Source organism: Pinus tabuliformis, chromosome 1_2 (assembly GCF_031772625.1).
Source record: "Pinus tabuliformis cultivar Carrire ecotype Pingquan chromosome 1_2, CPIR1, whole genome shotgun sequence".
Classification (NCBI taxonomy): domain Eukaryota; kingdom Viridiplantae; phylum Streptophyta; class Pinopsida; order Pinales; family Pinaceae; genus Pinus; species Pinus tabuliformis.
Window position 1 is genome coordinate 976229926 of NC_142298.1, and position 72089 is coordinate 976302014.

The window sequence follows — 72089 nt, forward strand, 5'->3', positions numbered from 1 at the left end:
TACAGATTCTTCTCTGTGGGCCATATACCAGTAAACTTGCATATAATAGCATAAGTCGCCATGTGATCTCTATGCTCCTAGAATGCAGGATCATTCAGAACCACCCGAGGTTTGATGGTTGACTTGGGCTTACAAGGCCCTGTTGCAGATATGTACACATTTTTCTGACTATTTTCCTCTGGTCTCTCCTCCCTTTTAACTGCCTCGTGAGTTTCTTCCTGTTCAACAGCTTTGCTACTTTCCGATTCTTTTGAGTCTGCCTTCTTTTTTCGGGCCTCCATGGGTTTCCTAAATCCGTTCAAACTCGTTTCCCTGCTTCTATTTGATACGATGTTGTTGTAGGAGGGAGTGGAACTCCCTCCTCCTGGCCCCTCCATTATTACCAGCTTCCTCCTCCTGTTGCTCCCTATTCTAAACCCTAGCTTCCGAACTTCCCGCACCTTCAATTTTTAGTACTTTGCTATTAATGAATTGAAGTCTTTTTTTCATTGTATCTCTATGTTTTTGCTTATATTTGTATTTCATTTAGTTCCTACATAAATCTGGATCAGAAATAACTAGTGGGAAACAACAACAACAACGAGTTACAACATGGATGTGCAACCCGAATAGATATATTTCAAGACAATGAAAGGGTGCAAGAAATGGTCAGAAAAATTTTAGCCACTACTGTACTAACAAGGGAAGCATATTGTTATTATGATAAATATGAAATTGGAAAGTTCTTAATTGTTTAAATGATGATGGACAACAAGATATGAAATTTAATTATTGCAATGAGAATTTGCACAATGAGTCTTCCATGGAGGAAGAAGAAGGATGAAGAAGAGAATTGAGGAGTGACACCATATGTCAGCGAAAGACATAGTTAGATCATGAAATTGATGAATTTTTTGGGATTTGATGATGAATACAATCACTTGGGAAGATTTTGAGGAAGAAATTAGTACATTTTTGTAGTTTACTGAAAGGTAGAAGTTGGGAAAATAGACAATAGAAGAACAATATCAAGATAGCAAAGCATGTGGAGAACTACATACTAAGGTTTGGGACCCAGAAAAATTTCATATTTCTATGAAATCACATGGTGAGGAAACCATTAATGTTTTCCACCTTAGGAGTATGACACGTGAGAATATTATATCTAATTCAAACACATTTTACTAGACCTAGGGTTTTTCATTTACTAAGGGAGTTGGTTCCCTATTTAAGTTTAATTAAATGTATTTTGCTTATAATTCTAGAAGAATTGTACATGAGTGAGAATATTGTAATCATATCTACTTCTTAGAATGGGTATTGAGAGTATTTCAGTGAGTTAGAGAGATATTAGGATCATTTATATCTCTTGATCAATATGTGGATCTAAAGGATCCTAGAAATAGGGATTTGTTGAAGATTTTGTGGATCTGAATCAAATTGTGTTTCAAAATCCTTTGTATGATTATGTAAGCCTAAGAGGCATAAAAAGGAGGAAGAGGAGAGAGGATAGGGGGGTGGTATGGTAAGGGTGAGTATGGCCACAAGGCCAAACGAGGAAAACTATATGTAAATCAAGCCAAGAGAGGGATTTTTACAACTTTGTACAACATTTGAGTATATTAATTAAAAGAGAAACATTTTGTTTTGAGTGTTCTAAAATATATGTGAATTTGAGCCTTTGTTCATTGTTTGTAAGTGACCTTTCTTTATGTTATTAAATTGGTCTTCATGATTCTATTGGATTAAGCATGGTGTAGACCTATAACAGAAAAGCTTAGGAGGGAGTGTGCTTAAAGAAGCAACGTTTGAATGAAATCAATGCAGAGGTGAAATTCGTTGAACAAGATTGGTCAACATCATTGATCACTAATTAGTTGAGGGGATCACGATCCATGAATCATGGAGGAGCATGTGCATAAAAATCTTGTTAGTTTATGTGTTAAAGCCGAATTGAAGTTATTTCTTTTAGAATAACATAAGAACCCTTTAATTTAGACAAGAATATGTCTATTGTTGATCTTTGATCAGAGCGATAGATCATATAATAATCAACAACAACAACCACCACAACAGCAACAGGCACCCCAAACACCTGAAAGTGGTGTTAGAAGATCTACTAGGATAAGTAGACCCCCTGAACGATACTCTCCTTCATTATATTATTTATTGTTGATTGATTCTGGTGAACCCGAATGTTATGAAGAAGCAATGCAGGTTGAAAGCAGGAAGAAGATGGAGGAAAACAGAGGTATAAAGCTAGACTTGTGGTGAAGGGGTTTGCATAGAAGAAAGGTATTGATTTTGATGAAATATTTTCTCATGTTGTTAAAATGACTTCAATCAGAACTATTTTAAGTCTTGTAGCAGCTGAAGATTTGCATCTTGAGCAGTTAGATGTAAAGACAACCTTTCTCCATGGGGATTTGGAGGAAGAGATATATATGCAGCAGCCACAAGGATATGAGGTGAAAGGGAAGGAGAAACTAGTGTGCAGGTTGAAGAAGAGCTTGTATGGATTAAAACAGGCTCCAAGGTAGTGGTATCTAAAATTTGACAATTTTATGTCTGAACAAGGTTATACTAGATGTCACTTTGATCATTGTGTTTATTTGAAAAAGCAAAATGATGGCAGCTATATTATATTGTTATTGTATGTAGATGACATGCTTGTTGCAGGATCTAACATGCAGGAAATAAATGTGCTCAAAAGAAAATTGGCAAATTCATTTGCAATGAAGGATTTGGGAGCTGCAAAACAAATCCTTGGTATGAGAATAACTAGAGACATGATAAATCGTAAATTAACATTGTCTCAGAATGAGTACATGCAAAAGGTGTTGAAAAGATTTAACATGCACAATGAAAAACCAGTTAGTACACCTTTTGCTAGCCATTTCAAACTTAGCAAGGAAATGTGCCCAAAGACCCAAGAAGACATGGATTATATGTCTAAAGTTCCATATGCATCAGTAGTTGGAAGCTTAATGTATGCAATGGTCTGCGCAAGGCCTGATATTGCACATGCAATGGGAGTTTTAAGCAGGTACATGAACAATCCAGGAAAGGAACATTGGATGGCAGTGAAATGGATTCTCAGATATTTGAAAGGTACCACAAATCAAGAATTATGCTTTGGTGGTTCAAACATCTCCCTACAAGGATATGTTGATGCAGATATGGCAGGTGACAAAGATAACAGGAGGAGCACTACAGGATATGTATTTACTGTTGGAGGAACAACTGTCAGTTGGGTTTCAAAAATCCAAAGTGTTGTTGCACTTTCAACAATAGAAGCAGAGAATGTTGCTGCTACAGAGGCTAGTAAAGAAATGATTTGGTTACAAAGGTTTATGGGTGAATTGGGTAAGGAGCATGATATGGGCACGTTATACAGTGATAGCCAAAGTGCCATTCATCTTGCAAAGAACTCAACATTTCATTCTAGGACTAAACACATACAGCTCAAGTACCATTTCATACGATCAGTGTTGGAAGATGGAGAGTTGAAGCTGGAAAAGATACACACTAGCCAGAATCCTGCAGATATGCTAACAAAAGTTGTAACCAGGGAGAAACTGAGAATATGCTCAGTTTCAATTGGTCTTCAAGGATGACGATGAAGATGAGAAACAACCAGGTCCAAAGAGGAGTCATTTTCCAGCAAATGAAGCAGCGGTGGAGTTTCTACAATCATTCTCCAAGTGGGAGATTGTTGTGTGTGGAGCATGATTGTTCAGAGGTCTTTGTTTCAGCCGGATGTATACCCCAGGAAGTTTGTACACCCCTCCACACGGGGGGGTGCGGGGGGGGACTTGTCCCGTATAGGAGATAAACCTTATTCATGTAGAGCTTCCCTTGCCAACACCTAGGCTATGTTATGAAAAACTTCCTCGCTTGAAGTATCTGAGGAAGAAGCATTTTTCAGCGAAGGTGGGCATAGCGAGATTATTATCGGAAGCAAACCCCCAATTGAAGTAGCAGTGTCTTTGAGGTCCACCCCGACCCTTAGTCGATCATGATCATTGTTGAGTTTATGCCATACACAAGTCGATCCGTCTCCCAACTAGTCCATAGAGGAGTCAGCACAACCTCAGGTTGGTTGTTGGTATAGTTTCCCATGATCTTAGTCGAGATTATAGGAAGTCAACCCTGAATCAGTAAAAAACATTGTAAGTTGGAATTGTGGGACCTATGAACTTTATCATTTCCATGAATTATGAGGAATTGTTTGAGGATTATTTCGTTGGTGTATTGTGAAGAAGACTTGAAAAATGTTGGGATTTGGTTTAAAGAGGGAATTATTTCCCGAGGCATGATATATGTAATAGAACCCTTGAACCATGATTAATTGGGTTAATTAAGTTCCTATTTGATACAACCTATAAGAACTAAGTTGTTTCCATCAAAGTGGTATAAGTGTTGGTAAACTTTGTGGAACTAGGTGTGACGTTTGATAGGAATTTTAGTGGTGAAGATTCAAGTATGTCAAATTGTGAAATTGATTTTTCATGAGCTTTGCATCAAAGATTGATATTGTATACTAAACTAATATTTGACATTGTGTTCACAAAAGGGGATGAAACACAGTGAAAGTGAAGCCAAGCAAGGGATACTCTACATTGATTGTAGCAGTTGAGATTGTGTTTTGGAGGGTGGAATTGAGGTAATAAATCAAGGCTTTTTTAGCTTGAATTAATATGTGATACGATGAGGTTCCTCCGTGTTGAACGATGGTTTGAATTTAGTTGAATGAGTCGAATTATGGAATTTTTTATTGATTAATTATTGACAAGACGAAATTGAGGATGCATTGTGTTGGATGTGGAGCCTGATTATCTTCCTGATTGCTCAGAGGATTTTTGTTTCAGTTGTGTTGGATCCCTTTTCCTAATGGGGCGGCAATGTCACCCATTTAATCACTGTCAGGAGGGGTCCAGGGGGGCGATGATGACTTTTATAAGCCCCCCCTGGGGGGGGGGGGGTTCAAGGGCAGAGCCCCCAAAGCTAAAAATAGATGAAAATTTTCCTTGTAACATATTGTAATTTTGTAATCAATCCAGGCCGTTCATTAGGCGGATGATCCGACGGTAGAAGTTATGTTAATTTAGGCTTTTTTTCCTTAGAAGGAAACCCTCAGTTTATATGAGGGAATTGTATTGCGATTGTGTATGATCATTCTTAGCACAAGAGAGAGAGGATATTGTGTGAGAGAAAATATGAAATTACAGTGTATCTTCTATAGGTTGTTTCTCTTCATTTTGCTAGATAATTTAAAAGGAAGGACTGGCTATTTCTCCGTGGACATAGCCCAAATTGGGTGAACCACGTATGTCTGTGTCTCTCTTGTTTTATGTGTTTATATATTTATGTTTCCCCAATATTTTGTGTATTTCATTGCTCCATTAATTAATTTCTAACAACTGGTATCAGAGTCAAAGTTCTATTTGGCAAGTAAATTCGTAGGAGAGAAGGTTTCCTAGTTCAAGTGGGAGTAATGGAAGAAGATCGCAGGTTTAGGGTCGAGAAATTTAATGACTAAAACTATTAGCTATGGAAGATGCAGATGTAAGATTATCTATATCATAAATATTTGTACCTACCATTGAGCATAAAAACAAAGAAGCCGACGAGTATGATGGACACAAAATGGGATATTCTCAATAGAAAGGCAGTAGGAACAACACAATTGTGTCTAGCAGCGTTGGTGGCATTTAACATTTCAAGGGAAACGACAAGAGAAGTATTAATGACGGTATTGGCCGAACTATATAAAAAAACCCTTGGCCTCAAATAAGGTATTTCTTATGAAGTGTGTATTCAATATAAAGATGTCAAAAGGTGGATCTGTTGTTGATCATTTGAGTGAATTTAACATGGTTAATATGAGTTAAGTTTTGTGGGGGTAAATTTTGATGATGAATTTAAGGATCTATTATTTTTTTGCTCATTGCCAAAAAGTTGGAATGCTTTATTTATGGATATTAGTAAATATGTCTCTGGATCTAGTACTTTAAAGTTTGATGATGTTGTTGGTGTTAAGGAAATGCGACGGAAATGCTTTGGTGAGACATCATGTAATGCTTTGACTACAGAGACAAGGGGAAGAAAAATGGAAAGATGAAGGAGCCAAGGAAATCACAGTAAGTCTAGAAAAGGTAGATATAAATACAGATCAAGGATAGTGTGATGGAAATGTGGAAAGAAATGACACTCGAAGAAAGACTACAAACCTCGAAAAGGAAAAGAAGGAGATGGACAACAAGAGAACAATCATGAAGCGAATGTGACAGGTGATGTGTTGTAATATGCTTTGATTATTTCATTAGGGAACATTATTGATGCATGGGTGGTAGATTCAAGGGCCTCATTCCATGCCACAACTGATAGAAAACATTTTCATGGCTATGTTCAAGGAGATTTTGGACACATTCGTGTGGGTGATGATAAACCCTGTAAAATATTTGGAATGGGTAAGGTTTTTATAAAGAAACAGAATGGAAACCAATGGCTATTAAAGGAGGTAAGGAATGTTCCAGATCTGAAGAAAAATATAATTTCAATATGGAAGTTAGGTGGTGAAGGTTTTCTAACTACATTCACAGACAAAACCTAGAAGGTCACTAAAGGAGCCCTGGTAATAACAAAAGGAGAAAAGGTCGGTACAATGTATTTATAAAATTTATTTATTATTATGTTAGTTCTTTGACCTCAATAGGAGAAGATATGACATTGTGGCATCATAGGCTCAGGTACATGAGTGAGAAAGGGATGCATGTTCTTCACTCAAGAAATTTGTTGTCGGGATTGAAGCATGTTGATTTGGATTTCTGTGAAAATTGTGTTTACAAAAAACAGAAGAGACTCATATTTATCAAAGTTGGGAAGGAAAAGATGAGACAAAAATTAGATCTTGTGCATAGAGATGTATGGGGACCAGCTTAGGTATCATCTATTGGTGTCTCTCACTATTATGTTAGTTTTATTGATGATGCAACTAAAAAAACTTGGATTTATTGTATTCAGAATAAATCTGATGTATTTGATACTTTCAAGAAATGGAAATATTTGGTTGAGAATGAGACATGAAAGAAGTTGAAGTGTCTCAGATCAGACAATGGACGTGAATACTACAGCAAAGAGTTTGATAACTACTGTTCAGAACTTGGAATTTGCAAAGAGAAGATTGTTCTAGGAACGTCACGAGAAAATGGTGTGTGAGAAAGGATGAATAGGACAATCATGGAGCGTGTAAGGTGCATGAGATTGCATGCATGATTTCCCTTAAAATTTTGGGCAAATGTTGTAGATATTGTTGTTTATAGAGGGACTTCAAGTACCTTGGATGGTGGTATTCCGGAGGAGGTATGGACAGGTAAAAAGGTAAACTACACATTTTTAAAGACTTTCGATTGTGAAGCCTTTGTCCACATCAATATAGAAAATAGAACAAAGCTTGAAAAAAATCAAAGAAATGTACCTTTATTGGATATGGTGTAAATGATATTGGTTATCGTTTATATGATTATGAAAATCACAAAATCATTAGGAGCGGAGATGTCATATTTAATGAAAATGTCTTGTATAAGGATCAGATGTAGGGAAACAAATAGGAAAAATAAAACAAAGAATACACAGTGCTTGATGAGATCACAGAAAAATTAAAGGTGCATGAAAATCATAATGATTAGCAGCCACAACAACCACAACAACAACAGGAACCTCAAACACCTAAAAGTGGTGTTAGAAGATCTACCAGGATAAGTATACCCCCTGAATGATACTCTCCTTCATTATATTATGTATTGTTGATTGATCCTGGTGAACCGAAAAGATATGAAGAATCAATGTAAATAGAAACCAGGAATAAATGGGAGTAAGCCATGTAAGAAGAGATGGACCCCTTGATGCATAAATAGACTTGGGACTTAGTCAAGTTTCCTGCAAGTAAAATAACATTGCATAATAAATTGGTTTACAAGTTGAAGGAAGAAGATGGAGGAAAACAAAGGTATAAGTCTAGACTTGTGGTGAAGGGGTTTGCACAAAACAAAGGTATAGACTTTGATGAAATTTTTTCTCCTGTTGTTAAAATGACTTCAATCAGAACTATTTTAAGTCTAGTGGCACCAAAAGTTTTGCAGCTTGAACGGTTAGAGGTACCTTTCCCCATGGGGATTTGGAGGAAGAAATATATATGCAGCATCCACAAGGGTATGAGGTCAAAGGGGAAGAGAACTTAACGTGTAGTTTGAAGAATAGATTGTATGGCCTAAAATAGGCTCCAAGGCAATGGCATCTAAAATTTGACTGGTTTATGTTTGAACAAGGTCATACTTGATGTCACATATACTAACTGTGTTTATCTTAAGAAACAAAATGATGGAAGCTATATTATATTGTTATGCTATGTAGATGACATGCTTGTTGCAGGGTCTAACATGTAGGAAATAAATGCACTCAAAGGAAAATTGGCATATTCATTTGCAATGAAGGATTGGGGTGTTGTCAAACAAATCCTTGGTATGAGAATAACTAGAAACAGGAAAAATCATAAACTAAAATTGTCTCAGAAGAAAAGGTGTTGGAAAGATTTAATATGCAGAATGAAAAATCAGTTAGTACACCTTTGGTTGGTCATTTCAAACTAAGGATATGTTTCCCAAGTCTCAAGAAGAGATGGATTATATGTATAAAGTTCCACATGCTTCAGTAGTTGGAAGCTTAATGTATGCAATGGTCTGGATAAGACCTGATATTGCACATGTAGTGGGAGTTGTAAGCAGGTATATGAAAAATCCAGGAAAAGATCATTGGATGGTAGTGAAGTGGATTCTGAGGTATTTGAGAGGTACCAAAAATCAATCATTATGTTTTGGTGGTTCAAACATTTCTCTACAAGGATATGTTGATGCATATAATGAAGGTGATAAAGATAACAGGAGGAGCACCACAAGGTATGTGTTTGATGTAAGTGGCACAACTGTCAATTGGGTTTCAAAGTTGCAAAACGTTGTTTAAAATTCAACAACATAAGAAGAGTATGTTGTTGCTATAGAGGCTAATAAAGAAATGATTTAGTTACAAAGCTATATGGATGAGTTGGGCAAGAAGCAGGAGATGGGCAGGTTATACAGTGACAACTAGAGTGACATTCATCTTGCAAAGAACTCATCATTTCATTTCAATACTAAACATATACAAATCAAGTACCATTTCATACGGTCAGTGTTGGAAGATGGATAGTTGAAGCTGGAAAAGATATAGACTATCCAAAATCTTGCAAATATGTTAACAAAAGTTGTAACCAGGGAGAAACTGAGATTCTGCTTAGTTTCAATTAGTCGTCAATTATGATGATTAATATGAGAAACAACCAGGTCCAAAGTGGAAGCATAGTCCAGCAAGTGAAGCGTGGTGGAGTTACTATAATCAATCTCCAAGTGGGAGATTGTTGGCTGTGGAACCTAATTATCCTCCTGGTTTTCAAAGGTTTTTGTTTTAGACACGTTGAATCCTTGTTCCTAATGGGGTGGCAATGTTACCCATTTAATCGTCGTTGCCTCCCAAGCTAAAAATAGATGAAAATTTGCCTTGTAAAATATTGTAATTTTGTCATCAATCCGAGTCATCCTTTAGGTGAAAGATTTGACGTTAGAAGTTATGTTAATTTAGCGTTTTTTTTCCCTAGAAAGCAACCCTTAGCTTATATGATGGAATTGTATTGTGACTGTGAATGATTATTCTAAGTGTGAGAGGGAGAGGAGATTGTGTGAGAGCAAAGAGGAAATTACAACAAATATGTTGTAGGTTGTTTCTCTTCATTTTGTTGCAAAATATAAAAGGAAGGACTGGTTGTTTCTCCGTGGTCATAGACCAAATTGGGTGAACCACATATATTTGTGTCTCTCATGTTTTAATTGTTTTCGTATTTGTGTTTCCCCAATATTTTGTGTATTTCATTTCTCCATTAAATAAGTTCTAACAAATTGTTTGTGTTGGAAGAAGGAAGTTATCTATGTGGGAACTCTGTGTTGAACAAATACAACATTGAAAAGGGTTATGGTTGTGTGTTGGTAAGTTAACTCCAATAAAGGATGTGTTCCAATAATTATATCATTTTAGCAATATGGAATTATGATGGAACCTACATAGGAGAAATTTCCATTTGTTGAATGGTGTGATAATGCACCCAACCTGGGATCATTGTAGAGAGAGACCAATTTCAAAACGTTGATTAAGCACACTTGTATGAGGATATATGTATTCCAAGCTATAGTAACAAGGTAGATTTATATTCTGCATGTTGAAGGTTGAATTGGTTGGTAAATTTTGTACTTTAATTTGGTTAAATACTGGATTTTACATTGGCATTTGACCAACAATGTTATGGGTCCAGACAATCTCCAATCTATGGTGCGTATTGAGGAAATGTTGATAAATCTTTTGTGATCCAGTACTTTGAATTTGGGGAGTGTTGAATCTCTATAGAATTAGCGCTCAATTGTTGATTTAAAAAATCATTGGTTTCATTCTTAGGGGGCATCTCAATTGGTGATCAAAGTAATGTGAAATTTGTGAAAACTAAGAGATCCAAGTTTCAAATCCACCTAGTTGTGACTTGGTTTACAAAGAGGAGGAAAGGTCATAGACACCTAGATTTTTATTAGTAGTTACATGTCAGGTGGGTTGTTGTATTCCTCCAGAGTACAAAAAAAATAAAAATAAAAACATTGGTTTCAAGTGAATGCAGACCAAGAATCATTGTTTGAATAATCAGTGTTTCCAACCAAGTATAGGTTCTGTAGTCGAAATTTAATCAAAATACTGGAATATATATATAAATAAATTCACTTGTATCAATAGTGACTTCTGACTACATCTGATAACAAAATCTTTAAGATTTGATGCAGAGTATTAGTCAATTGTTACGCCTTAGTGATTGAGGAATAACACATTGAGTTCAGATGTATTTTTAGTTAAAAATGGGTTATATAGACCTAGAGGTTATCTTTGATGTTGTAGGTAAGGATTGTGTAGATCTAGTTACAAGAGGTCTAAAGAAGAAAATGGCATTAAACCTTTACGATAGAAAATACAAGACAATTGATTGTACAAGCCAGTAGAGTTGTAGTTGGCATAGAATTAGAGATTGGAGATAGTTGCAAAATAGTGAAGGAGTTGAGAGTTTATTTTTGAAAGAGTACAGAGTAAGTGTACTATTGAAAAAAAATAATTGGTTCAATGGAGTGGATTAAAGGAAGATAGTTGAAGATAAGATCTTGGAACAGATCTTATAAATATGGATCTGGTGTTTTTATATTAATCCTAGTCAATTATTTATTTATTTATTTGTAGGTTATATAGAAGAAAATTGATAATATCCATTACACCAAGTGAAACTATGATAGAGGCAGTAAACAAAATTCTCAGGTGAAGGATCTTGTGATAGAAACCCTTGCAGCAAATTTGAAATTGTTGAAAGAGAAGTGGACAACATAAGTTGTTAAAGGAGGAAGAGAGAAGTGAGTAGTTGAAGAAGTAGAATCCTAAACAACCTTGAATGTTGAGGAGAAAGAGTACTCAGGAAGAGGTTCTACTACAAAGAACCGGAAGGGAGGATACTAAGAAGATGACTTGGTACTGGTGACAAGTGGAGAACTTGTTGCAAATATGGGAAAGGCTTGTTGCAGTTCACAAGGGGACAAGAAGAGTCCACTTAAGAAATAATTGAAAATGACTATTGATAGTCATGTCAAAGGTTTGGATAAAAGTCACAATCAGATAGAAAGGGATGTCAAAGTAGTTGGCACAAGGAAGATGGGTGAATAATTTGAAAAGGAAATGGTTGATCTAATATCAAAGCTCATTAATATGGAATGGTTTCAAGAAAACCAGGGATATGTTTGGATAATGAAGAAGAATAAGGTGAGATGGCATTCATTACAATTAAAGTATAGACAAAGGATGTATTTCGGATTGAGGAAAGAAATCATAGTAGTTGAGTATGAGATGGAAGGTTTCATATGTGAGCCTTAACAATGAGCATTCCTTGATGAAGATGAAGATACAGATAATGAGGCGAGATTTATTGACAACCTGATGAACTATTGGATTAGTTAAAATAAGCATGGGGATGTACCAATAGAAATATCAATTGAGGATAATAGGTAATATGTTTTTCAAACTATTGATTTATGTATAGCTACAGGTGATGAAAAACACCTAGATGATGTTCTTATGTAGGGACGAAGAAGTAAAACTGTTGGATGAGATGGTTGAGATTGAAGATTTTTTTCTTAAGCACCTACTTACGGATATTGGAGATTACCAACTATTAGAAGCTACCACGAAGAAGGGAAATGGTGTATAAATTATTCTAGAAGATCACACTAAGAAGATTATAGAGGATGGAGTGAAGAGGAATGGTTCCATGATAAAGGAATCTAAGTTGAACATTGTTGAAAAAGACGTGGAAGGTGTATGATGATCTTGCAGTAGAGATGATATTTTTAGAATATTAGTTGAACAATCCAAAGATAGATTGTGGGGAAATGGAAGCATAGTGAACTCCAATATGATGGATCACAACAGTTTGAAAGAACATGAGATCAAATATCCTCAAGATACAAATCAATTTTCTATCTAATAGATAATGGACAACAACAAAAACAATTACAACAGGGATATGCAACCCAAAATATATCTTTGAAGACAATGAAAGGGTGCAAGAAATGGTCAGAAAAATTTTAGCCACTAGTGTACTAGCAAGGACAGCAGATTGTTCTTATCCTAAAGGTGAAATTGGTAAGTTGTTAATTGTTTTAAATGAGGATGGAAGACAAGACATACAATTTAATTGTTGTAATAATAATTTGGACAATGAGTCTTCCATGTTGGAAGAAGAAGGATGGAGAAGACAATTAAGGGGTGACACCATATGTCAACCAAAGATAGAACTAGATCTTTCTATTGATGAATTGTGGGAGTTGATGATCAAGAAATTCACTTGGGAATATTTTGAGGAAGAAATCAGTAAAATATTTCAGTTTATTGAAAGGAAGAATTTAGGACAATAGACAACAAAAGAACAATAACAAGATAGTAAATCATGTCGACAGATACAAACTAAAGTTTGGGACTTGTGAGGATTTCATCACTCTATGAAAGCACATGGTCAAGAGACCGTGAATGTTTTCCAACTTGGGAGTATGATGCATGAGCATCTTACCTCCAATTCAAACACATTTAAATAGACCTAGGGATTTCAATTTACTAAAGAAGTTGGTTCCCTAATTAAGTTTAATTAAATGTATTTTCCTTATAATTCTAGAAGAATTGTACATGAGTGAGAATATTGTAATTAGATATACTTCTTAAAAGAGATCTCAATAATATTTGAATAATTTAGAGATATTTTAGGATCAGTTAGATCTCGACAACAATATGCAGATTTGGAGGATCCTAGACATAGGGGTTTGTTGAATATTTTGTGGATCTTAACCAAATTGTGGTTTCAAAGTCCTTTGTATGATTATGTAAGCCTAAGAGGCATAAAAATGAGGCAGAGGAGAGAGAGTAAGAGGTTGGTTTAGTAATTCTAAGTATGTCCATGAGGCCAAAGGAGGCAAATTATATGTAGATTAGACCAAGAGAGGGATTTTTGTAGCTTTATACAATGTATGAGTATATTAATTAAAAGAGAAACACTATGTTTCCAGTGTTTTGAAATCTATGTGAACTTTAGCCTCTGTTCATTGTTTGTATGTGACCTTTATTTATGTTATTAAATTGGTCTCCATAATTTTATTGGATTAAGCATGGTGCAATCCTGTTATAGAAAAGATTGAGAGGAAATGTGCTTGAAGAAGTAACATTAAAATGAAATCAATGCAAAGAGGCTAAAAGTCCTTGAATAGGATTGGTCGAGATCATTGATCATGAATTAGACAAGATGTCCCTATAATACTAGGTTATCCCCCGTATTGTTATTGATGTGCCCCATAGAAGCCCACTATTGTTATTGTTGTGCTCTTACATTATTATTGTTATGCAGACTCTGATTATATTGTGACCCCTTAGACCCCTATATATATAAAGGAGGTATTTTCATTTGTATCATCCAATAATTGTCTATTTATGTAATGTAAAGGAGGTTTCCCCCTCGAAGAGGATAATATTTAAGTTGTTGATCTATCTAGTTGTGAGTTGGTTGCATAACATTTGATATCATAGATTTGGATTTTAGTGTTTGCTGCTTGAAACACGTTATCGTGGAATTTTCGCTATAACTTTGTTTATACAGATCTTTAGAAGTTGAAATTATGACCACAAGGACCCAAAATCATGGTGAACTTCATGCCACAATTTCAGATATTGATTTGCTATATTTTATGAGATATGGTCCGAATAAGTTAGGGTATTTTCATGCTCCAGAATTCAGTCTCAAAAAAGTGGCTGAGGGAACATCATCCTAACTTTCTCTTCAAGCATCCGATTGGAATTTATTAAAAAGTGACAGAAAGAGAACAGATTGTAGTTTCTTTTATATCAATTTCAAGTCTGAAGGCTGAAATAGTGACATGCAACATTACGTACAAGTTCGCTCTACTGAACCAATCCATAATCGGGTCATTGTGGGAGATTTGACATAACATTACCTTGAAGAATCAAATTATGGTCTGACTTGTGGTGTTGCAAATAAGACTCAAAGGAATACCAGAGGAAGAAATTTCAGACCTTGGAGATCCAAAATTATAGAGTTACAACCATTTAAAAATAGAACTCCTAAATGCAAGAAAAAGGCATTGTGTATGTTTTTTAAAAATTTCATAACTTTTGTTTGAAAAATCAGTTTGAAGTAATTCCAAGGGAATATTGAAGCATATATATTAGTATTGGGTTCTAAACTTCCTCCCAAACAAAAAATTCTACACCAACTAAACCCTCAGAAATCTCTACTATGACATATGAAGAGGAAGAATTGCAGCATGATATATCAAAATTATGGGACCAAGTGCAACAAATTTCTCTCCCACAAAGAGCAACCAAAGATGAACTAAAAGGGGACATGAATGGTTTAAAAAAGAAAATAAAGGTGACATGAATGTTTTTAAAGTAGACATAGATGCGATGAATGTCAAGTTGGAAGGGTTGACAAAGTTGTTGCAAGAAAGGATTCTTGATGGTGACAAGGTAATCCATGAAAATCATGATGAGGATAAAAATAATATGAATTTTGATTTTAGATACTCCAATGTTGGGTTCAAGAACCATCACATTCCAAATATAGATATGAGGAAGTTTGATGGCAGGGATCCGGTAACATGGATACTATAGATGGAGCAATATTTTGATCTACAGGATGTGCAACCCTCACAAAAGGTATGGATTGCATATTTATATTTAGAATCCAATCAGTTTGTATGGTATAGATGGCTTTGTTATCATAAAAAAAAAATCACCTAGTCAAATTTTACAAAGGAAATGATAGCACATTACGAAGATACAAAGAGCAACACCTTCTTTAGCCAATTGATAAATCTTAAACAAAAGGGTTCAATGGTGGAGCACATTGAAGGCTTCCCAAAATTGAATATTAGGGTAATCTATATTCCAAAGGTGCATAGTATTGATGTATTCATAGGTACTTTAAAATATAAAATCCAACTTGAGGTTCGCCTTTGAGAACCTGATTCATTGGAGAAGGCATTCAGGGTGGCAAGAAAAGTTGAAATAAAAATTATGGCAAAAGGAAGTATACCACTCACAACTATAAATATGGAAGTGTTGTTTCTCCTAGTCTTCCACAACCTACAAGTTTTACACCACAATAATTGGAGGAAAAAAGAGACAAAATGATTTTTTACAATTGTGATAGAAAATACATTAAAATTCATAAGTGTTCCGAGAAGAAATTATTCTACATAGATTATGAAGAGGAGGAAGAAAATGAAAAAGAAACATCAAAAGAGGAGGATATACACCAGGAACCAACCCAGAGAAAGAAGAAATTAATCTGACCATATCTTGTAATGCATTGGCAGGAATTACCATTCCTCAAACCCTCAAGATAGAAGGATATAACAAGAGGAAAAAGGTAATAGTGTTGATTTTTTTTTTTACAGAAACGGTTAGAGTGCTATATTAATTTCTGGCCAAAATGCCGCAATGCTGATTACAAACTGTTGACCATATTCCAGAGAACTCCTTGGCCAAGATTGGAGTGGCTTTATCTTTTCTACGCCATAAGTTTCTACAATCTATTTTTCAGGCAACCGCCTCTATCTTTCCCATTTTAAACAAACAGACAAACTGCTCCAGTATAAGACAGTAAAACATAGATCACCAGCCTGTTAAGGTATGGAATCCCAGCCTTCTTCTCCATCTCTGAGAATGACTCCGGGGGGGAGGAGCACAGCTTTATTTGCTTCAACGTCAGCATCTTTGTTGTTGTCTCTCTTGACATGGTAGAATTTCAAGCTCTGAAAGGAATTTGATAGAGTTCTTATTCTGATTATCAATCTGGACAATCTTAAATCTGAAGGGGTGGAATTGTCTACAATGGTTTTTATGATAGACTGAGAGTCTCCCATCACTATTGCCTCATTTATACTGAGAGATTTAAGTTGCTTCAGACCTTGGAGAAGGGCCAGCGCTTCAGCTTGGATGCTGGTATTGTAGCCCACTCCCTAGGCATATCTAAGGACAGTTCTGCCATCAACTCTCTTAACAACTCAACCAGATCTGGAAGTGCCCGGATTACCCTTAGCTGCCCCATCAAAGAAGAGAACATTGTGTTCCTGCTTTGTGCAAAGAGCCAAGAAGTATGAAGCATTTAGTCTAATTTTCCAATCTTTTAGAGGCGCGGGAGACCTGGTAATTTCAATGAAGCGGAGGTCTAGATTATCGCTCCAGGCTGCATCGTGGTCTCTCAGGCCTGCCCCGTCCAACTGTTCGCCGACACACTCCTTTAACTGACTTTTGATTTTGACCCAAACAAGCCTGTAATCTCTTTTTTTATCTCTGAAAATCCTCTGGTTTCTTTCAAGCTAGGTGTGCCAGCAAATTAATTTAGGGAGGATACACCAGGCTGCTTTGACATGCACGTTTTGAGGAGGACCTCCTGGATACGAACGCTTCCAATTCGAGAACAGTTCGGGGATGCTGTTAGGGAAGACGACATCTAATCTCCAAGGGTCTAAGGCCTCATTCTAGAGATCTGAAACGAAATTGCAATTGAGCATTAGATGAGCAGCAATTTCTGAGTTAACTTCGCACAGCGCGCATCGAGAGGGGCCAAGGAAGCCTCTTTTTCTTTAATCTGTAATCTGTCAGGATTCTCCGATGGCATAGGAGCCATCAGAAATAGTGGATTTTAGGAATCGAGCACTGTGACCAGACTCCTTGCCATGGTTTCGAATCTGGGGGGACGTGAGGATGCGCAAGGATCTGCCTGTAGCCCTGAGAAACAGAGTATCGCCCAGGGATCGGGCCCCAGCCTCGGGAATCTAGTTTGTTGTTGTTCAAAGGAGCCTTGCCATTTAAGAGTTCTATGAAGGTTGCATATTCATTTGACAGGACTTGAGGCACCTCAAAGTTGATCCAGCTGTGCCAGTTCCCATTCTCCTAGTTGGAAATATCCCACAGAGTGATATAACCTGCTCTATACATCCATTCTTTCAACAATGTCAGGGATCGATCATCAGCCAGAGGATCACAGCCCATTATACGGTCCTCCCGGATTCTAATTTTTTTCCCATTACCAGGGATCCAATGTGCATGTTGACTAATTAAAGAGGAAGATTTTACACAAAGATTTTGTATTAACGAGCCAGAGTTTGCAATGGGATGATCCAGGCACCTTGTCCTCTACCCCCGAAAGTATTTTTTCCATAAGGCGATCTGAGCCCACCCTAGATTTGGGGCAATAATCCTCCAGATCAGCTTTGCTCCCAACGCGATGTTATGAGTGAAAATATTCTTTAAATTCAGTCCACCTTCCAGTCTGGGCAGTGAGATTTTAGACTAGCTAACTAAAGGGATTTTCTTTTCATTAGCTTTCCCACCTTTCCGAAAGAATTTTCTTATATGTTCCTCCATTTTCTTCACAATTCCAACTGGAGCCAACATCACTGCAAACTGATAGATGGGGAGGTTGTTTAGAACTGCTTTTATAAGCACTGACTTGCCTGCCAGATTTAGCCAATTAAATCCCCAAGAATGGATCTTAGATTCAAACTTTTCCAGCATGGGTAACCAATCTTTGCTGACAGCTCTTTTTTTGAAAATAGGGAGTCCCAGATACTTGAAGGAAGACCATGTTGAGGAGGCCACAAAACCTAAGCAACTGGAGATGCCTTGCAGTGCGGAAGCGGGAGTATTCCAACAGTAGATGTGGCATTTGCTTTTATTGATACTGCTTCCTGAGTCTTCACAAAAGTCATCAACCACTTCCTTGAATCTTTTAGCTGAGGACACAGAGGCAACACCCAGCAAGAGGGAATCATCCGCGAATAGCGCATGATTTAAGTTGTTAACCCCTCTCGCAATGTTCATGCCCATTAATTCTTGATTCTGTTGCTTTTTATTCAGAAGGAAGCTAAGGACAGAAGCTTGGAGGACAAAGAGCAAAGGGGATAGGGGGCACCCTTGCCTCAATCCACGAGAAGCTTTGAAGAAATCTGTGGCCCTTCCATTCACCAGAGGAGCTATCCATGGCTCACTGATGCAAGCCTTAATCCAGTTGATAAATTTGGATCCAAACCCGAATTTGCGCAGGACCTCCGTCAGAAAGCTATGCCTCACTCTGTCAAATGCGTTTTCAAGATCTAACTTGACAACCATGCCTTTCTCTTTGCGAGCCATACTGGAGTGAATCGCCTCTTGGACCAGGATAAAGTTATCCACAATCTGTCTTCCTTGTATAAAACCTCCCTGATTCGCAGGAATAATGTATGGGAGAATGATTTTTAATCTGTTGGCTATAACTTTCGTTATCAGCTTATAGCCTATGTTACAAAGAGAGATAGGACGGAACCGACTGAAGGTATTGGCTCCTTTATCCTTGGGAATGAGGGCCAGAAAGGCCGAATTTGTGCTTCCCCCTATTTTCTGGCATTCCTGAGATTTTCGAACCATTCTACTTAGGTCTTTCTCCACAATTTGCCAGCAGGACTGCAGGAACTTGGCAGTAAAACGGTCGAGACCCAAGGCCTTGTCCGATTCCATGGTGAAGAGGGTGCTTTTTATTTCATTGTTAGAGATCTCCGCTTCCAGGAATTGATTCTTACTGGCAGTAATCAGGGAGGGCACCTCGTTCACAAGGGTAGAAACATGTCCCAAGGCCTCTTCTTCACTGTAGAGATTTTTGAAATGAGTGAAGGCAGCGTTCTTTATGCTTTGGATATCTCTATGCGTGTTGGCCTCTACTTTTATTTCAGAGATGGAGTTGAGACATTTGCGGGCCTGAGCTTGCTTATGGAAGAAGGAAGTGTTTCTGTCTCCCGCCTTGAGCCAGAGACTTCGGGATTTCAGTCTCCAATACTCTTCCTCTGCCAAGCTGGCCTTAAGGAGCATGTGCTGTAAATTAACCTCCTTATCAAGAGTTTCTTTTGTGATCTCGACATTTTCCGAAACCTGGTGATGCATCTCGAGTCATTCCTGAATAATTTTTCTTTCCACAGCAGGATTTGGTAAGGTTTTAACCCAAGATTTTAGAGCAGCTTTAACTCTCCTAAGTTTCTCCTCCCATACGAAGAAGGCAGAGCCTTTGACTGGAAGCTTCCAGGTTTCTTTTATCAGAGGCAGGAATGATTGTTCCTTAACCCAATGGGAGTTGAATTTAAAAGGAATGGGACCTTGGTCCATATGGGCCAGCAATTCCAGTTTAATGGGGCGGTGATCGGAAGCACAACAAGGTAAAATATGCATTCTAGACTCTAGACCATGAATAAGAAAAGAACTTTGAACAAGGAATCTGTCTAACCTTGCCGCGATATGTCCCGGGCCAATTCTTTTGTTTGTCCATGTGTATTTCCCAGACGATGGCTTTATGTCTATCATGTCCTAGTCTTGAAGCAAGTCTTTGACCCATTCCCGCGCCTGATCCCTAATAGTGCTACCTCCATGTTTTTTTGACAGGGATAAGGTGAGATTAAAATCCCCTGCTATTATTGTATTGGCCAATTCTTCAGAATCTGCCAAAATTCTGATGGAGTCCAACAGAGCTTTTTATCTCCTGCACTGACAGGGGAATACACATTAAAGAGGGAGAGTATCATATCTGATTCTAAGTGCTGCAGCTTTGTGTACATCCAGTGGGTGTTTTTTACTTCTCTGATCTTTTTGAATTTGTTTGCGTTCCATATAGTGCCCAGTCCACCTGAAGCGCCTCGAGCTGAGACAACTTGTCCTTCGCTTTTCTTCCACTACTTTTTCCCGATCTGGAGGAAGGCATAGTCCTCCATTTTAGTATCCTAGAAGAGGAGTAGATCAGGAGATTCTGTTCTTATCAAGCATCTTGTGGCTTCTTCTTTAGTTTTTCTCCCCATACCCCTACAGTTCCAGGAGATGATATTCATTACTTGCATTTTGAGTGGTGAGCTCCCTTAGAGCTCTGAGACTGATTCCTTTTCTTCTTCGGAGTATTTGCCAAGAGTTTCTCGAGGGTTGGTTGACTTCCCTGGAGTTTATCTTTGTAATTCTCTTGCTCTCTTTTTTCCCGGGCTAATTTTCGGCCTCTCAGTGATCTTCTGGCCGAGGTCTATGAAGCCCCTATTTCGCCTTCTTCTTCTGATTCCTCTAAGCCTTGCACATCCTCTGTCTCTTTGATGTGGATCTCTTTTGCTCTGTCCTCAATGTTTTCCACTTGTTTTGGTCCCGAGGGGGACTCCATGGGGGTCGATCCTTCCTTCTGCACCTCTGGTTCTTGATTGTCTTCTATCGCTGAGCTTAACTGAGCGAATTTGTTTCCTTGCTCTTCCATGTTGGAGGTTTGGTTTCTAGGGGCTGCCTGAGGGCCAATTCCATTTGTATTACCCGTTCGAGTGGATTTATGGGCATTTTTGGACCTTTTAACCTGAGTCTATCCTTCTTCCTTGCCTTTCTCCATTTCACTATTCTTTGGACAATTTCGAGCAAAATTCCCATAAACCTGGCATTTCCTGCATTATACGGAAGCTGCTCATAATCTAGCTTTTGAACATGATTCCAAATACCAACCCTGATCTTTACTGCCTCGGGCAAGCCAACCTCCAGGTCAACTTCAACGCAGATTCTAGCACAGTCATATTGATCTTTGTTATTTGCTCGGTCGATGAACTTGCCCAATGTGTTTCTGATATGCTTTAGGGACTCCCAATTCCAACAATGCACTGGCAGATTGGGCAGCCTCACCCACACAGGAACGGCTGTAGGAACGTCAACTGATGGATCAAAATTTGGCGTCCACTTGTTGAGGTATAAACCCTAAGGACCCATGAAGTAAGGACCGTTTCGGAATATCAAGTCCTTATCTTCCTTGTCTGAGAATTCAAACATAAAGAATCCCTTCCCTAGAAAATACGAGGTGACACCCTTTTTGATCAACGGAGCCCAATTCCTAGCGACCCAACTCTCTGTGGATTTAGGGGAGGGCCAGAGGCCCGTGAACTGACCAACCAATGCTCTCTCAGCCAGAGAAAGGGCTACCTGGATCGGACCCTCAGGGGGGAGCGAGATCTCAGGGATGTCATCCAAACGTTTCACGAACTTCGCAGCCTCCCAAACTTTCTTCTACGGCGGGGATTCCAGGAGTTTGAGAAAATCTTTAGCATCAGAAGGGGGAGGGGGCACTCCATTACAACAGCGTTCAGCTATCAAATCCGGACCCCTCAAGTCATCTCGAAAGAAAAGCGAAAAGGAGCCCAGCAGCTCAAGCGGATACTCAGAACGCCGCGCAGGGACCACGGCGCTGCAACTCCGCACAGCAGGAGGACCGGAACGCAGGCCCCAGGAGGCAGCGGAGCCCGCCGAAGCAACCAGAGTCGAGCCAAAGGTGCAGGGCGGCAGCTAGGTCATCGAGACCAGTGATACTCTTACTATTCGTACTCCCGTAATAGCGTTGATTGATTCAGGTAGTACCCATAATTTTATTCATTGTAAGATAGACAAGGAATTGAAGTGATTCCTATATCTAGCACTAGAGTTTCAAGTGATTGTTGCAAATGGAGGAACTATAAATTGCTATGGAAAGTGCCATAATATCAATCTAACCATGAAGGAATATGTATTTAATATTCCAATGCTTTCCATTCCAATGGGTGGTGTTGATGTCATACTAGGAGTCCAATGGTTACAATCTTTGGCGATGATATCTTTCAATTTTCAAGAACTTTTCTTGAAAATTTTCTGCGAAGGAAAGGAATTTGAATTAAAGGGTATCGCAAGGAAAGTAGGAAAGATAATCATCTCTAATGGCATGACAAATATTTTGAATAAATAACAATGGGGCGTAATTTCACAATTATGCTCACCAGAGGTTCAAACATAGAAATCATATATTTCTCCAAATCTCCAAAAATTCTTGGATAATCATTCCAATGTGTTTGAGACTCCCAAAGACCTCCCACCTATTTGTGATCATGATCATGTTATTCATTTGATTCCATGAAGTTTTCCCCCAAACATCAGGCCTTACAGATATACTTATGCCCAAAAGAGTGAAATTCAATGTATGGTTGCAAAAATGATAAAGGCTAGTATAATTCAACCTAGTCAAAGTTCTTTCTCTGCTCCAGTAGTATTGGTGCACAAGAAGGATGGATCATGGTGTACGTTTCCAGATTATAGGGAGCTCAACAAGCTCACTATTAAAGATAAACTTCCCATTCCTGTCACTGATGAATTGTTGGATGAATTACATGGAGCAATTTACTTCACCAAGATGGATCTTCGTTCAAGATATCATCAAATTACAATGAAGACTAAAGACATTCTGAAAACAACATCCAAAACTCATGAGGGTCATTATGAATGTTTGGTCATGCCTTTTGGCCTCACTAATTCACCTTCCACATTTCAAGGTTTGAGGAATTCCATTTTCAAACCCTTCCTTAGAAAATTTGTCTTAGTGTTTTTTGATGATATACTAATCTACAGCAAGTCTTGGAAGGATCATGTTCAACATGTTGACAGGGTGCTCAAACTATTGAAGGAAAAACAATTATATGCAAAAACCTCCAAATGTTTCTTTGGAGTACAGGAGGTGGAATATTTGGGTCATATTATATCCCATGAGGGTGTTAAGTTAGACCCTAACAAAATTAAATCCATTAAGGAATGGAAAATCCCCACAACCATAAAGCATCTTTGAGGATTTCTCAGGTTGACAGGCTATTATTGTAATTTTGTTAAGAATTACGGGAGAAAAGAGACACCTCTTGGTATAGACGTATTTGGGAACTGCAACCATATGTCCATAAACCAAGGGCTTCTAAGTCCCTAAAAGTGTTGTTTCATACCCTAAAAGAACAAGGTAAGATGATTACATCATCTCCCAGAAGTTCTCCATGAAAAATTGCTCAGAACTGGTCAAAACTGGACCATCTCACCTGCTCCATGGTCAAAGTGTGATGCATCCCACCTAATGCACATGGGGGGTGTGATGCATACTGAAAAGCCCTTCTATGGGGTGTGATGGGCGAGAGTAGACAAATGGCAAAGACAGTTTGCAAGGTGGATAATCATGGAATCTTCCAGAAACTTCTCCTGTGACACTTGCCTCTCTGAATTCACCCAGGGATGAGTAAGAGATCATGAAATCTCCAAGTGGAACTGAGAACTATCAGAGAAATGACACTAATCAAAATCCCAGAAGCTGACTCACCCACCTGCAAACATCTATATATGGATCCCTCATCCTAGAGATCCGCAGGCTGGAATTTTGCATCTTGTAAGGAAGTGTTGTTGGTTCCTCTGTGGAACATCACAGTGTTGGGTGATCTAGCTTTTCATGAGGTGAAGAAGGGCTTTCATGCTGGGAGGATGGCACTGGGTCAGATCAATGGGTTGCAATCCTCTCTTCCACTACTTCTATCAATAAAGCTATCTGAGTTTTCCTCCATATTCTTGTATGTCTTTGAATGTTGAATTGATATATGCATTTGTATGGCCAATATATATATGATCCTATATTGTTTATGATTATAGATCTCTATGCTTTGATGGTATTATGCTGCTTTGACTCTACAGGTGTTCTTTGAAGCAGGACAAGCGAGGAAGGAGCGGCAAAGATCTGTCAAAGGGGAGAGGAAACAAGCAAGGAGCCAAGCGGAAGACTGAGGTTGGTACTCTCTGCTTCTCTCTCATCTATTTCTCATAAAGGAAAACACAAGTAACTTTAGTTTGTTTGTTTCTAAGATAGCTACCCGTCTTAGTGGGACTAGCAGCTCTGAATGGACACTAGTTTTCCCGATAATAAAATGGCGACTCCACTAGGGAGCGAATAGCTTGTTTGCTTGTTTCTAGTTTGTTTACTTTATAAGCTACAGATGGAGCCTAAAGTTAAGCCAACTAGCCTTCGAACTGCTTTTTCTATGCAACTGCAAAGTAGATAAATGCTGCTTTAGTCAATCTCTGGGTTAGTTTATGAATTAAACATCTGACTTACAAACATCCTAAGTGCCCTGGTGGTGGCTCAAGTAACCTCATTAGATCAGCCCCTATGTTTTGTATTTACTGACTATCATTAGCTCAGCCTAAATGCCTGAACTAAGCTGCAAACTGTGACCAAAAACCAAGCCCAGTATTGTCCCTAGACCATCGCACTGTCTCCTTTTGACAGTCTGGATGCATCGCACCTCCCGTGTGTTGTAGGTGAGATGCATACCTGTTTCCTTGTGTTACAGGTGCGATGATCAGATAAGACTATTTCTACCTCCAATTTTGGTTTTTCGAAATTCTCTTCAGCTTTATTCAGGAGTTTTGTTGTCTGTGATCAGTATACCACTGTTGAAACTCCCTTCCTTTGCATTATTCAGCCTCCATTGTACAAATAATTGTGAATGTTTTTATGTATTTTTCGCCATTTACAGTTCTCCTTTACAGACAGTAGCTTAATCGAACTGTGGTCTTTTGATTTGAAAGTGTTGCAAGTATTGTTTTCAGTCAAAGAAAAGAATCCTCCTCTTTTTGATAGTCGATTAAACTGTTACTCTTATATTTGATTTGAATTCATAGTATTTCAAGTGTCGAAAGTAGTTTTCAATTCAAAATCGCAAAGTGTCGTCCTTGTCTTCCTTTCGTCTTTTGAAAAGAAAATTGTTAGTACTATCGCTTTGAAAGAAAAGATAGTTCAGATTTGTACTTAGCATTCTTTTTGTCATTCACACATTAAGAAAGCAGAAAACAAATACATGCATGTGCATTTGCATTTAGACTGCTTGTGGAGATTGATTTAGGATAGTGCATTTTAGTGTGTGCTCTCTGCTCTTTGTTGAAAGAATTTCGCTTCTCTTTCCTTAGTAGCTAGAATTTTCATTGCAAAAAGAGAAATAAACGACTGTTTATCATCTTAGATTGCATATTTAGGAGTTGTATATTTACATCACATGGTGAACCTTAAAGGCAAACTTCTCAAGAAAGATCAACTGTAAAATAAATTTCAATGAACATAAAAATTCTTTGGAACCTAATGCACAACATTTAGAAGTCTAGGCTAGAGACGTATTCCGACGTCGTAAATCCTAGTAACTATCGCTTTCGTCATAGGTTGGGTGATTCCTCCTCTTTGAGACGACAAGTGCTAGTATGGACTTATGCTCCTAGGTACCGTCGAGTATATATTGGGAGACCACAATAGGCTATATCCTTTATCCTTAGGAAGTCATGTCTGCTGCCCTATCGATCACAATGCACTGAACACAACATTCAGGAAGATTGATTGTCGTACCGTAAAAAGTATTCTGCAGTTTTGCGATTGGTTGGTAATCCCTCTGTCTAGATTTCCAGAGTAGTCACTTTCATTCCTTTTCAGACTCCTTAACAGAAAAGGTCCATCTGAGCACTTGTCACTTCAGGCTCATTAAAAATCGAAGGCGACTAGAGTCATCTTTAGCTTTTTCTCGACTCTTAAAAATTGAAAAAGCAAGTTGTGTCAAAGCGTCATAAAATTTATTTTAATCGGAATAACATCATTGTTCCCTCATTGATCTTAGGTTGAGAAAATGGAGTTCATCAACCAAGGATTTCCCCTTGGTGGAAATCCTAGTCATTTCTCCTCTTAGGGAGATGTTGGTGCACCTCATATGGCCTCTCTTTCTTGTCACAACAAGATTTTGGCTCACAACCTAGGTTGTTTTATCTCATACTGTTTGTGGTATTATAACCAAAATCCATTTTGGAAAGAACATTTATAGTCTATTATGATGTAGAAATCTTACCTAAGAATGCAAATGGGATTTTTTGTTATGCCTCTACACACCAAATGATATAAAACACATTTATAATTGAGTTGTAAATATGATGAAAAACAAATGAATAATGAAATCTTGAACAAGTCACTTATTTAAATATGAAAAATCCATAAAACAATGAACTATAAAAGTACCTAACCTCACACCACATATGAAAACTCATTTACTGCAAGTTAACTTAGAAGACAAACAGAGTGCATGTGCTTCTTGCTTCTTGCTTCTTTAAAGTTTTGAATGTTAAAAAAAAAGCAAATAAGAGCTAACAAATATTGCTTCTTTAAATCTTTGTATTACCTCTACACACCAACTGATTTACAACACATTTATAATTGAGTTGTAAATATGATGACAAACAAATCAACAATGAATCTTGAACAAGTCACTTATTTAAACATGAAAATTCCATAAAAGAGTGAACTGTAAAAGTACCTAACCTCACACCACATATGGAACCTCATTTACAGCAAGTTAACTTAGAAGACAAACAGAGTGCATGTGCTTCTTGCTTCTTGCTTCTTTAAAGCTTTGCATGTTAATTAAAAAAAAGCAAATAAGAGCTAACAAATGTTGCTTCTTTAAAACTTTGTATTACCTCTACATACCAAATGATTTACAACACATTTATACCTGACTTGTAAATATGATGACAAACAAATGAACAATGAAACCTTGAACAAGTCACTTATTTAAATATGAAAATTCCATAAAACAGTGAACTGTAAAAGTACCTAACCTCACACGACATATGAAACCTCATTTACTGCAAGTTAACTTAGAAGACAAATAGAGTGCATGTGCTTCTTGGTTCTTGGTTCTTTAAAGCTTTACATGTTAAAAAAAAGCAAATAAGAGCTAACAAATATTGCTTCTTTAAAGCTTTCTATTACCTCTACACACCAAATGATTTACAACACATATATAATTGAGTTGTAAATATGATGACAAACAAATGAACAATGAAATATTGAACAAGTCACTTATTTAAATATGAAAAATCCATAAAACAGTGAACTGTGAAAGTACCTAACCTCACACCACATATGAAACATCATTTACTGCAAGTTAACTTAGAAGACAAATAGAGTGCATGTGCTTCTTGCTTCTTTAAAGCTTTGCATGTTAAAAATTGTATAAAATGTTCTTGCATCATTGTCAACCAAATCATGTGTAAACGTTGACTGTGACATGCCAACTCTCCAAATCTAGAAGGTAACGAAATTTGCCCCCATCATTTGGAGTTGATGAAACATGATGCAAGCACAGTTGTTGATGCTTCTTGCTGATATGGTTGACAACACTAGAAGGTAAGGAGATTCCTAAGGAACCTTTAAACAAAGAGAATAGTTCTTGTTGTGTAGGGTAATGGAAAAGAGTGCCATATCTATTACATGGTTGGACAAGGGCTAAAAGAATTTATGTAGAGCAGATTGATTGAATCATGAGAAATGAATTGCACTGAATATTGAGCTTAAAGACTTATTGCAATGAATAATGAGCTTAAAGATGTATAGTAGTTTTCCTTTGCACTTGTGGCATAAAAGCATGGATTGGAGGTGAAATCCATTGTTGATTCCTACAGTTGGGTAGTGAAACACTCAGTAATTGCGTTTGCACTGGACATCAGAGTCTTGATTGGAGGTGCAATGCATTGCTGATTCTAACAGTTGGGCAGTGAAACACTCAGTAACTGGTTTGGAAGGCTTCTTTTGATTTTAAATGGTATTCATATTCATCTTTGTATGGAATGCTTGACGCTTGTATTACGTTGTGTGATCCATGAATTAAATTGATAATGAATAAATTATGTTTATAAAATAGTTATGTAGATAAGATTGATGACATTCTCCTAAGACATGCTTGTGATTAAATCTGATTGTAAACTAGTTATGTAGATAAGATTGATGACATTCTCCTAAGACATGCTTGTGATTAAATCTGAGTGTAAACAAAGTAGAGTTCCCCAATGGCCAAGGAAGGCTATGGGTATCCGAGAACTCAATTGGAGGATTAAAAAACAACATAACTTACTTCATAATACGAGTTGGTGCCTTTTCAAAACAATGTTTTTAGAGGATTACTTAAACTTGATAAATGATGTTGTTTCTCAATAACATAAAAGAAACCTAATAAATGATTTTGTTTCTCAATAACATAAAATACATGACTGTTAGTTCGCTCTCAATAACATAAAAGACATGACTGTTAGTTCTCTTATTGATTGAAACAACATGTGTTAATGCCTAAGAGATAAAAAATATTTTAAGAAAACCAAATAGATAATAATGGATGAGGGGTTGACTATATAGATCCTTGGCACTGCCTTTTTGAACAAGGAAGGCCATTTCTTTATTTATTTTGAGATATTACATGTTGGATGTTATTTTTTTAATTAGCTTAGCCACATATGTCATACAGACATGAAGGTTCATCCACCCTGCATTGCAAGACCAGTTCACTTCTCTCAATGCACTAATATATTTTTTTAATATAGGAAAAACTTTTATTACATTAAAAAACATCCTACATCTTTGGCTTGTGACATTTGACTGACATAGACAATAACCCCCATTATCTTAGTATGCACTCCAGCAAAGACTTCACACATTGACCACACTATAAGCTACTTGTTAACTCCACCGTTGCCTATAAGTTTCACAAATAACTCGATAAGCATGAATCTACAACTTGTAAACTAAGCCATCAAATATCATCAACAAGCTCACTGATCCACTTGCTACTGCCACTACCTTGCTACAAACATGATCTGTAGGGGGATGCCTTGCATGAGGGTACACAGAAAGGGGCTCAATGCTCCCTGACAAATTACAATATTCCCCCAGGAAGAAGGGGGGCAGAGACAACTTGCCACCCCTAAGTTAATTTCAAGGACAAAATTTCAAGAAGTGAAAAGGTTGCAAAGAGCCCACACCAAAGGGCATAAACATTACTAATTAAAATATAAATAATTTGAAATGAACAAGCCTTATGAAAGGGATGTAATTTTTATAAAGAGATACCAATAAATATATGTATTATGGACATCTAGATGCCTATCATACGAGGCATGTAAAATTAGTAATCAAACGTAGCTCAAACATCTTTTACTCTGCAAAGAGAACATGTAGATAAGTCAAATGTAACCTTCATATATAGATACTAATAACTATGTGTATTAAGGACATCTAGATGCCTATCATACGAGGCATGTAAAATTGCTAATCAAACTTAGTTCAAACATATTTTTCTTTGTAAGGAGAACATGTAGATAGCTTGGATGTAACTTTCATAAAGAGATATCAATAATGATATGTATTAAGGACATCTCGATGTCTATCATACCAGGCATGTAAAATTAATAATTAAACCTAGCTCAAACTTATTTTGCTACGCAAAGAGAACATGTAAATAAATCACACTATAAAGAGGCTCTAGGTCAATGTACCCCCAAATAAGAGAGATACATCTACTGCACTGTCTCCAATTACAGGAAACAAGAAACACCAAGAAAAGAGTTTATGGAAATGAAAATAGATAGGGTATAATATCGATGAAATGTGAGGTAAACATCTTAATAAACTATACTAAAGGAACAAACCCTAAACCCTAAGGAACAAAGGAACAAACCCTAAAACTTACAAGCAAGACTTTATAAGCTACAAGCAAGCTGAGAAACCGTAACAGAGGGCAAAAATTCACAGAAATTCACAGGAAATTTAAATTGAGGGTAGAAATTCATAACAAATTTAAGTGTTGCTTGATTAATGTAGGGGAAAATTTTCAAATTCCTAAACTCCAGACAAGGAAAACCTTTAAATTCCCAAATTCCCAAATTCTAGACAACAACAGTGAAACCAGAGATAAATTCACAAATTCTAGACAACAAATTTAAGTGTTGAAGAACACAATAGCTAAATTCCCAAATTGCAGACATCAACAGTGCAACCAAAGCTAAATTCACAAATTCTAGACAACAAATTTAAGTGTTGAAGAACACAATAGCTAGATTCCCAAATTCCAGACAACAACAGTGCCACCAGAGCTAAATTCACAAATTCCAAACAACAAATTTAAGTGTTGAAGAACACAATAGCTAAATTCCCAAATTCCAGACAATGAATTTAAGTGTTGAAGAACACAGTGGCTGGTAGGATTTAGAATCCTATCGAGAGAGCCGCAAAAGCCACCAGCATGTCCAAACATCCCCCAGACCTCGCCACACCTCTTCTGCAACAACCACCTGCAACAAAAACTTGAAAACACAGGGGAAAAATTAGAATTTGGGAAAAAACCTAAAAAAAAATCGAAAAAAACCCATGATTTTGCAAAGTTACCTTCATTGACCTCGAAACCTGCATGTCGACCACCGAACTGCATAGAATCTCCAACTGGCTCCTTCCCAAACAACAGGTCGCGAGGATGAAACAACATGGCAGGTATTTGTAAACCCCCGACAGTGTAGAACAAACAACAACATCGGCAACCATAAACCCCCCTCAAAATAGGTCAAGCAACCACACCAACAACCCTAAACCACAAATGAACCACTGCAAACAACAATTCCAAGCGCGGTCAAGCAACCACACGAAAAACCCTAAACGAGCAAAGAACCACTGCAAACCACCTCACCCGGTGAGCAGCACCAAAATGGCAGACAAAGTGAACCAGTACCAAATCCGAGAGGAGCCATCGCTGGCAAAGCAGATTGCCCACACACTGGACCTGAGCGAAATAACACGGAGCTGTGAAGACATGGCGTAAAACATAGCACACGAAACCCTAAACACCGCTTAACTGTGAGTATTTAATGCAGGCACCTACCACAACACATGGCAGGACCCACTGGCCGCATGTTGTACGACATCTATGGTGTCTCCGCGTTGGCAGGTGAGGTGGATGGGAGGGCCCACAAGTAATGACGTCCCTCCCCTAATCATGTTTCAAAATTATATATAAGGCATATTGTAGGTTGGTAATTTTAAATTATTTAAAAGTCTGATTTTGAAATAGAGTATTAACAAAATTGCATATACTTTTTAAGAGCTTTAGTTGTGTACATTTCATGTTAGAAATTGAGATCGAGAGGAGAGAGAGAAATTGCACACAACCAATCACATTCTTGATATTTTTATTGATGACAACAATTACAAATATATGTGACATAAAACATTGACTTCGACACATCTAGATCACGACTATAACTCAAACATAGGAAACAACAACTTCTAGATTGACGCTTGGGAACTCTAAATGACAACTCATGACAACACATGGAAGCATTACTTACAATACCCTCCATTAATGCTTACATGGAAAACATTGAAAACACATATTACAACAACAATGATAATCTATGTCTAACTGGTCTTCATGAGGACTCACATCCACTCTGGAATCTCGCAAACACCGCTCTTTCACCACCACATCTTTGAGTTGTCACTTGAATTTCATTTAAAACGTAACCACTTCTGACCATTGTTGATGAACATTGCAAGATCAACAATATTGACACCTTGGCTCGTTGGGGCTTTTGTGATCAGAGCCGTCATGTAATGAACCATCCTATGGACCAACCACCATATGTTGGATATTTCACTTTTGGCTATCCGTCAGTTGCTAGAATGGAGGTATGGATATTGAATGTGTTCAAAAGTTGATCAAATAACTTGACCTTACTAGCACACAAGAATTGATGTTGCAAACAGTGGGACTTCCAGTTTAAGAACCACCAAACCTTTTTTATAACCAAAATTGAAAGAAATAAAAAACTACTTCAACTCACACCACAAATATGAACATGGTTTCACACAAAAATCACACTGTATTCTCAACAAACTCAGCTGCCAAAATTAGTAAAGATCTAGTACGTAGCTTATAAAATAGTGAAACTGAGCCCTCATTACAACGACCCACAAACATGCCCATGGGATAGGATTAGACTAAGTTGAGGTATGAGTTCTATGGGCAAATGGTGTTGTATTTTGGCCATATTTGTAGGCCAAGGCCTTGAAAGCATAACAACATTGCTTTTTATTGTAATATGGGGCCTTGCACACATTCGTTACAGGAGAATAATCCACCGACGAGAACTTCATGCTACAGGGCTTGTTAATTGGGTGCATATAGTTGATGACCTCCCGTGAGCATAAGAAACATAGAAAACATGAATCCAAGGGGACACAACCCACATCCAGGATTTAAGACCTGACTCTTCACCATCATGGTATTCTTAGCAACACTACCAAGTTAGTTATTGGTAACTGAAATTTCCTAGGCATTGGCAGGTTTATGTAGGGAATCTGCCATGTAGAGTAGAGAGACCAGTAGTGGCACCAATGGTGGAATTTTTCCCAAACGATCCAAGGCATTCTGATGACGTAGAAGACGCTAAGATTCATGATCACATCCAGGGTAGGCCGAGCACTCCATCTCAAAACATCGCACCCCATCGTTTGTGGAAAGTTGCCCAATTTGCAAAGCCCTAAAATGGGTAGCGTTGTCGATGTGAGCATTAAAATGTCAAGGTCTTGCATGAACAATCTGACCCATCTGTAATGTATACTGAATTCGAATCTCATGGCTACGATTCCCAGTATTGAAGACAAGGCTAGCACAACTATCATTGCCTGGTGGGCTTTGGTAGGCCTATTGGCTTTGGTGGTGCTAGAAGGCTAGAATATGTTATCCGCATATCACAACAAATTTCCTGGGACAATACACTCAACACGGACAAAGACACGGATCAAACTCAACATAAAATAATATCTAAGCTATGCTTACTCTATATACACAGTAGGAATTTAATATTAAGAATTCTTCCATCTTCCTAGCCTTTCCCGCAAGGGAATTAAGCCAGAAAAGACTCTGATACCATGTTAGAATTTGAGATCGAGAGAAGAGAGAGCAATTTCACACAACCAATCACACTCTTGATATCTTTATTGATCACAACAGTTACAAATATAAATGACATAAAATACTGACTTCGACACATCTAGATCATGACTACAACTCATACATAGGAAACAACAACTTCTAGATTGATGCTTGGGAACTCTCAATGATAACTCATGACAACACATGGAAGCATTACTTCCATTATTCCAAAAAACACCTAATATAAAACAAGCTTTTGCTTTCATGTTGACTTAAACAAGTATTGGAGCATTGTCTAGACCATCAAAAGAAACACACTCCATAATTGGAGTTCTACATTCAAATAAGGAAGAATATGAACAAAAGGATTGACAAAATTGACAAAGAAAATGGTAGATAAAGTACCTTGAGCTCTATCTTGTTGTAGAACTTTAATTTAGCTTTTTAAGCCACTAATTTCATCCTCTGTAGGTTGAATATGCTATCCCTTCTCAATCAAGATGTCCATTATTGATGATAATTAGGCCACCAATTGATTATAACTCACTTGCAACTACACCATTGTATCCTAGAGTGCCTTGAATTCTAAGGCAGTGATGCATATAATGTTTCACATGCCAATGATGGCTTTTAAAGCTATCCTTTCCAATTTCCTAAATTCAACCTTCACAAGCCAAAGACCATCAAAGACCAAATACACAAAGCCAAACCCCACATAGTGTCTTTTCTCAAGATCAAGAGAAGGAGATGTCCCGACAGTTTAATCACCTCAAACCAGAAAAACAAAACATTGCAAGTTGACCATATCTCTACCCAAAAAGTAGCTACATGAGAACAAAAGAAATATATTCAACGTTAAAGCAACTACTTTGAATTTGAAAACCATTGCAATCTAAACTTGTAAGATCCAAATCCAAATATAAACAACAATAGTGTCTAAAAATGATACATTGTACCTCAAGTCCATTAAGCCTTTTCAACTTTGGGTTAATAAGTGCACCTCAAGTTCGTTAAGCCTTTTCAAATTTGCATTAATAAAAAGACTCACTTGAACCTACCCGTTTTGTTAATAAAATTATATTGTAATGTAAATACTAAGGTTTCACAGTTCCATCACTGGAAATTTAGGGAAGCCCTTGAGATTGAGAAAAGACCGAACAATCTCAATAGAGAGGACAGATGGAAGATCAGTAGTTGTTGGATCCCAGCCCTCTCTTCCTAGTCGTTTTCTTCCCTCCTTTTTTTTTGCTTGTTCTTGGTCCTGGTTTCCCCTTGTTTTCCCGTTTCCTTCTCTCTTTGGCCTTTATTAGTTTTGGATAATCTTGAGTTGTTGGGTCCCGACCCTCGCCTCTTAGTCACTCTTCAGGTTATTTTACTTTTATTTAGGTTATAAGTATACGACTTCATTAATAAATTAATTTAATATTATTATGGTAACACTATTATATTGATAGTAACAATACAATTATTCCTTTCAAAACTCTAATAATAATTCTATTTATTGAAATCAATCTAGGATAATATGTTTATATATATATATATATAAAAGAATAATAATTTTAAAATATTCTTTCTAACCCCCTAAAATTTCTATAATATTGGTAAATAACTACTAATTTAAAATAAATTTATTTTATAATTAATTTATTTTATAATTAATTTATTTTAATATATATTTCGAAATATAGATTAATAAAATATGTCCCTTTAACTTTTTAATAAAAATATAACTAACTATATTTTAACATCTCTTAATAATTAACTACACTATTATTTATATATTTAATAATTTTTTAACTAACTATTAATTAATTTATTGTAAAAATGATTTATTTTGAGTTATAGTTATAATTATTCGTATAACCCCTAAAATTTCTATAATATTTATAAATAACTATTAATTTAAAATAAATTTATTTTAATATATATTTTGAAATTTTAACATCTTTTATTAAGTAATTACACTATTATTTATATATTTAATAATTTTTTAACTAATTATAAATTAATTTATCTTAAAATTATTTATTTTAAGTTATAGTTATAATGATTCGTACTACTTTTAACCTTTATATATCTAATTATTAATTTAATATTCATTGGAATTATAAAAATAGAGGTCATGTCGTTAATACTGTTCGACTATTTCTCGTTCGACTATTTCTCGGTCAAATTTAGCCATTAGTCCATATAGCCGTTGCTTGGTCAAGAAATATAGTCGTTGGAGGTCTTGCTTAAACTATCTAATAGGCAAAGCTAAATCTGTTTCTTCAACTTGTCTTGATGATCAACGACAATGTGATTTACGCCAAAAATTCTCATAAAATAGATATCATAAAATTGATATTAATCTATTTCACAAGTTTATATATTTATACTTATATAGTTTTAAAAAATCTCACAAGTTTATATATTTATACTTGTATAGTTTCCAAAAATCTCACATTCAAATTGAAACAAACTGAAAACTGAAATCTTAATGAGATCACCTCTATACGCTACAGCAAACAAAAGTGCTGGAGAAACTAGCGGAAAGACGCGTTCTCTACGTGGCTCTTATATGGTCTTTCTTCTTAATTGTGGATACACCTTATCTCATTGCCCTCTCGAATGCACAACCCCTCGTAGGGAAAACGCACTTTCCTCCATTCATTTATCATCATACAACAAATTATATAATGACCATCAATTCAGAGAAGCGTTTCAATTCAGTGCTGCCCCTTTCCTGAAGGCCTGCACAAGTATGACGGTTTAAGCAATTTTGCAGAGTTTAGGGTTGTTAACTATAAACTCTATCGATGGCGGAAACTCTCAAGGTCTCACCGTGCTTCTCTTACAGTTTGCACAATTACATTGGCCGTCATAAGTATAGTAGCAGGAGGAGCAAGGAAGGGATTTCGCTGAATTCGTTTAGTGGATTGAAGGCTTTAGCTGGTTTTCCTCTACGCTCACCATCAATCGAGGGTTTCAGAACCAATGACTTGTTGCTTTGCAAGGCCTCTGGTTCAACCTCCACCAGTGTCCGTGGAAGAACACTGATCGTTTCCATGGCTGCAGATGGTCAGTAATATTGGTTATGCTTTTGAGTTTTCATTTCATTTTTTCGCAGGATTTGACTCTGCTGAGATGAGAGAGTGGAGTCAACCCGAGTATTGGCAGACAGTCTTGTTTCCATGTCCATAACTACTTTTCCAACTCAACACGCTTAAGTTTCTTGCACACTGACATTGCACTTTTAGCTATCGTGTGGTCCTTTAAGAGGAATGAGTTGTGATTCATCTCAGATGTTTTCTTTCCCTTAGAAATTCTTATTTATATCATGTTCAGGAGCTTCTCTGCATTTGTCATGTGTCCAAATTTCCCTTTGTTTTGATTTTTTTTGGTGAACAGGACCATCACGGACGTGCCACTGTCAGAATATAGAAATATTGGAATTATGGCCCACATAGATGCAGGGAAAACCACTACTACAGAGAGGATTCTTTACTATACAGGCAAAAACTATAAAATTGGGGAGGTTCACGAGGGCACAGCTACTATGGACTGAATGGAGCAGGAGCAACTAATTTAGGTCTTTAAGCCACTAATTTCATCCTATATAGGTTGAATATGCTATCCCTTCTCAATCAAGATGTCCATTCTCAATCAAGATGTCCATTATTGATGATAGGCCACCAATTGATTATAACACACAACACACTTGCAACTACACCATTGTATCCTAGAGTGCCTTGAATTCTAAGGCAGTGATGCATATAATGTTTCACATGCCAATGGTGGCTTTTAAAGCTATCCTTTCCAATTTCCTAAATTCAACCTTCACAATCCAAAGACCATCAAAGACCAAATACACAAAGCCAAACCCCACATAGTGTCTTTTCTCAAGATCAAGAGAAGAAGATGTCCCGACAGCTTAATCACCTCAAACCAGAAAAACGAAACCTTGCAAGTTGGCCATGTCTCTACCAAAAAGTAGCTACATGAGGGAAAAAAAAAAATATTCAACGTCAAAACAACTACTTTGAATTTGAAAACCATTGCAATCTAAACTTGTAAGATCCAAATCCAAATATAAAGAACAATAGTGTCTAAAATGATACAGTGCACCTCAAGTCCATTAAGCCTTTTCAACTTCGCATTAATAAAAACACTCACTTGAACCTACCCATTTTGTTAATAAAATTATATTGTAATGTAAATAAAAATGATATTAATTTATTTCAAAAGTTTATATATTTATATTTATATAGTTTTAAAAAATCTCACATTCAAATTGAAACAAACTGAAAATTAAAATCTTAATGAAATTACCTCTATAAATGAAATAAAATGATATTTTAAGGTCCACGAGACTAAAAATAGTCTATGAAACCATTAGTTCCTTGTTTTTTGCTCTTTGTAATTTAGTCTTTTTCCGATTCAAATTAATGATGAGCTGACCCAACCTTCCAACAATCTCCTCACTAAAAAGACAATGCCAAGAAACTGATGCTAACATGTTCTCATAAATTTCTCTGATGTCTTTGAATGCATCACATTCCAAAATGAAATGCTTTTCCGATTCCACAGCCCTAGACGTGCAAAATGTACACACTTGGTCTTCTAAAGCTTCTTTAGGCCTTTTCCACCGTCCTGTTTCACACCGAAGTTGATGTGAGTTGGTCCTTAATTGAGCAATAAGAACCTTTGCCCTCCACGAAATACCAGCTCCAATGAACTCTTTTTGTTGTAAATCACACGTAAGGTTGAATTCCTCAATGTAATATTTCTTCTTTCTACCCAACTCTTTTTCTCATACCTTTTTACGAAACTTCTCCATAACAAAATCCTTTAGCTCCTTGCTATTTGTGGGACAGGCATTGAGGTAGATATTCCATTTTCACATCCATGTGTAGTTTTGTTTCATCCATGTTTTCTTTTTTTCACTGATGCCTTCATTGAAGATAATATTAGGCCATCTACCTACTCTCATTTGTTCAATTCTTTTTAGGTATCTTATGAGCCGCACCATAGCAATTGCTTCAATGGAAGTTGTTCCTGTTTCACTCAACATTATTTCATAAGATACCGAACTTTTTATTTTGAACTTGCTCATGATCAAGCATTTTTGGATTTTCTCAATTTGTTTCCATTTGAAATGGGGGTGCTGCTAGTGCACAATTCACACCCATATAGCATCACTGGACAAACTAGGAGTCCAAAAAGCACTTTAATCGTTTTTCAATCCCATAACTCTGCCTCTCTACTTCTGTTTTGAAGAGCATATAATGCTTTCCACCCTCCTAAAATTCTCTTCTTTCTGCAGTCCTCCCAATTGAGTTTGTTGTTGAAATCAATCCCAAAGAACTTGTATTCATTTATTTCTTCAAGAATGTTGTCTTCAAAGAAGAAAGTATGAAAAAATATAAAAAGTACTTGTATTCATTTACTTCTTCAAGAATGTTGTCTTCAAAGAAGAAAGTATGATGGCTCTGCTCTTTTTTATTAGAAAAAATCATTATTTTGGTCCAGGAAAAACTAGTGAAAGTATGATGGCGTGATGGCTCTTATCTGGTCTTTCTTCTTAATTGTGGATACGCCTTATCTCATTGCCCTCTCGAATGCACAACCCCTCGTATCAGGTTTGCTTGGACAAGGGAAAACGCACTTTTCTCCATTCATTTATCATCATACAGCAAATTATATAAAGACCATCAATTCAGAGAAGCGTTTCAATTCAGTGCTGCCCCTTCCATGAAGGCCTGCATCAGTATGGCGGTTTAAGCAATTTTGCAGAGTTTAGGGTTGTTAACTATAAACTCTACCGATGGCGGAAACTCTCAAGGTCTCACCGTGCTTCTCTTACAGTTTGCACAATTACATTGGCCGTCATAAGTATAGTAGCGGGAGGAGCAAGGAAGGGATTTCGCTGAATTCGTTTAATGGATTGAAGGCTTTAGCTGGTTTTCCTCTACGCTCACCATCAATCCAGGGTTTCAGAACCAATGACTTGTTGCTTTGCAAGGCCTCTGGTTCAACCTCCACCAGTGTCCGTGGAAGAACACTGATCGTTTCCATGGCTGCAGATGGTCAGTATTGTTGGTTATGCTTTTGAGTTTTCATTTCATTTTTTCGCAGGATTTGACTCTGCTGGCGAGATGAGAGAGTGGAGTCAACTCGAGTATTGGCAAACAGTCTTGTTTCTATGTCCATAACTACTGTACTAACTCAACACGCTTAAGTTTCTTGCACACTGACATTGCACTTTTTGCTATCGTGTGGTCCTTTAAGAGGAATGAGTTGTGATTCATCTCAGATGTTTTCTTTCCCTTAGAAATTCTTATTTATATCATGTTTAGGAGCTTCTCTGCATGTGTTATGTGTCCAAATTTCGCTTTGTTTTGATTTTTTTTGGTGAACAGGACCATCACGGGACGTGCCACTGTCAGAATATAGAAATATTGGAATTATGGCCCACATAGATGCAGGGAAAACCACTACTACAGAGAGGATTCTTTACTATACAGGCAAAAACTATAAAATTGGGGAGGTTCACGAGGGCACAGCTACTATGGACTGGATGGAGCAGGAGCAAGAAAGAGGCATAACTATTACTTCTGCTGCAACTACATGTGCATGGAATGATCATCGTATAAACATTATTGATACTCCTGGACATGTGGACTTCACACTCGAAGTGGAACGTGCCCTTAGAGTTCTTGACGGTTCTATCTGTCTATTTGACAGTGTTGCTGGTGTTGAGCCGCAGTCAGAGACTGTATGGAGACAAGCAGATAGGTATGGTGTTCCCAGAATTTGTTTTGTTAACAAAATGGATCGACTTGGAGCAAACTTTTTCAGGACAAGAGACATGATAGTAACAAACCTAGGGGCAAAACCTCTTGTTCTGCAAATTCCCATTGGGGCGGAGGAACATTTTCAGGGACTTATTGATTTGGTGAAAATGAAGGCTGTGTTGTGGTCTGGAGAGGAATTGGGTGCGAAGTTTAGCTATGAGGATATTCCAGCAGACCTTCTAGATTTAGCCACAGAATATAGGAATCAAATGATTGAAACCATAGTAGAACTTGATGATGATGCGATGGAGAAATATCTCGAGGGAGAGGAACCTGACGAGAAAACAATCAAGAGATTGATCAGAAAGGGCACCATATCTATCAGTTTTGTTCCCGTTCTTTGTGGCTCAGCATTTAAGAACAAGGGTGTGCAGCCTTTATTGGATGCTGTTGTGGATTATTTGCCTTCCCCTGTTGACTTGCCACCAATGAAGGGAACAGATGTTGATGATCCAGAAGTAACCCTAGAAAGGCGTGCTAGTGATGATGAACCATTTGCCGGACTTGCTTTTAAAATTATGACAGATCCCTTTGTAGGATCTCTTACATTTGTCCGAGTTTACTCTGGCGTCCTCACAGCTGGATCATATGTACTTAATTCCAACAAAGGGAAGAAAGAAAGAATTGGACGTTTATTACGAATGCATGCAATTAGTCGAGATGATGTCAAGATCGCTGTGACAGGGGATATAGTAGCACTTGCTGGTTTGAAGGATACGATAACAGGCGAAACTCTTTGTGATCCTGATAAGCCAGTTGTGCTGGAGAGAATGAACTTTCCTGAACCTGTTATTAAAGTCGCAATTGAACCGAAAACAAAAGCCGATGTGGACAAGATGTCTATGGGTCTTGTCAAGCTTGCTCAGGAAGATCCTTCTTTTCACTTCTCAAGAGATGAAGAGAGCAATCAAACTGTTATTGAAGGTATGGGGGAGTTGCATCTTGAAATCATTGTTGACCGTTTGAAGAGAGAATTCAAGGTATCGCTTTTTTCTTTCTTTCATCTGGTTTTATATACGAGAAAGTAAATTTTTCTCATTTATTTTACTTTGTTGGAATTTTGTCTTTCTGTGCACATTTAAATATATCGTAGCTAATGTTTTTTCCCAGGTCGAGGCTAATGTCGGTGCTCCCCAAGTAAACTACAGAGAAAGCATCTCAAAGATTGCAGAGACTAAGTATGTGCACAAGAAACAATCAGGTGGTCAAGGTCAGTTTGCAGATGTAACTGTAAGATTTGAACCTCTGGAAGCTGGCAGTGGCTATGAGTTCAAGAGTGAGATTAAGGGTGGAGTAGTGCCCAAAGAGTATATTCCAGGTGTTATGAAGGGATTGGAAGAATGTATGAGCAATGGTATTCTAGCAGGCTATCCTGTTGTCGATGTGCGGGCTGTCCTTACAAATGGATCCTATCATGAGGTAGACTCCAGTGCACTAGCATTCCAGCTTGCAGCTCGTGGTGCTTTCAGGGAGGGCATCAGAAAGGCAGGTCCAAAGTTGCTAGAACCTATAATGAAGGTAGAAGTTGTAACACCTGAGGAGCATCTAGGGGATGTTATTGGTGATATTAATTCAAGGCGTGGTCAGATCAACGCTTTTGCTGACAAGCCAGGAGGACTGAAGGTATGCATTCTATGATAGTGATAATTTTATTGGCTTTGTTGTTTTTCTTTTTGTTAATATACAGATCTCTTAGATTTGTAATAAATCACACAATTTTAGGCAAATGGACTGAAGTTTATGCTTGAAACTTGTTTTCCTTAACACTGTAGTACCTTGAAAGGATCATGCTAATAGTCACTGGGGATGCAGGTGATTGATGCTTTGGTGCCACTGGCAGAGATGTTTCAGTACGTGAGTACACTCCGTAGTATGACCAAAGGCCGTGCATCTTATACTATGCAACTTGCTAAGTTTGATGTTGTACCTCAGCATATACAAAACCAACTTTCTTCAAAGGTGCAAGAGGTGGCTGCTTGAAAATTCGTAAAATTTCTATGAATTAGTATTAATTGGCTATCCATGCCAAACCTGTACTTTGGTTTCTTCTTCACATACACATCACAAAGTACTGTTGTCTTACCTATTTGGATTGATTCATTGGTAAATTGAACCAAAAGGCAAGCTCAATCTTATCTTTGCATCAATGTTTGTGATGTAAATGAAAACCAATGTTTCAGATTTTGCTCAGCAAATAATTTACAGTATTTTTTGATATCCTTTCGTTCCATGTATTGCTGTACCTGACAGAGGAAGCAATAGTTATTCCTATTCTGTAATAGCCAACAAGACTGGCTCAAGATAAGATACAAGTAACAATAATTATCTTTCCAACACTCAGCTTTTTGTAGTGTGATGCAAAATAAGGATATTTCTTGTTATCTGGAACAGTGATAAGTTATGTTCTCCATTGCATGATTCATCCAGTTTTGTCCATGACCAAGTACAACCATACATTCAGTATCAACCATATATGTGCATGAACCTTGCAAATGCTAAGTTGTTTTAATTCAAGTGTCTAAGATGCCTACAATACATAAATCCTGGATACAAGGGACCTTTTGGATGTGTCACATTTCATACCCCTTTCTGTTTTTTCACAAAAAAATATTTCACATAAAACACTCTATAGAGTTGAGCTTTAGAACAATAAAATAAATTCACTTGCTCCTTTATAATATAATTGATAACTTTATGGTTTGTCCAAGATCCACTTGAGATGTGTTGACCATGTACATGTCAACAGTCCAAGAAGCAGGGTATAAAGCAGCAGCCATTTTTTTTTAATCGTTGGCATCATTGTAATCCCAAATTCTGCAAGTTTATTGTAAAAATGATTCTAGTATGACTATTAAGCCATGTAACAACACCTAGGCAAGCCTATGATTCTTCTTAAAGGGTTTTACTTCAAGGAGTTTTTTAACCTCCCCAAATTATGTGTGTTTGTAAACACAGATAATTGGCAGAGTTTTTCTCCCAGGTATATACTCCAAAGCTAGGGTGGAGCTCATTGCGAGGTCTTAGGTGAGTTCTAGTGTCAATCGAGTCTATGTATTTTTCATAGTAGATCATGTGTCTTGCCACAGAATTTGGTTGAGTCTCAGGGGTCTATGTGTATTTCCCCTTCTAAGGGTTGATATTGTAATTTTTGATGTAAAAGTGTTTAGAAATACTTTTGGTGAATGGTTCCTCATAATTAGAACACCTTTACCAAAATAATTTTTTTAGATACACGTAGAGGGTGGAAAAATAATAAATCCCCTCTTAAGTCTTTTAATTTTAATTTTTGGCAAAAATAAAAATTAATATTATTCAGAAATTATCCAAAAAATAAAATAAAGGAAAAATTAATTACCCTCCAAGTAGAAAATTCATCAAAAAATATTTGAGGCTATTTTTAAAGGAAAATAATTCAAGTAAAAAATTAAAAGCCTCATTTTAAGGCAGAAGGACCCAATCCAGAAATTCGTTGGGGCAGAGAAGACTATTTTCCTAGGAAATCGAATTTTTTGGACCAAGAAGAGAATTATTTTGCACAAGTAACAATAATTCTATTTTTTGGAGGTCCTCCATGGTCTAGAAGTCAAAGTTTGACCTCTCCAACACAGTGAACAAGGAAGGTCAATTTTTTTTGGAAATTTGTGCCAGCTAATCAAGGGTTTGAATTTTTCCTCCAGGATCAAGCCATGGATCGATGCAACTAGACGTTATTTCTACTTGGAGGAAGCTGTCAAGCCCCTCATTGTATCTTGATCTCACTAGGTCGATTTTTTTTTTTTTGTACTGAGCTAAGCTCTGTTGGAATTTCTGCATTAATAAATACTTTGGGGTTTCAATTCAAGGTGTCTCTCGCTTAATGATGTATGTGCTGAATGTGTTTAATGCTCTAATTTATGTTATCATTGAAGATTGTTGTTTCATAGCTAATATTTGGACTATCTATTAGCACATGTATCTTGCTTTAGGTTTTGGGTTAGAGTAAACACTTAGAAGCTGGTGGATCTAGCAAGTATAAGTATCTCTAGATCACTGGTCTGTTTGTGTGAATCAAACCCCTATGAAACTTATGATCTATTTTTCAAGTGTATAAAGATCTTTCAAGTGATTCAGCCCTTGGGGAAAGCCCAAGTTCATGGACTTTGGGGTGATCACATTTTATTTGGGCCTCGAGCTTATCTAAGAAATCTATTTTGTAGAGTTTGGGATTGTGCATTAAAATAATATTTCCATCAAATTATTTTGCAAAATTTAGTCTTGGGCTATTAATGAATTATTTGCTAATTAGAGCCAATATTCTTTTGTAGATTATTGTAAATAATTTGTAAACCCTTGTAAATTATTTTTATCACTTGTAAATAATAATTTTGGGGTTTTATTTGAGAAATTTCTAGACCTTGTGTCTTGGGCTCTATTTATCCATCTTGCAGGCACCGAAGGACGAAAATTTCTAAGAAAAATTCAAGTGTGAAGGTCCTAACCCTCACATAGCCTAGATGGCTAGGGTTTGGAGGGGTATTCAGCCTAAAGACGAGTCGTCCAACCCAAAGAAGCAAGTCGTTCAGCCTATAAGGGTTGATCTAGGGTTTGGAGACCAAGATATGCAAGACCTAAGTCTTATTTTTGCAACGTCTAGCCTCCTTGAGGAAGCCGCTAGCCTTAGAGGGCTTTTCTGTTGCTGCAACTAGGGTTTTTCTTGAGCAGTGATCTTCTGAAGTTGTTTTGCAGGTGAATTCTCAAGGAGGAAGCCATCTTTTGACATATTTTAGCACTTTAAGGCTAGTTTGGCCTAGCCGTAGGGGTTAGAGGTCATTCTTGGCCTAGCCGCTGGGGTGAGAGGGCTAAAAACCCTAGTCGCAACCTCTTTAGGCCTCCACAAGAGGACCGCAGCCCTGATTAGGCCTCTAAGCCTAGGCCGCAGCCCTAGAGAGCCTCAAATTCAATTTTTGCAAGTGGTTTCAAGGCTAATTTTTTGTTTGGCAGGCCTTCAATGAATTTTGGCAAGCATTCACAATGTTTTCCATTGTATTTGTGGACGAATCTTGGTTTTGTAGGCTTATCATCCATTGAGGAAGGGTTTCAAGGGCCAAAAGTTCATTTACTTCATCATTCTAGCCCTTGGAGGCCTAGATGCTAGCCCTAAGGCCACTTCTAGGCCTAGACGCTAGCATTAGAGGCCCTAGAAGCTCTAGCCGCATTCTCTAAGAGAGCTGATCAGTCATCAAACTTGCTTTTAATGCTAACACATTTGAGTTGCAGGTCTCTTCAAGGGCAAATCTTCAAGTTTTTTGAAGGTATTCATAGCCTAATTCATTGTCAAAATACTTCATTAGGTTCCTCAAGCTTTTCTCAACTTGGCAAGTTTGATAGTGGAGCAAGGCCCTTAGGCCTTGAGGGTTTGATCTCTCTAAATTGCTCTCTTTCGTTGACTGTCATAAATGATCAGATCTGAACATTAGCACTTCAGTGGCATATAGGACAAATCATAAGCCTAAATAACTCAATAATAAGCTAGTAACTCATATAAGGCATCACACTTTGATTATAAGGGCTTAATTCATCAATCTAGTTGATTTATGGTGGCTGTCCTATACTTTTCTGAAGTCTGATATAAATTGCAGAGATCTGATCTGAGTTTGCAAAGGTCTAATAAATATAAGTGTTACAGCAGTGCAATTGTTGATGTCTTGCTCTTAAAAACTCATCTAAGTAAGCCTAATACACTAAAGAGTCATAATATTGATTTAAGGGCTGATTGAACATTGATTTGTTTGAGTTACAAGAAGAGTTTTGGGACTGATCTAACAATGCAAAGTGGCTGATCTAATTTGCATCTTTAAATAAGCATTGAATGGTGAGGCTCTTGCATATTGTTGTCTCTTGCACTCTAGCATAATTACACCTTGGATAATTGCATTCTAGTTGCATCATTGAAAAACATTGTAATGACATTTGAATAGCTCTCTCTCTTTCTCTGCCTTATTGTGTTAGAGTTGTAAGTAGCATTTTGTATCATATTGTAACTATTCTCACAACCTTGCATTTGCATCTTTGCTTTGTCATCATTGCACTTTTAAATATCATTGTTAGCAATCTCTAAAAAGAATTATTACTTCGCTGATTTCTAATTTGGCAGTGCTCTGTTTATTTGCAAGATAAATTTCACTGATTTTTGATTTAGCAGCACTTAAGTAACATATGTAATATCTTTTTTTTTTCTAAATAAGACTGAACTATTATATTACAGCAAGAGCAAAAATTACATCAGCATTGTTACAACAGAGCCAAGGCCCTGTAAAACTTGTCCTGGGACAGACAGTAGACTCAGAAGTATTCATTCCAGGATTACAAAAGATTGAAACCAGAGCGATATTCATGAAGCCGATACATGGACTGAAGCACAAGGAGACTGAAACAACAGAAACACATGGAGTATGAAACAACTGTAGAGAACCAACACTGTAACAGAGATGGACAGAGATACATAGTGACAAAGTGCAGACACATATAAGATAGCGAAGGGAGCTGACAGAGAGAAAATTCCGAGCTGTAAAACCTGGAGCGCGAGCTGGGCATGCTAATCTTCTTCAGTTGTTTGCGGTTCGTCCTCCATCTTGCAGCAGGGAGGCTGGTGGATGGCCTTACCAGCGTTGCGCTGCATGGGTTCACTCGGGCCTTCTCCAGGATCTTGAACAGGCCGCAGCATGTCAATGGCGGGAAATTCCATGTCAACTGTGGGTACTACCCCAGGAACCCGCGGAGGGTTGGCACGAGGAGCCTCATCTTCACCCCATGGATTGCTGCAGTGCTCCACTGAAACTGTTACGAAGAAAGTGGAATTGGACAATGTACATGGAAGGCGATATCTTACCATAGGGTGCTCAGTGTGCCCACATTCCATTCTCTCTGGAACTTCCGCCGCTCTTCCTCTGCCCGGAGGCCTTCCCCTCGGTCGTCTGCGCTCAGAAGATATTTCAATTGAGGAAGAGGGAGAAGGGGCATGCCCCTGAGTCGGGGCTCTGCCACTATAGCTGCCACGCCGACTGGTTCCCCTTTGGCGTTCGCGCTGCATACTGAAAATGAGCGGGTGGCGAGTGTGCTTACACGAATTGTCACTCTGAACCAGACCCCCAAACCTCAAACAAGACTGCGGGTAGCAGGTTTGCAACACCGCCAATCTCCCAGGTTCGCCACCAGACTGCAAGTATGCCCCCCAATTGCCCAAATCTATGGCCTCTAAACCATCACAGTCGCTCTCAGAGCCTGAATAAGAGCCATAACAGTGAGCTTCCGCCACCTCCCTCAAGACTAGAACAGGAGCAGACGAGAAATGCGGGAGAATGTCCGAGAACCTCTGGCTTTGAAGCGCCATATTCCGTTTCTCAAGGCGAGCAGTAAATGTCGAAGGGACGCTTCTGCCATGACCCATATCCCTTCTCCTTAAATGCTGCGTGCTGGAACATTTAGGGCAAGTCCTCCTGGTGTACGTGGCTTGTCCGGGCGGACACTTGCCCTGCTGACAAGCCATGAGCCTTGTATAGCTAACAACCACCCGCATCCGGGGAGTAACATATGTAATATCATCATAAGAAAAATCAAAGTAATTAGAATTTCTAATTGTGTTTCATTGGAATTGTCTCTCTTGTTTCATTGAGATAGTCTTTCAATTGCTTACTAAGTGCTTCATCTAATTGCTCTTATATTGAATATCATTATAAGTGTTTGGATCTTAAATAGTTTTTCTTATTGAAGTACTTGTTTCATTTAATAATATCATTGAAGCATTCACTCATATCTTGCATGCTCATACTAGGACTAAAATTCACCTCCAAGCATAAGCTTGGTTGTAAGAAGATAGGACCACCTTTTTCAAACAATTTGAGGACTCTAGACCTTCATCCGTAGTTAACATAGGTGACCTTACAATTCTCTTGCGGGGAACCCTTGTAGGAACGGAGACACCTAGGTGGTTAGAACTCCACAGGAGGTATTAATGAGGCCTTAGCCTCTTTCCTTTAGACTTCTCTCTACAACTTGCGTTCGGGACTAGTTCCAAAATAATTGAGAAGAAGGATAAATCTAGATTAGGCATATAATTAAAAGTAACCAAGAGCTTACATCTTACATAGATCTAGGTCTTGCACTTCATATAGGATAGAATTTGCATATTGCAACAACTGTTCATCTAGTAACTTGGAATCTAATTCTTATTAGGCAAATAATTAATCTCCTAAGGCACTGGTCTTTAACTTAAAATCTTGAGGAATTTAATCAATGTGTGCTTGATAATCATACTTGCCTCTTAATGTTAGGATATTCCGACACATAGGATATAGTTAAGTTCAACTTGGTCTAGTATAGAGTTAGGTTAGAGTTAGGTAAAGTGTGTTTCTTTACCGTTGTACATTTTGTAACTTACAATCCGACGGTCATGATATGTAGTGATCCGACAGTTCACTCTCACCTCGGTATTACCGACACTTGATCCGTGGCTTGACACCCGATTGGTCCATGAGTTCTATTTAAAGCGCATGGAGGGTCATTGTTCGGGTAATCCGTGCATGAGAGAAGCTTATGTAAATTTTCATTCTTTGATTAATAAATTGCCTGTAGTACCCACGTTGGGACAGGCCGTGGACTGTTTCCCTCCTTGCACTTTGAGGGTTTTAACCACGTCAAAAATACTGGTGTATTGATTTGAGATCTGGTTGTGAGCGGTGTCCTTTTGGTGTTCTTTCTGAGGAACTTACCCTGTAAATTCCTACATGGTATCAGAGCTATTTGAGGGCCGCATCCGTTGGTGATCCAAATCTGAAGCCGGTAGAACTGCATGCGGCTGTTGTTTCCTAGATCTGCTGTTTCTGACTGCTTTCGGGCCGAGAGGACTGCTCTGTTGCGTTCGGAGCATCTGTTCCAGTGAGGAACCCCTTTCGTTTCACGCGAAAAGGTTTCCGGTAGCCCTAGCTGCGTCATTTTTCAGATTGGGAGGTATACAGTTTTTTTTTTTGCAGTTTACTGTTATTTTCTCTCTGCTTATTTCGGTCTCAGTTTATTTAGCCTTTTTTTTAACCGGATCTATACCTTTCATTTCTGCGTATGCTCTTTGCCCTGCGACTCTGTGCGATCTGGGCAAATCAGAAACAGAAATGAATGATTTTTCTCATGCGTATGCTCTTTTCCCTGCACCTTAGTGTGATCTCGGAAAATCAGAAACATTGAGAAAAATATTTAGTTTTTCGGCTAAAGCTAACTTTGAGATTTTTTTTTAAAATTTCTAGTTTTTTTGGCTAAAGCTAACTTCGAGCCGCAAGGTTCGTTTTTCTTTGCATATTCGTGTTGGGTTTTGTGTTTTGTAGGGAAAAAGAGCTTTCTCAAGGCAAGCACGCAAACCAAGGCCCCCCCCCCTCTCTCTCTCTCTCAAATTTTTTGTATAGATCAATTGGTTCAAAGCTATTTTAAGAGAGTAGAGGTCTTGGGTTCAAGTCTCCATTTTGTGGGGGCGGATTTTTTCATTCCCGCACATTCGCGCACTTTGCCGGCAACGTCAACAATTTTTTTTCAAAAAGCCATAACTTCTTCATCCGGAAGCCTTTTTCAGAGCCGTTTTTTTTAAAACCGCCTATTTTTTCGAGATCTATCCATTGGAACACTTACTTTCAGCATCTTCAGCTTCAGTTTTTTTTTAAAAATGGAAAGTCCATGCCAAGTCATTCTTGACAGCACTAACTACTTCCAATGGGTAGCCTACATGGAAGATTTACTTAGAAGTAAAGGTCTTTACAGAATAGCCACAGATCAAGAGAAGAAACCAAAAGATGAAGACAAGGCTGCAAAATGGGAAAATAGACAAGATCAAGCACGTGGTTTGATAGGGATGTCTATTTCTCCTGATCTTAGATTCCACATTGCAGAACTTGAGACTCCTCATGAAGCATTAGAAAAACTCGCTAAAGTTTTTGGGATTAGAAATGAAATTAGAGCCCATCAACTTGAAAATGAGCTGCTTACTTTGGATCCTAATAATTTTTCTTGCATTGAAGATTTCTTGTCCAAATTCAAGACCCTTAGATATCTCTTGGAAGGTGTTAAAGTTAAAAAAGAAGATGGTAACCTTATTTATTCCATCCTTACTAAGTTGGGACTAGCCTACTCTGTATTTGTTTCCACTTTCCATTCTACAAGGGAAGCTTTCATTTGTCAAGGACAAGAATACAAGGCCCCTTCCTTTGACTCCTTTTGTGATTCCTTAATAAGAGAACAAGAAAAACTCTTACACCTTGGTCTTCTTAATCTTGGAAACTCTTCCACGAAAGCGTTAGCCGCCCAGCAACAACCAAATTCAAAGAATCCTAAGAAGTCATATCCTCAAAAGAATGGTCCTAAACCATCTCAGCCTCAAAATGAAAGATCATTTCAGCAAAATGATAAGACCAATAAAAACAAATGGAAGAAGACTGATAGACATTGTAACTTTTGTAATCGAGATGGCCACTTAGAATCTAAATGCTTTAAGAAGATGGAAGCCTTGGAAGCCGCAATGAAGAAACATAACATCCATGTGGAGCCTACTTCAACTTCAACTTCCGGAATGGCACTTTCTGCATGTCATTGTCAATCATCTCAGTCTGGTTATGCATTAAATGTATCTTCTTCTTCTTCTCATTCTCATGAGTGGCTCATTGATTCTGGAGCCTCTTGTCACATGGCCAAAAACCAAGCCATGTTTTCTTCTTTAAATGATTGTAACACCAAAAATATATATGTTGGTGATGATAGATCTCTTAATGTTGTAGGGACTGGAACTGTTCATCTAGACAATGGTCAGTTTAATGATGTATTATGTGTTCCAATCTTATCCTGCAACCTTCTATCTGTCTATCAGATAACTCATTCAGGTGAAGGTAAAATTGTTGAATTTTCACCTCATGATGTTGTAATCAAGGATCTAAAAGATCCTAAACAGATTCTAGCTACTGGTCTTGCTGATGATTCCAAAAGGTTGTATAAGTTTCACAACTTTGGGTCATCAAATCTTCCCTCAGTATTTATTGCTCATAATGATGAAGTGAGCAAACTTTGGCATGAGCGATTTGGTCACTTAAACTATCGCTCCCTTCAGCATCTATGTAAAGAAAATATGGTGACAGGTCTTCCTATGGTATCTTGCAGAGATGGTGTTTGTTCCGGATGTGTACTCGGAAAACATCATCGGGACAGTTTTGACAAACGTGCCTCTTGGCACGCCTCAGCCCCTTTACAGCTTGTGCACAGTGATTTATGTGGTCCTCTTCTTGTTGCTTCATTCTCTGGCTGCAAGTACTTCTTAACTTTCATTGATGATTTCTCCAGACGCACTTGGGTATACTTCTTAAAACTCAAGAGCGAAGTATTTAACACCTTTTTGGCCTTCAAAGCCTTTGTTGAAAAACAATCTGGACATCAAATTCTTAAGCTAAGAACTGATAATGGTGGAGAATATGTTAAAAACACATTCATCAACTTTTGCACCGAAAATGGAATTCAAATGCAACATACTGTTCCATACACTCCACAACAAAATGGTGTAGCTGAAAGGAAAAATCGCACCTTAAAGGAAATGGCTAATTGTATGCTGCAATCTAAAGGACTCAGTCTTAGTTTTTGGGCCGAAGCAATTAATTGTGCAAATTATATAATCAATCGCACTCCTACTAAGGTTCTAGAGAATATCACTCCAGAAGAAGCTTGGAGTTCCATTAAACCAGATGTAAGTCACTTTCGTGTGTTTGGAAGTGAAGCATGGGCCCATATTCCAGATGAAAAGCATAAAGCTCTAGAACCTAAGAGTGAGAAATGTACTTTTGTTGGATATTCTGAAGATGTAAAAGGTTATAGACTTATTCCATTTAAGTCCAAAAATGTTATCATTAGAAGAGATGTAAAGTTTGATGAAAATAAATCGGCCTGCGAGCCTAGTCCGGCGGATGTGCCAACTCTTCCTATCTCTTCTACTTTTGAAAACATTTCTTCTTCAGATGATGAAAGCGAGGATGATAATCCTCCCCCACCTTCTCAGGATCCTCAACTTCCACGATGGGTCCGTACTACTCGGGATGCAGCAGGTGATCTTGCTGGTGATCCTACAGATCAGCGTCGTACACGTTCTCAGTTTGAAAGAGCATCTTCTTTACTGGCTCAAGCTCTAGTAAATCATGATCCTGACACTTTTGCAGAAGCTTCAGGCCATCCACATTGGGAAGCAGCTATGAATGAAGAATATCATTCATTGATGACAAATGATACATGGGATCTTGTTCCTCTACCAAAGGGACGCAAACTTGTTAGATGTAAATGGGTTTACAGAACCAAGTATGGACCAGATGGGAAAGTTGATAAACATAAAGCTCGTCTCGTTGCTAAGGGCTTTTCACAGGTTGAAGGCATTGACTACACTGAAACCTTCTCCCCTGTTGCCAAAATGAACTCTATCCGCCTTGTTCTTTCCCTTGCTGCCTCTTTAAAATGGGAAGTCCATCAGATGGATGTTAAATCTGCCTTCTTGCATGGGTACTTGCAGGAAGAAATCTATATGGAACAACCCATTGGCTTCATACAAACAGACTCCAGCCTTGTTTGTCGACTTAAGAAATCCCTTTATGGCCTCAAGCAAGCTCCTCGGGCTTGGTATGCCAAAATGGATAGCTTTCTTTTAGAATCTGGCTTTTCTAGGTGTCATTCTGACAATACTGTCTACACCAAGAAAGTGGGCAACTCTCTTATCATCCTTGTTCTTTATGTTGATGATCTTATTCTTACTGGTAGTGATCCCAACCTTATAAACCATGTGAAGTCCAGCCTTAAAAAGAAATTTGAAATGACAGACTTAGGACACTTACACTATTTTCTCGGTCTTCAAGTCTTGCAATCCCAGGAGGGTATTTTCCTTTCCCAGTCCAAGTATGCTTGTGATATTCTTCGTCATTTTCACATGGAAGACTGTAAGCCAGCCCCTTCTCCCTTTCAATCTGGAGTCAAACTTTCAGTCTCTTGTACTTCTCCTGAAGTTGATGCTACCTTATACCGTCAACTTGTCGGAAAACTCTTGTATTTAACCCATACTCGTCCTGATCTTTCCTTTGTTGTTGGCCTTGTTGCTCGTTTTATGCAAAACCCCCGTGAAAGTCATTGGAAAGCAGCTAAAAGAATACTTCGTTATGTTCGAGGTACAGTACAGTTTGGGATTCATTACAGTGCCAAAGCAGCTCCTCTGTTAGTTAGTTTCACTGATTCTGATTGGGCTGGTGACCATGATGATCGGAAGTCTACTGCCGGTTATGTCTTCACTCTTGGTTCAGGGCCTATTACATGGGCTTGTAAGAAACAGGCTGCCATTTCTCTTTCGTCAGCAGAAGCAGAGTATCGTGGTGCCGTGGAAGCTAGTAAGGAAGCCTTGTGGCTTCGTCAGATCCTATCAGAGTTTGGCTTTGAGCAGCAGCATCCAACCACACTTTGGTGTGATAATCAAAGTGCCATTCAGCTATGCAAAGATCCAGTCCAGCATCAACGCAACAAACACATTGAACTACACATGCACTTCATCAGAAAGCTCATTCATGACCATGTTCTTGAAGTGCAATATTGTCCAACAGATGATCAGGTTGCAGACATCTTCACAAAGGCTCTCACAGAGGCGAAGTTCACTAAACTTCGATATATGCTTGGAGTTCAGGAAGTTATCACTAAGGGGGGATAGGTTCTAGTGCCTCCTTCCTTCTCCTATTGTGTCATATTTGTAAATCCTTCAATCCTATCCCAAGTTGTTCTTAAGGGGGGATGTTAGGATATTCCGACACATAGGATATAGTTAAGTTCAACTTGGTCTAGTATAGAGTTAGGTTAGAGTTAGGTAAAGTGTGTTTCTTTACCGTTGTACATTTTGTAACTTACAATCCAACGGTCACGATATGTAGTGATCCGACGGTTCACTCTCACCTCGGTATTACCGACACTTGATCCGTGGCTTGACACCCGATTGGTCCATGAGTTCTATTTAAAGCGCATGGAGGGTCATTGTTCGGGTAATCCGTGCATGAGAGAAGCTTATGTAAATTTTCATTCTTTGATTAATAAATTGCCTGTAGTACCCACGTTGGGACAGGCCGTGGACTGTTTCCCTCCTTGCACTTTGAGGGTTTTAACCACGTCAAAAATACTGGTGTATTGATTTGAGATCTGGTTGTGAGCGGTGTCCTTTTGGTGTTCTTTTTGAGGAACTTACCCTGTAAATTCCTACACTTAATCCCATCCAAGTTGCTAGGTCATTCAATTGTGTCTCCTTGACTTGGTGGATCCCAACAAGATGTTCTTCATCTTATCCATAGGGACTACCCCCTTAGTCTGTAGTTAGGAGACAACTTAAACGGAGAGGGTAGCGATCAGAGTGACAACCCCTACCTTGAACATTGTCGCAATTTGGTGTACAATTTGAGCGAAAACAAGACATTTTTAACTCAAACTCCCCGTTTTGATCTTAGACCTACTTGAGTTTATTCCTGTTTATGTTTTGGGTAGCATTGGGAGTATTCTCACATTTGGGACGAGTGGGCTAAGTGATGGGGCTTTGCACCAATAGACCCATGGTATTACCCATTGTATTATGATGATCCATGGTATTACCCATGGTATTCTAATGACCCATGGTATTCTAATGACCCATGGTATTGCACCCATTGAAAAAGTATAAGTACAACAGTGAGTAAAATGTTCTCGTGGATTCCAAGAGAGCCTAGAGGGCCAACAAGGCTAGGAGGGCTGAGACTGCAGGAGGGGTCAGTAGGGCTGAGAGAGTCAAGTTTGGCTTGTAGGGCCTGTGGTAGGCCTCAAATCTGTGGAAGGGCTGAGTAGGCCTTAGATCTGTGGAAGGGCCAAGTAGGCCTTAGATCTATGGAAGGGCTGAGTAAGCCTCAGATTAGTGGCTTGGCTAGGAGGGCCGAGAGGGCTAGTGTTGGAGAATGCAGTAGGGCAACTATTAATTCAATTTCTCCTTAATCTTAATAATTGCTTGTGAACTTTATTTATCTTCTTTTGTTTCTTTATTACATCTTTTCATCAAACAATTATCAAGAGCAAAAACAATAAAGACAATGGACACAAGTATTAGTCTCCAAGCTAGGGCAAAACCCACAAAGAATCTCTTCTCTTCTTATAGAATCTGCTTCAAATGAGAAAACCAAGACCCAAAACCCTAGACCAAGTCCTCCTCTAAGCACCAAGTCAGCCGTCCAAGAAGCTCTTCCAATTAGGTTAGATATTAACCAAGTCAACAAGGGTCAATTCTCCTTCAACCAACTTCCAACTTCAACTTCGGTCCCCAGCTTCGAACCTGCAACTTTGACTTGCAATTTTCAGTCTTGTAGTTGTTGCGAAAACCCAAAAACAAATTTTCCTTTTTTTCTTGAATTCTCCTTACTTCCTTGATCTTCGATTTTGCTTCCTTAATCTTCCCAGCTTTAGATTGAACTTCTTCTTGAGAGATTGAATTGGTGTGCAAATGAGGTCGAATATGCTTCTATTTATAGGCTTTCCATGAGGTTGAATACCTTTTTGTAGGCCGACTTCTCGCTGGTAAGGCCGACTTGTGCTAGGAGGCTTGTAGGACTTTGTAGACTCATAATTAATACCTTTTTCATGTTACAACTTTCCCAATAGGGTCTTATACAAATGATAAAGACTCTTTTGACTCAAGACAAATATTCTTTTGACATGACAAACCCTAGAAGCATGAAGAACATGCTTGACCTAGATGACCATCAAAATGAAGCATGAAACCCATGCTCAAAAATAATATTTTTCTTTCTTCTTCTTTTTCTTGTAGCGTAAGATATACATAATGATTTGAGTACATGGACAATTATGAAAACCGAAACTAGTTACATTTTCCAACACTCCCTCTCAACTAGGGAGGTATTCATAATTGTACACCCGATACAAGGATATTTTCAAACTGAAGAGTTCTCATAAGGAGATTCAGATTGGTAAGCCATCTTTTAAGCATCAACATCATAACCAGCATTGTCAACATAGCAAGGCCTTAACTTGACAAGCTCTTTCTTATACAAGAGCATAATGCTAGGAGGCTTTACGTGAGATACCACACTACCTCTTCAAGGTACATACCCCATTCGGATGTTCACTAGGTATGTCCTTTTAGGACTATTCTTATCTTGGATTCCTAATCCTCAAAGAATATCAGTCCTCTTCGACCACTCTTGTCTTGGATACCTGTCCAATCCTCAAAGAGTGTCAGTCCACTTCCTATATTGGATTTTCTATCCTCAAGGAAATCACAGATGCTTATCCAATCCTCCATCCACCATTCTTTCTCCATGGCCTTCACTTAGACGTACGGTTGTTAGTCTTGGCCTAGTGCATGACACATGAAGAAGAGAATACAAATGTGATGTTTATCATCACTCCCTCTCAACCAGAGAGGATATCCATATTCTTACTTGATTTAATTTATAGATCCTTGCTCCTTTACAAATATTAAGGAGACTTCATACTCCCTCTAAAGCATAGAGGAGATTCTTTCACTTCCTTTCAATTGGGAAGTCATAACCACAAGCTCTCTAGCTTGTTTTCTTAAGTGTATCAACTACCAGTTCTTCATGGAGATAGCTACATGGTTCCTTCTTTCCTTTGTATCTCATCATATTGAGCTTTCTTTCTTCCTGAATGTTGTAGAGTCATCTTCTCCCTTCAATCTTGTGACAAGATTCATGCCATCAATCTTGCGTATCACTTTCCTCTAGTCATCATCAATGAAGGCATTATATTGAGCCTTATCAAACTTCAAGCTAGTCATAGCTCCCTCTAAACATGAAAGTGATCTTTGTTGATGTAGGAACATGAACATTATGTTATATTCTTACACTGCTACCTTTCAATTCCAAGATGATGATATAAACATCTTGAGTTCACAATCCTTTAAGGATTACCGAAAATAGTCACTCAATCCATATGTTCTTTGAATCGAGTTTTAACACCAACAATTGAACTTGCCTCAACTGTCATTATGTATTTCTGCAACATCCTTCCAGGTAGCAAAACAATATGTCAATCAGAGAACCAAAATATTAAATATCATGATTACCTTATCATGATGGTCCTTTTCATCAAAGTATTTGCATATTTGTATCCTTTGAGATCAACATCCTTTCATATGATCCATTTCCACATTGTACAAGAGTCCTCCATGCATCCATTTCAATCAAGGTGCCCATGGATCAAGTTTATTTGTGAGCTAAAAGATCTTCCTTGGAGTTGTCATTGTTAACTCCCTTTCTTTCTTTCGGAGACTATACTTGATGTTGATCAATATTGTTATATTTATGCCATGCAATCTTGTTTGAGAGTATTGATCTCTAGTTATGGCAAAGCATGTCAAATTTCTTCTTTCAAGCATCATGTAACCATATGGAAGACTTACCAAGCATACTTTTATAACGAACTCTTTATGAGAGATTATTGTAGATATGAACCCTACCCTAGAGCATTTCTTAAAATATGCATACCTTTGCTTCCATACAATCATCTAGCCATCCTTTCTTGAACGAGGCTACTTCTTAAACCCGTCGAAGATAGGTTCCTTTTCCTAGGAGTAGAAAGACTTTCATTATGTCCTTCACACTGCAACTCAACCATCTGCATTCCTTCATCCTTCAGAAGTATTGTTTCCATACTAGATGGAATATATACTAGTCATGTCATAATGCTTTTTCCAAGAACCTTCCAAAATGATGGTTCTTATAGGATCTTGATGATCCTTCTTTGCAAAATGACTACCTCTAACATGATGTTAGAAAATGTTTGGATAAAAATAATGTGCTTCTCATTACTTTTAAACTAGATGATCTTTCCCAAAGCAATTAATTGAGTAGATTCTAATTTCTCTACTATCATATGCTTCTATCTATGATGCCATGCTTTTACAAAAATCAAAACTTCTTCTAGAGAATGCAACAATGCATGCTACTCTACTTTCTACTTAATAAAAGAAAGACAAATTTCATAAAGAACCCGATGTCGATGGATCTTCCTTAAATAGTAAAGATCCTTGGGATCTTCTCCTTTCGGCTTCTTCTTAGTTTCTCACTTTTCTTCAGGTATATGGGATTTACTTCTTTCCCTTTTTTTGTTATTTTTCTTGTTTGGACAATCCCTCTTGAAGTGTCCATACTCATTGCATCCAAAGCATTGAATCTTGGACATATCTGTCTTTCTTTTGGACTTTCAAAACTTCCATTTCTTCAACTTATTGGACCTTGCAATAAAGGCTTGAGACTTTTCATTTGATTCGGTGTCATCCTTTGCCTTGATCCTGGATTCTTCCAATATACATTTAATAAGGTTGCAAAGCATTTAATACACAAATGGTAATTTTAGAATCGGAAACAATCTCTCCAAGCCCTTGCAATTGATCCCTTATTTGTGAGATCTTCATAAGTTAAGTGGCCATGTCTTTATCCTTTGATCTCCTTATTCTATATAGTTGATTCCTCAAGGATATTTTCTGGCCTGATGTACTTATAGAGTACAACTTTACCAACTTATCATACATAGCCTTGGATGTCTTGAAATCAGCGACAAAGGGAACAAGATGATCTCTTATAGATTCAACAATGATTCTTTGTGCCCTTACTTCTCCCTTCTTGTTTTTTGCTAACTCTTGAGTCTTCTCTTTATATGGTACAACTACTTCACCAAGGACATATTCCATGACTTCATTTTTTATGAGTACCAAGTCAATCCTCTTCTTCCATGCTAGGAAGTTTGCTGATCCAACGAGCTTGTTGTTTTCCTTGCAAAATGTAGCCATATGATCTGAAATTAGAGACATAGAAGACAATATAACACTTACTTGTCAACCAAGAGTCCTCCTTTTTGATGGTGGTTCCAATCTTGATGTTTTCAAGACCTTCAAGAAGACTTCAAAGATGCCCTAGAATGATGACTTCTAGGATTCCTTAAACAATGGTGTCTTTGATCAACGTCAAGGAGTTGTTGATTTTTCTGAATCTAACACATCAAAAATTCTTCTTACATTACTTGGTTTATTTCACCTACTTGTTCATTCCTTAACAAGTTGTTTAACCATATAAATACTGAAAATAAACACAAATGCAGTCTCAACTCATATACGGATCATCAACTGAAATAATAGACAAACGCAAGGGACACCATTATTTTTGGACAATCATCCCTGGAAAAACCCAACTTGGGAAAATTGGTGCAGCAGTTCTGAGGGTTTTATTTTTAAGCAGCTTTATTGAGTACAACTAGGGTGCCGAACTGGCTCACCCAACAGAGATTTCTATCTAACAATAATACCTCTTCTCGGAAGCAGATATTCAGATTCTCAGCACTAGTCTGCCCCACGAAAATCCTTCTAGCGCTTCTCCAAGGCCCTGCGTCAGCCCTGCTAGCCTCTGCATAGCTTTGGAACCCCTTGTGTCAGCCCTCTGCCTCTCTACGTCAGCTCTCTAGCCTTCTACTTCACCCATGCAGGCCCTGATAGCCTTTGCATAGTCTCTAGCTGTCTTGCGTGGCTCTGCGTAGCCTCCTCAATCACTGCGCTGGCCCTCTGGCACTATCTCTGCCTCTTTTCTATGCACTCATTGCCCCTCGCTGCAACTCAGATCACTTGTTTGAAGTTTCTCAGCAAACCCCGCTGTAGAAAATTGAACTCACTAATTAATCTTGGTGTATCTTCAACTAACCCTCAAATCTCCTCTTATACTTTTGTCGTTGAGTCTTCAACGACCGAGATTAAGTCTCTAATCAACGACTAAGATTAGATTTGGCTTGATCCATGTCATTTAGAACATTCTCACCGAGTTTTATATTAATACCCATTAATATTTTACTTTTCCTAAGTTTAGACTTAGGAACTCCAATAAAAATATAAATTATTTTAATATCTTTCCAACCAGGTGGAATTTCCCCAAACCATTTCTGGGTCTTGGAGATCTCATGTGCTTTAGCCTCTCCACCAATTTTCATGGCTAGAGCACATTCTTTGCTACCACAAATCAACATTCCCTCTTAGCAAGGAATGTGCTCTAGTAATGCTTCACCACTGAACATCACACTGATCCTTCCGCACCGGTACCTATGCTGATGCTTGGCCTGTTGCCCAACATCCTTCGCACTGCTGCTTCCTATACTGCTGCCCAGTGTTGCGGGGGAGCGCCCCCCCCCCCCCTCGCTCCCACTCCCGATCCGCGCTCCGGGCGGGAGCGACTCGGGAGCGGGTCGGGAGCGCGCTCCCGAAATCGCTCCCGAAAAGGATGCGATTTCGGGAGCGCGCTCCCTAAAAAAATTTCGCTCCCTGCCTTTTCGGGAGCGTTTTGCCTTTTTTGCATTTTTTTTTTTTGTAGTAATGTTCGAAATGCAATTTTTTTTGAAAGAAACAAATAGTTTTTGAGTGGGGCAACTTAATGATCAAGTCTAGGCCCTAGTATTGATATGCTATTCATGGTAATGTTAAATTCTTAAAGTAAAAGTGACATTTTCTTTAATTTTCATTTTCATCCTTTTACTTAAATTTTTAACATTACCATGAAATGACTCAGGATGTTTGAGAGTGGTTTCGTCCTCATTGGATTTCATATGGAGAAAGTAGAATTTTAGATTTCATTCAAAATCCAGCAGACTTATCAGTTTTTCAGGATTTCAGGATTGGGGGATTGCAATGTTTCCATTGAATTTTGTCATGTATTAGGGTATGGAACTCATATTTAATCAAGAGTACCAATCCCTCTATGTACCTTGATGTTAGTGACATTGGTTGTCGAACTCCTCTATCATGACCCTTCTAAAAATGTACGCATCACTCAAACAAAATCTTGACTTGACATGCTATGCTTTTTCTATCTTATGTTAATGCTTAGAGGGTGATATTAATGACAAAGATCCCTATACAGATACAAAGGTAATGACAAAGATACCTCTGGATATTAATGCTTGGAGGGTGATATTAATGACAAAGATCCTGATTTTGCAACAAGACTAAAAAATTAGACATTTCTCGTGGTGGCAAGAGGCCCAAGCATAATAAATAGATAATAGATTTACTTCTCTTTTCTAGTTTCTAGTAGCTTTTATAACTATTGACTCTTTCATATTTATTATGATATTTTTTTAAACAATATATGACAATTTAAGTTTGAAGTTGGCAATTATAACTCATTAGTAATGAATTATGAATATGATGCTTCATGAAAGTTGAAAGTTGTTTCATTTCATTTCATTTTATAACATTTCATTTCATGTTAGATATTATTTGTTGTAATGGTTACAGTTAGCTTACAAGTACAACTTTGGTGATCAATGATGATAAATGTTATATATTGAATTTTGAAAGCTTGAAACTTTAAGATTGATGAATCATGAGACTCAATATGTTGTATGTTACTATGTTATTAACTTGCGGACGTGGTTGATGAAGATTATAACTTCTAGATGATTGTTGTTATATGGTTCAATCTATGCTTTTTTATATCTAATTCATCATTCTACATGTTTTTGTTGACATATATGTATCAAAAATTAAAAAATATATAATATATATATATTTTTAAAAAATCGCTCCGGGATTCGCTCCCAAACCGGGAGCTTCTGAAAATGGTCGCTCCCGCTCCCGCTTCCGCTCCCGCTCCCCGCTTCCGCTCCCGCTCCCAGGTAACATTGCTGCTGCCCATGGCTCTGCCATTGCCACTGCTACATTTGTACTGCAGCTCCCTCTCAACATGCTGCATCATGCTGCCCATAACACTACCACTGCTAATTGCTGCACTGCAAATCAGTTACCGAGAAGTAAGTAACTGATCTACCCAAATCCTGACATCCTTGTTAGGTTGGAAGCCCCCTGATGCTGAAGCTACCTCTGCTGCTATCCTGTGCTCCCTCTACTGCCTTTGCGCTGCTGTAAACACCTCTGTGCCTCTCGCACTGCTGCAACTTCCACTGTGCCTTTCGCACTGCTTTGTCACCCAATTGCATCTTTCTTCTTCTCGACATCCGTCATCCTGCTACTGTCATTCAGGGCTCCCATAGTCAGATATGATCCAAGAGTTTGGGTACCTCAAGGATCCTGTCCCTCATCTTCTGTAGTCCTCCTGACTACAACTCGATGTCACCCCACTTCTTCTCTAGAGGTGCATGAGCACTCATGGCACAATCGTCATCTGTCTCAACTTATTTCTCTGCCTTAACCGGAGCTGCCTTGGAGTCAGAAGCCTCTCCCTTATTCTTCTTCCCGGGACACTGGGTTGCATAATGACCCAACTCCCCACAATGGAAGCACTTTACCTTGGAGATGTCCTTCTTCCTCTTCCCATGCTGTCCCGCAGATGCTAGAGCTGCATCCTCCTCCTCTTTCTTGATTCGACCTCCTTTGCCACTACTCCCCGCCTTGGTCAACCGTCTGATCTTTGCTTGGCGAAGAGCTACCCACATCTCTTCCCATCCTGGAAGAATAGCTCTGCCCAAAATGCTTTGGACAAATGTCTCCCAATCCTCGGAGACTGCATTTAGGGCGGTCCTCACCATGAACTCCTGATCCGGTGTGGCCCCTATGGAAGTAAGTTGGTCTTGAATCTCTTGCAACCTACTGAGGTATAGATCTATCTACTCCCCCTTTTGCATCTGATACTACCGCTACTGATTCTCCAACAACATCTTTCTCTACATGAAAGTGCCCTGATACAATGTCGTCAAGGTATCCCACATCTTTGTTGTGTTCTTCTCGGTAATATGCGGTACTAGATGATCCTTGACGCCATCAAGGATTATGCACTTTGCCTTCGCCATTGCATCCTCGTACTTTTCATTATCCGTTGGGTCAACTAGGATAGCCACGGTTCTCATGGTGAAGCCCTTGATGCGATGTCTATCCAGAATAGATAGGATCCTGGCCTTCTAGATGACAAAGTTGGAGGCCCCGTCCAACCTGTCCTGATCCCTCAGTCCGTTCATTGCCATCTCCGCTCCTTTTCTGGACTCCCTCTGAGTCTCGACTTCCCTCTTGGAAGTTCTCTCCTAGACTCCCTCTGAGTCTCGATTTCCTTGCTGGAAATCTTCCCGCCAACTGCCGATCTACTCCTCTCTGATCCTCTTTGCAATTGCAACTCGGATCTGTATTTCTTGGCTAGAAATCCCTCAAGGCAACTACTCCCTCTACCTTGGTTCTGTCCCGTTAGGTACTATTCTGCTTCGACAACAACAACATCCCACCATCTTCCCAATCCACAATCTGCCCACAACTCCCTAGGCCCCAGCAGTTGAAGGGACTGAGCCTCTTAACTCAGCACAATCCCAGCAACGCTGAATTGCTCCTTTGGCCAACTGCGTCAAGCCTACCTGGCTGAGTAGGATGATGTGGCTCTTCGTGAGCCTCTTCTGCCTCTCTCTGCCTCTGCGCTGGCCCTCCCTTTGGCTCGAAATGATGACGCAGGCCGTCTGCGTCACTCCTTTTTTGCTGCCTTCTGCTTAGGAACAACTTTGTCTCTTGGGACCACTGTTTTTGCTGCAAATTTTCTGATTTCAGCTGGTTCCTTCAGTTCTCTTATGATTTGCAACGCTTTGATACCATGTTGATTTTTCTGAATCTAACACATCAGAAATTCTTCCTGCATTATCTGGTTTATTTCACCTACTTGTTTATTCCTTAACAAGTTGTTTAACCATATAAATACTGAAAATAAACAAAAACGTAGTGTCAAGTCATATACAGATCATCAACTGAAATAATAGACAAACACACAAGGGACACCGTTATTTTTGGACAATCGTCCTCGGAAAAACCCAATGTGGGAAAACTGGTGCAGCAGTTCTGAGGGTTTTATTATCAAGAAAAATTATTGAGTACAACTAGGGTGCTGAACTAGCTCACCCAACAGAGATTTCTATCTGGCAGTAATACCTCTTCTTGGAAGCAGATATTCAGCTTCTCAACACTAGTCTTCCCACGAAAATCCTTCCAGCGCTTCTCCAAGGCTTTGCGTCAGCCCTGCTAGCCTTTGCGTAGCTTTGGAACCCCCCGTGTCAGCCCTCTGCCTCTCTGCGTCAGCTCTCTGGCCTTCTGCACCCACGAAAATCCTTCCAACGCTTCTCCAAGGCTTTGTGTCAGCCCTGCTAGTCTTTGTGTAGCTTTGGAACCCCCTGCGTCAGCCCTCTTCCTCTCTGCGTCAGCTCTCTGTCCTTCTACGTCACCCACACAGGCCCTGCTAGCCTCTGCGCAGTCTCTAGCTATCTCTGCATGGCTCTTGCTGGGTTTGCATAGCCTCCTCAATCACTGTGCTGGCCCTCTGGCACTATCATCACTGCGCTGGCCCTCTGGCACTATCTCTGCCTCTTTGCTATGTACTCACTGCCCCTCGTTGCAGCTCAGATCATTTGTTCGAATTTTCTCAGTAAACCCCACTCCAGAAAATCGAACTGATTGATCAATCTTGGTGTATCTCCAACTAACCCTCAAGCCTTCTCTTATACTTTTCTTGTTGAGTCTTCAACGACTGAGATTAAGTCTCTAATCAACGACTAAGATTATTTTTGGCATGATCCATGTCATTTAGAACATTCTTACCCAGTTTTATATTAATACCCATTAATATTTTAATTTTCCTAAGTTTAGACTTAGGAACTCCATTAAAAATATTAATTATTTTAATATCTTTTCAACTGAGTGGAATTTACCCAAACCATTTCTGGGTCTTGGAGATCTCATGTGCTTTAGTCTCTCCACCAATTTTCATGACTAGAGCATACCTGATGCTACCACAAATCAACAGGAGTGAATGATGATCCCAAGATTCCATGATGTTTTTTCTTCTTTGAGATGATCTTCAACAAGACCTTATCCTTCCTTCCTTCAATGAGAGCTTGATCCTTCTTGAGATGATGAAATCCTTGATGTAGTAACCTTTATTCAAGGTCAATAGGCCTTCTTTTCCCTTCCTTGTGTCCTTTTGCAAATGACTCCCCTTGACAAGCAAACCCTTCAAGATGATCTTCCAGCGGCCTTCTCTTGTTCACGTTAGCTCTGATACCATGTTGGAGAATGTAGTAGGGCAGCTATTAATTCAATTTCTCCTTAACCTTAATAATTGCTTGTGAACTTTATTTATCCTTTTGTGTTTTCTTTATTACATCTTTTCATCAAACAATTATCAAGAGAAAACACAATAAAGATAATGAACACAAGTATTAGGCTCCAAGCCAGGGCAAACCCCTCGAAGGGTAAAACCTAGAAAGAATTTCCTCTTCTTATAGAATCTTCTTCAAATGAGAAAACCAAGAGCCAAAACCCTAGACCAAGTCCTCCAAGCACCAAGTCAGCCCTCCAAGAAGCTCTTCCAATTAGGTCAGAGATTAACCAAGTCAACAAGGGTCAATTCTCCTTCTACCAGCTACCAGGTTCAACTTCGGCCCTGAGCTTCGAACCTACAATTTTCAGCCATGTAGTTGCTGCAAAAACCCTATTCCTTTTCGCACGTGTGAAAGAGTAAGGCCCAAAAACATATTTCCCTTTTTCTTCTTGAATTCTCCTTACTTGACCTTCACTCTTGCTTCCTTGATCTTCCCAGCTTCAGATTGAACTTCTTCTTGAGAGATTGAATTGGTGTGAAAACGAGGTCGAATCTGCTTCTATTTATAGGCTTTCCATGAGGTTGAATACCCTTCTTTAGGTCGTCTTCTTGTTGGCAGGGCTGATTTGTGCTAAGAGGCTTGTAGGACATTCTAGACTAGTAATTAATATCTTTTTCATGTTACAACTTGCCCAATAGCGTCTTATACAAATGATTAAAAATATTTTGACTCAAGAAAAATATTCTTTTGACATGACAAACCCTAGAAGCATGAATAACATGCTTGACCTAGATGACCGTCAAAATGAAGCATGAAAACCATCCTCAAAAATAATATTTTTCTTTATTCTTCCTTTTCTTGTAACATAATATTAAATAATGATTTGAGTACATTGACAATTATGAAGACCAAAACTAGTTACATTTTCCAACATCTAAAAGGGCCAAGAAGTGTTGAGAGGGTCGAGTAGGGCCAAGAGGGTCAAGTGGGCCAAGCAAGCCAGTAGAGTTAGAGGTTTGGGAGAGAGGCTCCTAAGATTGAGTATGGACAAACAACACTAGCAGCAAGGAAACAACCCATAGATCTAGAGGAGGAGCGAGATGTTCCTTCGAGCTCTACCAGGAGGAGGTTGAGATGGGTCCGAGGATAATACACACCATACAGTGGCACTAGCCTCAAAAGGAGGAGTGTGATACTCCAGTGTGGTAGGTTTGAGGAAGGTGCAAGGAACAACGAGGGAGACATATTCAAATCAGCCGAGGAAGATCGAAGGACAAACATATGGATTGATTAGGTGGATAACTCCAGGTTTATTGTTGTATATTTAATTCCTCAATTGGTCCATTATCCCAATAAGGGAGCTATGATAGCCCTAGTCACTTTCACCTTGGTAGTTGTTGTAATTAATTTGAAAGAAAAAAATGCACATGGGTTGAGTCAAAGGGACAACTGATTCTAGGGCTAAGGTGGACATGCTGCTTGGGACAAAGGGCAAGCAAGGGGGAAAAGGCCAAATGGCATGAGGATCATTGGCCTGCAAGACTGACCAGTGATGACTGGGCCAACCACCACAAAAATATGAATACAAAGGACAAGTGGGACACTTTTGGTTGGTTCAAAGGGGTTGGGCTCTAACTAACTACAATTAGAATTCATACAATAGAAAAAGGGAGGATATCGGGCTGGGGAAAGGCATGGGAGTCAAGGAAGGAAATCGAGGAAGCAAGATTGAGCATAGAGAAAAAGGGAGGAGGCAGAGGGAATGTGGACACAACTCGAAAAAGAGGGAAGTCAGAGAGCTTGGGCAGCGTCCTTGGAACGATCCCCTTATGCCCTGGAGTTTGGCTCATGGGTGATGACTGCATAAGAAGCTGATTGTAGCTCGTCTACGGTTGGGAGGTGAGTTACTGTCTCTGGCTCAGTTGTCCATCCTCATTTGAGGTAAGTATTTTTCAGGTTCATCGAACAATGAATGGCTGGTGTACAAGCATTAAATTGTTTGATATTGCTAAATATGTTGAATACATGAATGTGTGGTGGCAACTCGCCTTAGCTATGGTGTATTTAATTTCTACGTGGTTGATTGATCGCTCTGTGCTTGGTTCCTTTGATTACTTTGTTGTGTTGTGTTCTATGTGGAGCACTAACTACAACACAGTTTAGCATCATAACTCCTTTATTTGACATTCTGGGTTATTCATGGTATATCTTATTACGAATATTGGTAGTGAGAAACTATATGCTCGACAACGGCTGCATTCGTGTTTGTTTGTTTATAAATTACAATTGTTGTTGGCGTGTTTTCCTTCGTTGTGAAAGATTCGTGTGTTCACCCTCTGTGAAACACGTTCAGTTTTCTCCTTACACCAAATACCCATCACTGATTGCTGGGTGGTTTTAGTCAGTTTATCGTTGTGGAATCACTGGTGTGAATCTTGCTATATCCACCATGTTTTACAACCATCCTTTGGGCTATCTGCAGTGAACATTACTAGAATAGTAAGCACACATCGAATACCAATTCATTTCTCTCCGGCAAAATACGGGGAATGGGTAGAAGAATGTCTATAGACAAGCCTTGGACAGGTATATCCTTTAATTATGTTTCATTCCCATTGACCAATGCATTGTGTCATTGGCCTATGTGCTAGGTGAATAAATCCTCAACCACCGTTTTGTTGACCTTAGTGCCACACTCTCTTCAGTATGCATTTAATTAATTCCTACATGTTCCCATGACCTGTATGATCCAGGGATACCATCTTCACATGCACATTCTATTGGTTATCTTGTTGTGTATGTTGCGTTAACATTGATCTCTTGGCAAGGTTTCAACACCCTCATTGCTGTGGGTGGATTTGAAATCTCAATAGTGGTGTTGTTAAATTTGGCAACCAGGGCCAAACTCCACCTTGGACAACTCATATGATGTAGCTGATATTTTTATTGGATTCCTCTTTCCGAGAGGTGTAGGATTGATCTAAAGACCATCTTATTTTGACATGTACAAATGAAATCATGAATTTATTTCTTTTATGGACAAATTGTCAAGGTTGGCCAACAAACTAATGTAGGCTCAGAAGCCCAAAAGACATGTCTCTTCACCCTCAACGTTGCATATAAATAGGAGCATCTACCTCATTTGGACATCATTCGTCACTCACATATCTCTCTCTCCTCATCTGATTAGGTGTACGGATTTCTGGGCAGCCTCTCTCCTCCGCATGTGCGAAGGACAAGTCTGTAATTTTTTGTTTTATTTGTTGACGGAATTGCAGAAGGGTTGACCAACATTGACTGGGCAACAGTTGACCTTGTTTGACTGTAATTTTCCTTGGAGAATTTTTTTTGGGCAGGCCGAATTTTGGGCATAGAAATCGAGGCATTCTGAGCTGTTTGACTAGCATTGACCGTAGGTTTGACTCTATGTTGACAGAGTTTGACTGATATTTTTGGGACTATTTTGGGCTGATTCAGACTATCCTTGGAGGCTGAATTGAGTGGGTTTGAACGAGCTGATTTGGAGGAAAATTTCTGCTAAGTTGACTAGCGTTGACTTTCTGGTTAGGTCATCCTGTTGACCGCAGTTTGATTGGACAGATTTGATTGCAATTGGGCAAGTGAATTTTGTATATTGTACTCTCTCTTTGCTGAACTTTTGAAGAATAATAAGAAGACTTGATCAAAGGGTTTCCCCACATTGGGGCTTTTCCTTGGCATCCGCCAAATATTGTGTCCTTTTGTCTTAGCTTGTCTTCTTCTTTTTATTTATGTTCTATTTGCATTTACTGTCATGTTAATGTGATTGCTAATCTAGAAATTGATATTGGGCTAATAAGGAAAATTGATGTAAATTGCTCTTAATCCTAGAACATACCATTGTTATCTAAAATTAACATGGTATCAGAACTGAGGTGAAGACAAAGCCCAAGCAAGAGTGAAAAAGAGTAATCACTAAGAAGAGCAATCACTGAGACTTGTTGGACAAGGACAAGATTCAATGGCCTCCGCATCTTACTTAAAGCCTGACGACAAGCTCAATGATAAGTCTGATTACCATGCATGGAAGATGTCTCTTGATTTGACTTTGGAAGAGCAGGATGTTATGGACTATGTGCAGGGAAAGATTACTGAACCTCCTTCAAATGCACCGGTTGCCGCTAAGACAAAGTACAAGAAAGGTGAAGTCAAAGCAAAGAAGATCATCAGGGATTCTATTAACAAGCATTTGGTTGCATACATCTCCAATTTGAACACATTTAAGGAGATGTATGACAAGTTGGTTGGCATGTTCAAAGTTAGCAATGCAAACCAAGTCCTCTTTCTCAAAAACAAGTTGAAGGACATAAAGAAGGGAAGAGGTGAAGATATCAAATCCTACTTCATGAGGATTATCGAGATCAAAAATGATCTTCTTTCAGTTGGAGAAGTTATTGCTGATAAAGAGCTCACTCTCATTGCCCTTGGAGGCCTCCCTCGTGAATGGCATGTGTTCAACACTGCTATCCTCACCTCCCAAAAGATCAAGAAACTCCATGTATGATGAATCTAATGTTGTAGATAACAAGAAAAAATAATTTTATCTTATATCTTCCCTATCTACTGCCTCTCCTCCGAATACCTTGGGAAATTGGTTGATTGATAGTGGTGCGTCAAGGAACTTCACTAGGTATAAGGAAGCTCTTTCAAATCTGATAGAAAATGATACAAATTTGGAGATCATTCTTGGGGACAATGCCACCTATCCCATGAAGGGATTTGGGAATGTTACTCTTCAATTGAATTAAGGTAACACCATTCATCTACAAGAAGTTCATATGTGCCTGATCTAAAGAAGAACCTGGTATCTATCTTGGCGATGGAAGACAAAGGATTCAAGGTGGCATTCATTGATGGAAAGGTATGTGTTTGGAAAATAAATTTCAAAGAAGCATATACTCTTGGATTCAGGGTTGATAGCCTATATCGAGTTGGAAGAAGCCCATTGGGAGCTATGTCTTGCGACACATCTCTTCAATCCGAATTATGGCACCGAAGGTTTGCTCATCTACATTATAAGGCTCTACCCGATGTGAGGAAGATGGTGACAGGTATGCCCGAATTTAAAGTATAACATGAAGGTGTTTGTCAGGGATGTGCCGAAGGAAAACATACAAGGGAACCATTTTCCTCAAGTGATATTAAAACTACTGACATTTTGTAATTGGTTTACTCTGATCTATCAGGTATGTTTCCCGTGACACCTTTGGGAGGATATTTATATTATGCAATCTTTGTGGATGATTTCTCTTGCAAAAGATGGATATATTTCTTGAAGAAGAAGGACAAATTATTCTCATGGTTCCGTTCTTTCAAAGCCTTGGTTGAAAATCAAACGGGGAAGAAGATCAAAATATTGAGGACCGATAATGGAACCGAATATGAATCAAATGAGTTCAATGACTATTGTAGAGAAGATGGCATTAAGAGGGAGACTACTACCGCATATACTCCTGAGCAAAATGGTGTTGCTGAAAGGAAGAACCGTTCTATTATAGAAGCCACTCGTGCCATGCTTCATGATCAAAGCCTTCCGAAGTTCTTATGGGCGGAAGCTGCTAACACTGCTGTGTACGTTCAAAATAGATGCCTTCATCAAGCGTTGGACTCCAAAACTCCTGAAGAAGTTTTCATCAATAAGAAACCTGATGTTTCTCACTTTAGAATTTTTGGTAGCCCCGTATATTTTCATGTGCCGAAAGAAAAGAGAAGCAAATTGGATGCATCTGGGAAGAAAGGAACATTTGTGGGCTACAGTGAAACTTCTAAGGCATATAAAATCTATGTGCCTGGTCAAAGAGAAGTGGAGATAAGTCATGATGTCACCTTTGATGAAGATGCTGCCCTTGGGAAGATTAGTAACCTTTCTATTCCAAGGAAGGACAAAGAAGTAGATACAGGAAAGCAGGGAGAACCGCAGGATGAGCCGATGCCCGATGTTGAAGGACCAATGGATCCCATTGATCTGCCTCTTCATGAGCCAAATATTGTGTCCTCTTGTCTTGGCTTGTCTTTTGCTTTTTATTTATGTTCAATCTGCATTTACTGTCATGTTAATGTGATTGCTAATCCGGAAATTGATATTGGGCTAATAAGGAAAATTGAAGTAAATTTATCTTAAGCATAGAACATACCATTGTTATCTAAATTTTACAGGTGCATATTTGACTGCAACTTGCACAGTAATCATCTCTCAATAGTCACTGATTAACGGGAATTCTTTTAATAAGGAGTATATGGGCTATGCTAATAGTTACTCATGAATAGGCCAGTGGGAACCATAGTAGACTTACACAAATTATATGCAATTTATGCCCTGGTTATGGCACTTTTGTTGTTCCCATCCTATTCACTTGTTGAACTCCTCCCCGACAAATCACCCAAGGAATCACTTCTAAAACTTATATACAGTAAACAAGAATACCAGGCAAGCAGTAAACAACCCTTTAGGACTAGGAACAGCTGCTATAGAGGTTTGAATGTTCCACTATCAACTGGTGGAATATTCTTTAGTTCTAGTCCATGGTATCTTGCGTTGGTCATCATAGCCTTAATTGAAGCACTTCAAAATTTCAAATTCTATCCACAAGTTTATTCAGAGACTCCTGCCCACTTAGGTTAACATATACTTCTATTTATAGGATTATGAAGCAAGTCTTAAAAATATATTGGATACAACATCATTAACATCATTGGATACAACAACGTTATCATTGGGAAAATATGCATATGCAGCCAGATTTCATTGTTATAGATACTAGTTCAAGAGAAGCTACAATCATAA

At 38.4% G+C, this 72089-nt stretch overlaps 1 protein-coding gene across 2 annotated transcripts; it reads left to right on the top strand.

The window, feature by feature from the left end:
* The first annotated feature begins 35921 nt into the window (after positions 1 to 35921).
* On the top strand, positions 35922 to 42481 carry LOC149209262 (elongation factor G-2, chloroplastic-like). 2 transcript variants are annotated; one of them, XM_089396337.1, is made up of 6 exons: positions 35922 to 36365; positions 36696 to 36907; positions 38927 to 39373; positions 39707 to 41121; positions 41252 to 41764; positions 41954 to 42481. In XM_089396337.1, the coding sequence occupies exons 3-6, from the start codon at positions 39112 to 39114 to the stop codon at positions 42119 to 42121; spliced, it is 2358 nt and encodes a 785-aa protein (XP_089252463.1). In that variant the 5' UTR covers positions 35922 to 36365; positions 36696 to 36907; positions 38927 to 39111; the 3' UTR covers positions 42122 to 42481. The 2 variants fall into 2 exon arrangements, with proteins under 2 accessions (XP_089252463.1, XP_089252464.1); XM_089396338.1 differs by lacking the exon at positions 36696 to 36907.
* Positions 42482 to 72089: the final 29608 nt, after the last annotated feature.

What these genes read in the sequence shown, in the direction of transcription:
- LOC149209262 (XM_089396337.1), top strand. Translation starts at nt 39,112, where the DNA reads ATGGCGGAAACTCTCAAGGTCTCACCGTGCTTCTCTTACAGTTTGCAC. An exon ending in CGTTTCCATGGCTGCAGATG is followed by an intron (nt 39,374 to 39,706) that starts GTCAGTATTGTT and finishes TTTGGTGAACAG; the next exon opens with GACCATCACGGGACGTGCCA. An exon ending in ACAAGCCAGGAGGACTGAAG is followed by an intron (nt 41,765 to 41,953) that starts GTATGCATTCTA and finishes CTGGGGATGCAG; the next exon opens with GTGATTGATGCTTTGGTGCC.